The sequence below is a fragment of the Molossus molossus genome, unplaced genomic scaffold, assembly GCF_014108415.1.
Source record: "Molossus molossus isolate mMolMol1 unplaced genomic scaffold, mMolMol1.p scaffold_m16_p_6, whole genome shotgun sequence".
NCBI lineage: Eukaryota > Metazoa > Chordata > Mammalia > Chiroptera > Molossidae > Molossus > Molossus molossus.
The window spans coordinates 56,682,793-56,737,701 of NW_023425399.1; the positions used below are offsets into that span (position 1 = coordinate 56,682,793).

A 54,909-nucleotide genomic window follows, 5' to 3' on the forward strand; every position below is an offset into this window, starting at 1 on the left:
AAATACCCCTGCCCTACAGAGTGAAGGGTTTAGGATTTAGACTAGAATTTATCCTGGTCCTACACTTCCTAGCTGAGTGACATTGCTAAAAGCACTTCATTTCTTCTGATCCTAGTTTCTTCCTCTACAAAATGAGACTACCAGTCCCCACTCTGGTGAGCCTGCCTTTTTTCACAATACTGTCTGGAGGCCTGGAAGGTAACCTGAGCCCTGGACACTCTGGCAGCACCTTGGGAATGGACAGCAGGATGATGAGCACCTATTGACTGGACTCCCAGAAGCTTCTCCCCTTATTTTGCTAACCTACCTCCAGGAACAAAACTACTTACATTTGGTCCATGTGGTTCTGATAGGCTGCCCTTCCTCCATACCTACTGGAATGGGCATGTGACCACCAGGCCTGAGTATTCAGAGCATCCCATTCCTTTCTGTTACAGTGATTATCTCAGCAGTGAGCACTGTGTGACCCAATCCTGGTCAATGAGACACATCTTTGGGACTGTGGCTAGAACTGTTGGAAAGAGCCTTCTTTTTGGATATGGGAACCAAGAGTGAAACCACTATAGAGAATAATAAAATTTAGAGCTGGAGATAGTTTGAGACCCTAGATCCATCCATGCCTGAAGGCAGCCACATCTGGTTTAAATATGTCTGAGTTAGATTGTCTTCACTGAGACACTGTCCTCTGTGTGGTTCCCAATATCCGGTTCCTCTCTTGCCTGTGAGGAACCAGGGGCCAGGACTGGGGAAAGAGTCAGGGTGTGCAGAGTAGGGCACTGGGAGAGCTCTGAGCAAGGGCTTTGAGGGAGAGCCTATGGGCTGGGGCCTTGCAGGTGGCTGAGTGCAAGGCAGTGGACACAGGAGCTGGGAGCAAGATTTCTGCTCAGGCCTCTGGCTGCCCCTGAAACAGCCTCTGACCTCTGCACTGAGTAGCTGCTGCTGAATCCTCAAGGAACCCTGCTCAGCTCCAAAGCCAAGCCAATCCAAGTCCTCACCCACCTTCCTCAGCTCTGGCACCTTGGCTCCCAGTATTCATTGGGTATTTCTGTATTTATTCTGCATAGAACCAAAATACTGGTATTTCATTATGAACATTGGATGCCTATAGGGCCACAACACTGCATGACTGTGAGGGTGCTGTAACCATTATGGACCTTGTGCTCAGCCTATAGTTGTCTGTAGAGACTGTGCCAGGTGCTGTAGTGCCAGAGGAATTACACAGGAGTGGGGAACCTTTTTTCTGCCAAGGGCCATTTGGATATTTATAACATCATTTGTGGGCCATACAAAATTATCAACTTAAAAATTAGCCTCTAGATTTGGTCAGGCTAATTTGGTGAAGCGTGTGATGTTAGCTGGTATTGATTTCATGGGCCTTATACATTCCCCACCCCTGGACTGTTATGGGGATGGAGAAGGAGGGGGAAGTAGATTGGGAGAGGGGACAGGGTCCCTACCTGAGTTCCCTGGGTCCTTCTCCCTGGACACTCCACCAGGGAAGAAGGTCTCTGTTAACACACATCACCCTTGGACTTCAGACAGTAAGCACTGGGCTATAAGAAAAAGGATGTGATCTGGAGGAAGGGAAGGGCAGCAATCCAGCCTGGAAGGGAGGTTGGTATGCTCCCCTGGGAACAAATCTTCTCCTCTCCGCAAACCCCCCCCTGCACCCTCCCTTCTCCACCTTTGAGGTTCCCTGGAAGAGAACAGAGGCCCAGCCAGACTCAAGAGAAATAAATATTACTTCCAACATGGAAAGATGCTCAAGCCCTGAGAAGCTAGGAAGGAAATGGATGGTCAGAACAGGGTGGGGTGGGGGGCAGTGGGACGCAGCATTCCCCACAAGGCCCTGTGGATCAGCTAGTGGGGTATCAAATGTAGCAGAATGGTGGCACTCTTTGGGTGTGCCTCAGGGGCTGATGATGCAGACTGAAGATACGGGGTTATAATATGAAAAATATAAGCTCTGTGAGGGATATTACAAAGTTTGTTTCCAGCCCTAAAGAGAGGCAGGAATGACCAGCAAATACATAATCAACAGTGTTTCACAGAAGCACAGTTGCAAAGAGTAGGAGGGCACAAGGGGTGACAGTGGAGCTGCCACTGGGATCCTGGAGGTGAGGGTGGGATGCAGCAGTATCCAGGACAGCTGTCTCACCTTCCCCCAACGTATGGGTAAGGATCCTGGGTATGAGGTCAACACTGATGGTAGAGTCCTGGGGGCTGGTGTTGGCTGCTCCAGATCTCCCCACTAGTAGAAGGGCAGCAGGAGCCCCAGCCCTGAGCTGGCAGCCTTTCAGGAGTCCCATGCCCAGCTTGTGACATCACATACTTTGGAGAAAGGTGGACAGTGCCAGACCTGCCTGCCTAGAATTAGAAGCTGAAATTTCTCCTTCACCCCCTTCCAACTTGGGCCACAGGTACAGGAACACACTCAGAGATGCTGAAGGCCCTACTGAGGCCATTTCCAAGGGTCCTGGACAGCAGGACCTATCTCCAGCATGATGGGCCGACAGGAGAAGGAAGGCCTTTCCAGCCACTCAGCTGTCTCCCCTCCCAGTCTGCCAGGGGCTTGCAGGTCCTCCATTAGCAGATCTTCACTGGCTTCTGAGCTTATGGCTTTAGCTCTTGGCTTGGAAGGGAGAAAAGCCAGCAGGGTAAGTTGGGTAGGTCAGTTTGATTAACCCTCACATGTTCAAAGTCACCCTCTAAGCTGTGAAGACTGGAAACAGGCCATGAGGAAAGGTCTGAGGATCTAGCACAGTGGTTCTCAACCTGCCGCGACCCTTTAATACAGTTCCTCATATTTTGGCGACCCCCAATCATAAAATTATTTTTGTTGCTACTTCATAACTGTAATTTTGCTACTGTTATCTCTTAGGCCACCCCTGTGAAAGGGTCGTTTGACCCCCAAAGGGGTCGCGACCCACAGGTTGAGAACCACTGATCTAGCAGGATCAGAGAGGGTTGCTGGGAGATAGAAGGGGCTGCGCTATGGCTGAGGTCAGAAAAGGTTTAGGGGCTGTGAAAATGGGGGGCCAAAAAGAGTCTTTCAGACCAGAAATGGTGAGGCCAGTTGCTGGGTGAGAGCATCATGGCCAAGGGTATTCATGCAGCAGGGCAGCCCAGGCAGCAGGCACATCCTTGGCAAAGGCAGAAAGGGGGGATGTGAGCCATCCTCTCTAACAATAGCTCTCCAAAGGAAGGACAGGAGGTCAGATGGAGTGATCAGTACCTTGGCGTTTTTCTTGTGTCAGAGGGAGCAGAAGAGATGTGTCCAGGTAAGGGAGACACATACTCCTCCAGAGACACAAAGACACACAGACACTCACCTCACAGGTGAAAGAGTCACCCAAACATGCACACTCCACAGACACTACCTGGGCACCTCAGATGCTCTAGCATTCTTTCTCCCACCCCACACCAGGGGCTGAGCCCCGGGGGCAGGAGCCACTGTGTCCTGCCCTGTCCCAGATCCTGGGTAGATATTTGTCTACAAATGACTGTGTGAACAGAAACTATCATGTGCACAGACAGCAGGACCACAGGGGACACTCTACTCAGCTAAGGCAAGAGAACACTGTCCATGAACCAAGACCATCACCCCCAGATGCCAGCCGACTCATGGAGAGGGTCATCGGAGGAATGGAAAGAATGACTACAGCTCCCACCCATGAGCTTGTGGAGGTATCCAGGTCTGGACAGCTGTGTCCAGCCATGAAGGGATGATGTAAATGGCAGAGTTACCTGGTGAGCACTGAGGAGGCCTCTCTAAACCTTGGCCTCCAGTCCAAAGGCAGTCAGGGAGGTTTAGGAGGAGGAGAAGCCCCTCACCTCAGGAGAGAGGGAGCACAGTATCATGCCTAATCATGGCAATGCCATGATAAAGAGGCTAGGTGCCAGGCACTTTCTGTGTGCTGTCTCATTCACCTCACCAGAAGCCCTGTAAGGAAGAACTTAAGTACTCCATTTTATAGTTGGGAGTACTGAGGCCCTGAGAGGGAAGGGAATAGATCACCCAGCAGATAAGGCTACAGAATGACCCTATCCTATACCAACCTAGACCTGAGCTCCGTCCCTCCATGGGTAAGTGCTCTCCCCAAAACAGTCACCTCAGCCTCATCTCTTAGGCCACCCCAATCCCACTGCCCAGTGATGCCTGTCTTCACTGGGGTGTGGTTACTTACTCCCTGGGACCCTGTCTAAGAGGCTCCAAAATGGGACTCCAAGGATTCTCACAAGCTAACATGAGGAGGGGAGGAGAGTGCAGGCCCAAAACACACAGAGAGAGAGAGAGAGAGAGAGAGAGAGAGAGAGAGAGAGAGAGAATGAGAATCAGGAAAAGCAAACAGAGCCAGAGGTCAGGAGAACAAGCCGATAGCTGGGCACCTCAAGCCCAGGGCAGACTATGCAGCCAGCAAGTTAGCCATCCACACCCACCCCTGCACTTCTCAGGCCTGTTCCTCCTTCACTAAATGGGTTGGTGAGAGGGTTTGAGGAGTTGGCATGAATTAAGTCTCAGAACCTGTCTGGCTCTGGCAGGGGTTTGGGGCGCAAAGGGGGTGGTGGGGAGCAAACGAAGCTGCCTTCCTAGGTGGGCCAAATGCACTGTGCCACCCACTACTGACCCAAGTTCCTAGGCACTGGCTGTGGAATCCCTATCGGTCCCCACTGGGCGTTGGGAGACCAATTCTCGAGGGGAGCAAGACCTTGCAGGGAGCTGGGGCACAGGCGGGCATATAGAGCCTTTCTGGTCCCACTCATCCCTAGCCCGGGAGCAGATTGCTGGTGACCCTGCCCCATCGAGGGGTCTGGTCACCGCCCCCCACCCGGCTGGCACTCACCGGGGAGTAGGGAGAGGGTCGCGGCAACCAGGAGCAGGAGCGCAGCGCCCAGACAGGCGGCCAACAGCACGCGCCACCGCCAGCAGCACCTCTTCATCCTGTGCTGGGCCCGGTGCTGCAGTCAGGGTGTCCGGTGGAGCGGTGGCGCTGGCCCAAGACCCGCCCCAGCCGGCCGGACGGCGGCCCATACCAAGGCGAGCAGCGCGGGGGTGCAAGGGCCTTTTCTCAGGGGTCGGGGGGTGGGGGTGGGGGCACCGGGAACCCTTGCAGGTCTCGGGACCAGAGAAGTGGATGAGGGCAGCTAGGCCAGCCTAGTCCAGTCTCAATGCCGCCCCCCCCACCCCCCCATACACACACTCCCGCCTCCACCCAACACACACAGGATCACCTTCCAGGGTGTGGAGAGTAGAGTCTAGGTGGGGAGAGTCCTGTCGCCCCTTCTCTTTTTGCTGTACAAGCTAGGGGCTGTACAGGACTCCCGGGGAGTCCCCATTCCCAGATCAGGCCTAAGAGTGTCCCTTCCTTTCCCCAAGGCCACCCTGTAGCCCTGTTTTCCACAGGTGTCTCCAGGTCCTACCTGAATTCTGGCTCATGCAGGTCCCAGCCAGACTTAGGGAGGAGAGGTGAAGTTCACATTCCCTGTCCCCTGTGGGCATCAGGACCCTTGTGCCTCATCTGGTTTATCCACAACTGCTTCAGACTCCAGGTAAGCACTCAAAACTTGCTGAGGACTCCTGTGTGTGAGGCGATGAGAGGCAGATCTGGCCTTGGAAGAATAAACCCACCCAGCTATTCCTGTGGAGTGAGGAGACCAGGACTAACCCCCAGTTTTGCTGCACAGAGGGCAGGCTAGCAGGAAACCGGAGGGTGCAGCTGATACTGTGTGCACAAATATGCACATGTTCACTTGAGCTAACACTTAGCAGTGTGAGTGTGGGAGAGGCTGCTGAAGTAAACTCCAGTTTTTTAACAGCTATTGAAAAATCTGGTGACTCCAAAACCTGCTGGTGCCACTTACTGGCTGTGTGAAACTAAAGGGGGTGGGAAAGAATAATAGAATAGAGAACTAATTATAGTGCTGTAATAGCCATAGTAATAAGAAATGTTAATCATCCCTTACAATATTAATCGTGGTTGCTTTGTTCGGATTAAAGAAAAACCTGACCACTCGGACCTGGCTGGGAAGTGTGCCCCTTGGGAGTTTACCTCAGGAATGCTGTCCATTCTCCTAATCTGAGGATAAGGGGGACTACCTGACATCATGGAAAGACTAGCAACTTTATTATTGGAACACTGGACGTGTGACTGTGACTCACTGGCGACCAGCCCCTGCAGTCTCCAGCCCCCTTGCCTGTGACCATTTTACCCAGTTTTTTTTCCTTTTGCTTATCTGCCATTTCTCATGTAGTCATTGTTTCTCTACCCTTTAAAAGCAACTGGCAAGTAAAGAAGGGCAGAGTAGATTTTATGGGATGACCCACTGCTCTTCCATCTGCTGGCAATATTGGAATAAACACTCATATACCATTCAAGCTTGTCTCTGCTTAATTGGCTCAAGTAGTGACAAGCGGGCCTGGACTTTCAAAAGGAAAGTCTCCTAACCTCTCTGTGCCCCACCTCTCTGTACAATGGGATAGTACTAGGACACATCTCATGGTCTTGTAAAGATTAAATGAGATACAGGACATGTTTGGAATAGCATCTGGCACTCAGGGACTGCCATCTAAGTACTATAACTTAGTGATTATTGACTTTTATAGTTACTGCCTATTTCTGGAAAGTTACAGCAGTGATATAAAAATTTCTTGGCCCTGGCCAGGTAGCTCAGTTGAATGCATAGATAAGTGGAACAACACATTGATGTTTCTCTCTCTCTCAACGGCCTCCTTCCTCTCCCTCTAAAATAAATTTTTAAAAATCCTTATTATGCTTATTTAAGTTTTAAAGGTCTATTTAAGGAAGCATATCAAGTAAATAATACTTATTCTGGCTTAAAGATATAGCTCCAAATGATGATGATAGGTCTGAAATAGCAGAGGGATGGGAAACCCAGCTCTTAGATAAATCCAGAAGCTTTTATTATGGCTTTCCAGGCAATTTGGACAGAGAGCTTTGAGGAGCGTCTAACTCACCCCTGGACTGGCCCTCAGTCAGGGCTGCTGCTACTCTGGACCCGGGACCCAGGAATTCAGGAATATCCACACCCCCAGCATGTCCCAAGTCTAATCTACACCTGCCTTCCTAATCCTTCCCCCACGCAGGCATTTTCTGTAGAGTCCCAGTCCCTGGGGTCCTTAGGACGTGTCTTGGCCTACTGGGCTGCCACCTGGTGGCCAAAGGTGATAACATCTCAGCCCATACCTGTCCAGAAAAAGGCACATGATGGAGCCCCAGTGTTGGTTGGGTCTTGGGGTGAAAAGGTGAATATGCCCTCCAGGAGCCCAGGGCCTCAGTAGCTTGCCTGAAAAAGCTCCCTCTGCAGTATGTGACCTCTCACAGGGGCTCATATACATTCATCCAAGAGGTAATGAATGCCCACTCTGTGCTAAGGCTCCAGTGGGAAGAACAGGGCAGATACACTCTCTGCCTTTGTGCAATTTTCAATATAGATGGGGGAGAGCATAGAAAATAGGAATAAATATATACAATTATGACAGGTGGTAAATGGTCTGTGAAGGAAATAAAGCAGAATAAAGGGATGGGAAGTGTATATGTTGCACACACAAAGGTGGTAGTGGCAGGCCTCAGGGAAGAGATGAAACTGAGCAGAGATATGAATCAGGTGAGGAGGACCATGCAGGTATGGGGTCAGGGAGGAGAAGCTTTCCAGGCAGAGTAATGGCCCTCATGGGGGCCTTGAGGCAGTGATCCAGTTGCTGTTGCTACATAACAAACTGCCCTAAAATTTAGCAGCTTGAAAGAACCATTTACATTTTGCTCCCAATTTTGTGGTTCAGGAGTCTGGGGAGGGAATCAGTTGGGTGCTTTCCACTAGAGGTTTCCTGCTTCATCTGAAGGGCCCCTGAGACTCGTCATCTGGAGGCTGGCTCAGGCTGGCTTTTCCTGAGGGCTTCCTTTACAGGGGCTCAGGGGGTGGTGGACCTGAGTAGCCAGGGATCCTGGGTACCTGGAGTTGGCTTGCAGTGCCTGCTTGGCTTTCTTTACTCCTTATTCGTTTTAAGATTTTACTTATTTGGTTTACCCAAGGACTCAACTTTAAAAACACCAGAGTTTTTTGTTGTTTTTTTTTAATTGAGGTGATACTCACATTAAAAAAATTATATATGTATATGTGTGTTTCTTTCCTTTACATTTTGTAATACATATATTACTCTCTTCCTTCCTTTTTTGATAGTGGCAACAATTAGAAAGAAAAATAATAGTATTGTATTCTTATCTAGTGCTTATTCTTTGCCAGGCACTCTTCTAAGACCTTCACCTGTATTTCATTTAATCCTCAGAGGCATCTCATGAGGTAGGTACTGTTATTGCTTTCCATTTACATATGAGGAAGCCAAGGCACAGAGAGGCTAAGTAACTTACCCAAGGACACACAAGCCAATGGGGTGATATAGCCAGGGTTTGAATTTACCAGTAGGACATAGTTAACATCTGTGAGATACTCATTCTTTTAAATAGCTTGTACAGTTTTTTAGAAGATTAAGCTCTTTATTTTGGAAAACTTAAGATTACCATGTGGTTGTTAAAAAAAATAATACAGAGAGAGGGGGAAATGGCAGCAGAGTGAATGGAAGCTACACAGACTGTCTCCCAGGACCAACTGGAATTACCAGGACCAAACGAGAATTATAACTAAAATAAAGTCGGGAAAAGCCAACTAAAGGCAGCTGGAGAGAACCCTTATAACCAGGAATGGAAAGAGGACAACAAATTGAGCCTGGTAGGAATTGTAAAGGTGCAAGAGGGTGGACTGGGAGCCCACAAACAGCAGCTGAGGGCTGTTTTAACTGTGAGAAGTTTCCTCTGATAAGTAATGGGTTGAAACCCCAAGCCAGCTCCACAGCACATAGTGTTGGCTCCACAGCATGGAGGGGCAGCCCCTTAGCGCAGAGTAGCAGGATGGGGAAAGGCACCCACATAAAACCTGGCTGAGATCACCAGAGCTGAGGCCTTGTCTAGCAAGGAGAGGTGCAGGGGAAAAAGGCACCACCCTGAAGGGTCAGAGGACTAAATCAGCTACAGCCACTAACCTTGGGATCTGGCAGAGGGAAGGTGGACTGGACTGGCAATGTGTGAAAAGAATCAGGGGTTCATGGCACAGGGGAGAGAGCTGGAAAGGAGGACACTGAGAGTTTTATGCTGAATCACTCCCTCATAGGACATTAGCCATATTACTAAAAGACCCCCTTCCCAGAGCCTTGGAGAGAAGCAACAGCCTCTCCCTCAAAAATTTAACACCTCCAGGCCAGGCAAGAGAAAATTTAAATTGAGGCTCCTTAACAGCCAGAGACTACCAGCAAGCAAGAAGGGGGAAAAATCCATTGCCCCATCTGCTGAAAATTCTCTTACCCTGTACACCTGAGGGATTTTCATTCTACAACCTGAGGCTTATCAAGTAACTGGAATAATAGCCTGCAGGCAAAAACTAGAGGATAACTGAACCTTTGCTTGGCCTTCAAATCCACTCAGGAAAGGAAGATTGGACAGTGGTGTTTAAAGTGGGTCCTCCCACAGACATCCAAATTCAGCAGAGGGAGCCCCAATCAGCAAACACTAACACCCACAGGGAAAATTTGGCAGGCTCCAAAATCTACTGAGACAGCCAAAATGGTGAAACAAAGAAACAAATCCCAAATGACACAAGAGAACTCTACAGAAGAAGAGATAAATGAAATGCAATTAAACAAGTTATCGGAGGTAGAGTTCAGAGTAGTGATTATGAAAAAGCTCAACAGCATAAGAAAAGATATAGAAATATTGAAAATCAACCAATTGGAAATGAAGAATGACATAGCAGAAACAAAGAACACAATGGAAGGAATAACCAGTAGAGTAGAGGAAGCTGAGGATTAGATGAGTGAATTAGCAGGCAGGGTAGGAAAAATCACCCAATAAGAGATCCAAAAAATAAATAAAATTAAAGAACAGGAAGACAGCTTATGAGAACTGTGGGACAACAAAAATGTAACAACATCCACATCATAGGAGTTCGAGAAGAAGAAGAAAAGAAGCAAGAGTTGGAGAATATATTTGAAGAAATAGTGACAGAAAAATTCCCTAACTTAGTGAAGAAAAAAGGGATACAAGTTCAAGAAGCACAGAAATCCTCAAGTAAGAAGAAACCAAACAGGCCCACACCAAAACATGTATTAATTAAAAGGCCAAAAATTAAAGACAAAGAGAGAATCCTAAAGGCAGCTAGAGATAAGCAACAAGTTACCTACAAAGGAACTCTCATAAGGCTACTAGCTGACTTCTGAACAGAAACACTACAAGCCAGAAGAGAATGGCATGAAGTAATCAAGGTTATGAAAAACAAGGATCTGAATCCAAGACTACTCTATCCAGCAAGGCTATTGTTCAAAATACAAGGTCAAATAAGGAGCCTCCCAGACAAACACACAAAAAAAAGGCTAAGGGAATATATTGTCACCAAACCAGCATTTCAAGAAATGTTTAAAAGACTGTTGTAATAAGCAGAAGAAATAGGAAAAGAAACAACCATTACAAACAAAAATGGCAGTAAATAAGTACATATCAATAATCACCTTAAATGTAAATGGATTAAATACTCCAATCAAAAGACACAGAGTGGCTGAATGGATACAAAAGTATGATTCATATATGTGTTGTGTACAAGAGACCCACATCACAACAAAAGACTCACATAGGTTGAAAGTGAAGGGATGGAAAAAAAATCTTTCAAGCAAATGGAAAGGGAAAAAAACCTGGGGTAGCAATACTCATATCTGATAAAATAGACTTCAAAATAAAGGCCATAGAAACAAAGAAGGCCACTACATAATTTTGAAAGAATCTATTTATTCAACAGGAGTCTATAACCTTGGTAAACATATAAGCACCCAATCAATATAGGAGCACCAAAATACATTTAAAAACATCTGAAGGACTTCAAAGGAGAAATCGACAGCAGTAAAATCATAGCAGGGGACTTCAACACCCTGCTGACATCACTGGATAGATCCTCTAGACAAAAAATGAACAAAGAAACAGAGACTCTAAATGATGCACTAGATAAAACAAATTTAATAGATATCTACGGAGAATTACACCCCAAAACGTCAGAATTCACATTCTTCTCAAGTGCACATGGGATATTTTCAAAGAAAGACCACATGTTAGGACATAAACTAAGTCTCTACAAGTTTAAGAAGTTTGAAATTATATCAAGCATCTTCTCAGATCAATGGCATGAAACTAGAAATCAATTACAATAAAAACATTCAAACACATGGGGGCTAAATAGCATGTTACTAAACAATGACTGGGTTACCAAGGAGATCAAGGAAGAAATTAAAACCTTACTGGAAATCAATGAAAATGAACACACTAGAACACACAATCTATTGGACACAGCGAAAGAAGTCCTGAGAGGGAAGTTCATAGCACTACAGGCCTATCTCAAGAAACAAGCAAATTTCTACTTCACTATCTAACCCTACAATTTAAAGAACTAGAAAGTAAACAAAAAGAAAAAACCCAGAACAAGTAGACGGAAAGAAATAGTAAAGGTCAGAGCAGCAATAAATGGCATAGAGAGTAAAAAACAATTCAAAGATTAATGAAACAAAGAGCTGGTTCTTTAACAAGATGACAAGATTGATGGATCCTTAGCCAGACTCACCAAGAAACAAAGAGAAAAGACTCATATAAATAAAATCAGAAATGAAAGAGAAGTAACAACTGACACCACAGAAATACAGAAGATCATTTAAAAATACTATGAACAATTATACACCAACAAATTGGACAATCTAGGCAAAATGGATAAATTTCTAGAATCACACTGTCTCCCAAAATAGAACCAGAAAGAGATAGAAAACTTGAATGGACCAATACCAACTAAGGAAATTGAAGATGTAATCAAGAAACTTCCAGCAAACAAAAGTCCAGGGCCTGGATGGCCTCACAAGGAGTTTTACCAAATATTCAGAGAAGAACTAACACCCATTGTCCTCAAACTATTCCAAAAGTTTCAAGAAGAAAGACTTCCAAACTCATTTTATGAGACCAGCATCACCCTAATTCCAAAACCAGATAAAGGCACTAGAAAGAAAGAAAACTACAGACCAATATCCCTGATGAACATAGATGCCAAAATTCTTAACAAAATATTAGCAAATCAGATCCAGCAATACATTAAAAAAATGTATTAACCATGACCAAGTGGGATTCATTCCAGGGATGCAAAGCTGGTACAATATTCACAAATCAATAAATGTGATGTACCACATAAACAAAATAAAAGATAAAACCATATGATCATATCAGTAGACGCTGAAAAAACATTAGACAAGATCCAGCACCCATTTCTGATAAGCATGCTCAGCAATGTGGGAATAGAGGGATTATATCTTGATATAATAAAGGCCATATATGAAAAAACCTACAGCTAATATCATATTCAATGGGCAAAAACTAAAAGCATTTTCCTTAAGAACAGGAACAAGACAGGGATGCCCACCTTTGCCACTCTAATTTAATTTAAAATAGTCCTGCAAGTCTTATCCACAGCAATTAGACATGAAGAAAAAACAAAAGGGATCCAAATTGGAAAGAAGGAAGTGCAACTGTTATTATTTGCAGATGACAAGACATTGTACATAGAAAACCCTAAAGACTCCATAAAAAATCTACTGGACTTAATATATGAATTTGTCAAGGTAGCAGGATACAAAATTAACATCAAGAAATTGATGCCAGGACTTCCGGTCAAGATGGTGGCGTAGGTAAACGCGGTATCGCGTCCTCCCACAACCACATCAAAGTTACAACTAAACTAAAGAACAACCATCATTCAAAACCACCTGAAATCAAGCTGAATGGAAGTCGTACAACTACGGAACTAAGGAAAAAAAAGCAGCTAAATCCAGACCGGTAGGACGGGCGGTGGCGCGAGGTGGGGCGGCAGCGCGAGGGGGGGCGGCGGCGCAGCGGCGGCGGAGCGCGCAGCGGCGGCAACACGGTCTGGTCCCACACCCAAGCCTGGTGGATAAAAATCAGGAGAATCCCGCGGCTGGGAAGGTCCTTCCTGAGGACTGAGGGGTCCCCGTCCCACACCAGGTGCCCTGTTCAGGGTTCCAGTGCCAGGAAGAGAAGTCCCCTTAACTTCTTGCTGGAAAAACCAGCAGAAACTGAGGCTCAGGGAAGCTGAAGCGGCTGGAACCCCAGGCAGCTCCCTAAAGGGCCGGTGCACGGACTTATCGGACTCTCTCCCTCTAAGCTCGGAGGGGAGGCAGCTCGAGGGGCACCAGAGACATACAGGGAAGAACTGAGCTGTTTGGCACTGGAGCGAGCGCTGGAGAGGGGGCATCCTCGGGGACAAACGTGCTGTCAGAGGCCTTTGTTCCTTTGGTGAGCCCTTCCCAGGGGCGGCAGACAGAAGCCATATCTGGGACTCCAGCAACCTGGCTCACACTGGTAGCCCCGCCCTGCTGACTCCCTGAGGCCCCGCCCCACACAACTTTCAATCTGTTGCCACTTGCTTAACCATAGGATTGGCCGGTCTTGGATCCCGCTTCAGGTTTTTCCTAAATTCGTTCAAACGAGCAGCACTGGGTCTTAGCGAGCCCCATACCTCTCGTTAAGTAATACACAGAAACAAACACAGGGAGGCAGCCAAAATGAGGATACAAAGAAACAGGTCCCAAATGAAAGAACAGAACAAAACCCCAATAAAAGAACTAAGCGAAAGGGAGATAAGCAACCTAACAGATACTGAGTTCAAAATACTGCTTATAAGGATGCTCAATGAACTTAGTGAGAACCTCAGTGAACTTAGGGAGGGCCTCAAGAGCATAAAAAAGGACCAGTTAGAAATCATGCATACACAGTTAGAATTAAAGGAGGCATTAACTGAAATAAAGAATAATTTACACAGCTTCAATAATAGAGTATGTAGATCCAAGGAGCAAACCATCGATTTGGAATATAAGGAAGCAAAAAATCCCCAATCAGAACAGCAAAAAGAACAAAGAATCCAAAAAAATGAGGATAGTGTAAGGAGCCTCTGGGATAACTTCAAGCGTGCCAACATTCGCATCTTGGGGGTGCCTGAAGGAGAAGAGAGAGAACAAGAAATCGAAAACCTTTTTGAAACAATAATGGCAGAAAACTTTCCTAACTTGGTGAAGGAAACAGACATACAAGTCCAGGAAGCACAGAGAGTCCCAAACAAGATGAACCCCAAGAGGCACACACCAAGACACATCATCATCAAAATGCAAAAGGTTCAAGACAAAGAGAGAATATTAAAAGCAGCAAGAGAAAGGCAGCTAGTTACCTACAAGGGAGTACCCATTTGGCTGTCAGCTGATTTCTCAAAAGAAACTTTGCAGGCCAGAAGGGAGTGGCAAGAAATATTCAGAGTGATGAAAACCAAGAACCTACAACCAAAATTACTCTATCCTGCAAAGCTGTCATTTAGAATCGATGGACATACAAAAACTTTCCCAGACAAGAAAAAGTTAAAGGAGTTCATCACCACCAAACCGTTATTATATGAAATGATGAAGGGTCTTTTTGAAGAAAAAGATAAAATGTATGAACAAACAAAATGGCAATGAATACATATCTATCAACAATGGAATCTACAAACAAAATGAACAGGTAGAACAGAAACATTCTCATAGATACAGAGAACATTTTGTTGGTTGCCAGTTGGGAAGGGGGTTGGGGGAATGGGTGAAAAAGGTGAAGGGATTAAGAAGCACAAATTCATTGCTAGACTGACAAACCTCAAAGGGAAAGGGGTTGGGGGGGTGGGAAGAAATAAACCAAAGAACTTATATGCATAACCAATGGACACAGACAATAGTGTGGGAAAAGGTGGGAGTGGGGCGGGAGTGGGGAGGAGGGGGTCAATGGGGGAAAAATGTGGAACATCTGTAATACATTTTACATCCAACAGTAAAGATTTGGAAAAAAAAAAAAAGAAATTGATGCCATTCTTTTACACCAATAATGAACTCACAGAAAGAGAAAATAAAAAATAAAAAAAATCCCATTTACCAATGCAGAATAAAAGCTTAAGATACAGATACCTAGGGATAAACTAAACCAAAGAAGTAAAGGACCTGTTCACAGAAAACTACAGCACATTAAAAAAAGAAACAGAGGAACATATAAAAAAAGTGACAGCATATACCTTGTCCATAGGTCGAAATAATTAACATCATTAAAATGTCCATACTACCCAAAGCAATCTATAAATTCAATGCAATCCCCATAAAAATTCCAATGACATATTTCACAGAACTGGAATAAACACTCCAAAAGTTTATAAGGAACCAAAAAAGACCCCAAATAGTCACAGAAATCTTGAAAAAGAAGAACAAAGCAGGAGGGATCAAAATACCAGATATCGGGTTATACTACAAAGCCACTATAATCAAAACAGCCTGGTACTGTCACAAGAACAGGCATATAGATCAATGAAACACAACAGAGAATCCAGAAATTTACCCAAGATATTATGCTTGGTTAATATTTGACAAAGGTGGCAAGAGCATACAATGCAGTAAAGACAACCTCTTTAATAAATGGTGTTGGGAAAATTGAACAGCTACATGCAAAAAGAAAAAGAAAGAAAGAAAGAAACTAGACCACCAACCTACACCATACACAAGAATAAACTCAAAATGGATGCAAGACTTAAATGTGACTTGTGAATCCATAAAAATCCTAGAAGAAAATGTCGGCAACAAAATTTCAGAGGTCACATGCTGCAGAATTTTCACTGATATACTTAAGGCAAGAGAAACAGGAAAAAATGAATAAATGGGACTACATCAAACTTAAAAGCTTCTGCACAGCAAAAGAAACATTATCAAAATGGAAAATAACCCACTATATGAAAGAGCATAATTGCCAATGATACATCAAATAAGGGGTTAATCTTCAAAATATATAGAGTACTCATATAACTCAACAAAAGGAAGACAAAGAATCCAATTTAAAAATGGGCAGAGGATCTAAAGAGACACCTCTCCAAACAGAACATACAAACAGCCAAGAGACATATGAAAAAATGCTCAAGGTCACTAATCATCAGAGAGATCCAAATTAAAATGACTATGACCTCACACCTGCGAGAATGGCTGCCATCAACAAATCATCAAACAACAAGTGCTGGCAAGGGTGTGGAGAAAAGGGGACTCTAGTACACCACTGCTGGGAATGCAGACTGGTGCAGCCACTATGGAACACAATATGGTGTTTCCTCAAACAATTAAAAATTGAACTGCCATTTGACCCAGTGATCCCACTTCTAGGAATATATCTTAAGAAGCCCGAAACACCAATCAGAAAGAATATATGTACCCCTGTGTTCACAGCAGCACTATTGCTAAGATCTGGAACCAGCCCAAGTGTCCATCAATAGATGAGTGGATAAAAAAGCTGTGGTACATATGCACAATGGAATACTATGCAGCTGTAAGAACGAAAGATCTCTTCTCCTTTGAGATGACATGGAGAGACCTGGGGAGTATTAAGCTAAGTGAAATAAGCCAGTCAGAGAAAGACAAGTATCACATGATCTCACTTATTTTGTGAAATATAATGAACAAAATAGGCTGTTGAACAAAATAGATCCAGAGACATAAAAGTCAGGTTCAGATAGACAAACCTTAGAGGAGAGGGGTAGGGGTCAGGGAATAGATAAACCAAAGTACTTATATGCATATATCCATGTCCAATGAACAACAATGCTGTAGCAGGGGGTGGGGGTGGGGTTGGGATAGGGAGGTGGGTGTCAGTGGGGTGAAAAGGGGAAACATCTGTAACAAAAATAAATTAATTAAAAATAATAATAGTACAGAGAGAGATCTCATATGCCTTTTTCCTCCAATTATAATCTCCTGCAGGCTATATAGTGAGGTATCACAACCAGAACATTTGTATTGATACAACCCACTCATCTTATTCAATGTTTAAAAATTGTTTAATTGGTTGCAAATACTTCAAAATCAAGAGATTTCACAAAAAGTATTAGATTTTGGCTTCTCTTAAGCCATCAGATGAAGAAGCTTCCTCCAGAAGCAAGTCCTGAGCTGGTTTGTTGAAGGCTGTCTAGTCAGGGAGTGGAGTGTAGGGTGGTGAAGAGAAAGCCACCAGCCAAGGGTGTGATACTGGGGGTAGGGAGGGGAGCAACTCAGCCCAGTCCTGCTAGGAGACTAGAGACAGTGCAGAACACTGCCCAAATGTATTACCCACCCACCTATATACCCTGGGGAGAGCCAAGATAGCAGGGGTGTTTATCCAGTAATTTTCCTCTCCCCTGTTGACACTTGAGTGCTGCTCCCAGGGCAGCTGGGGAAGGACTGTCGCTTCTGTAACTCTTCCAGCTCACCTCTGAGCTGGATAGGCATGCCCTAAGTCACCAGAAACAGCCCTCCAGCAGAGATGCAGGCGCTGACAGCTGGCGGTCTAGCTGTGTGCCATGCATGCCATGAGGGGTAGGGTGAGGGTCAGTGTCTGCAACAAGAATTGCTGCTTCCGGGAACAGCAACAGTGCCCGGCACAGAAAGGTGCTCAGTTAATTCTGTTCAAAAGATAGAGTGAATGAATTCATACTGGAAAGTGAACAAGAGTGTATTTCTTTTCTTTTCTTTTCTTTTTTACATATTTTATTTAATTTTTATTTATATTTATTAATTTATTTTTGTTACAGATGTTTCTTCTTTTTTCTCTGTTGACACCCTCCTCCCTATCCCCCCCAACCTGTCCCCAGCTTTGTTGTCCATGTCCATTGGTTATGCATACATGCATATAAGTTCTGTGGTTTATCTCTTCTCTCCCCCCACCCCCTGTTCTGAGGATTGTCATTCTGGACCCTACTTCCACGTCTCTGGGTCTACCATGGTCCTCAGACTGTTATGTTCATTATATTCCACAAATAAGTGAGATCATGTGATATTTGTCTTTCTCTGACTGGCTTGTTTCGCTTAGGATAATACTGTCCACATCCCTCCATGTTGTCTCAAAGGATAAGAGATCTTTCTTTCTTACAGCTGCATAGTACTCCATTGTGTATATAAGAGTGTATTTCTAATTGCTGGCCCTGTGAATCAGCCTCTCTGCTGGTAAGAACCCCGACAACAGCATGCTCACTGTGCCAGTCAGAGTGGGAGTAGCTGAGAGAAGGGCTACAGCCAGACCTCTGAGTTCTGAGGGTTTAAATCCTAGCTCAACCCATGACTAAGTCTGTGGCCTTGGGTAAGTACTAGCACCTCTCTAGACCTCAGTTTCCACATCTATAAAATAGAACGGTGAAACCCACAGGCCATGAGAGTACTGGTTCACTTGATTTGCTCAGAAGAGCTGGGTTTTTTGTTTTGTTTTTTTTTCACCTTTTCAGTGCAGGCTTTGTGCTGGGTCCTTACATAACCATCGGTGACTCCTGCAACCTGAGTGTTTAATTACCACCCACTTGCGTAGATTGGGACAAGTTTCAAGGCCACAGGGCTGGTCGGGAGTTAAACTGGATTCACATCCAGGTGTACTGTTTCTCAGGACCACCAGGGCTCTACTGCAGTCACTTCCTGGCTGTGTGAGCGAGACCGGGCCTGTTTCCCATCCACAGCACAGGGATAAGGAGGAGCACTTTTTCACAGAGTCATTAATGAGATTGGAGATGAGGGCCATTTCCAGGCAGGTCTTTCACACAGAGCTTTGAGAAGGGGTAAAGCAGCATGTACCAAAATGGAAGCTGAGGAAGGAACACTTGCTGTTGGGTAGGCTCCTGCCAAGTTTGTTACTCCCCTCCCCCTGCCCACACACACACACACTCAGGTGACAGGGAGAAGGGTATAAGGGCCACTGCTTGCTTTCTACACAGATCACTTACTCTGTGCCAGGTTTAATATATTATGGCTATCCATCATCAAGATACAAACCCCAACATCACCTCCTTGGTGTGACTCCCAATGGAACCTCACCAGCACCCAAAGTCAAATCCTAAAATCACAACCCACTCAAGCCCCACTAACAAGACAAATGAACCCCCACCTAGCCATGTCCTATGTATGAAGCCTGTCTCTTCCTAGAACAGTGCTGCTCCCCCCTCAAGTCAGCCTAGCGGCCAGTGACTCTATGACCTACCTACACATGGCTTTTTTGCAGGCCCTCAGCCCAATAAGGGGCTGGAGGAGGTGGCTCTGGGGCTGGAGGTTCCCTCCCAGCCAGACCTTCACTGCCCAGTCTCTCCCTGACCTCTCCACAGAGCTGGCCTCTACCTTAGTCTCAGCAAGACATGTCTAGCCTCCAGGAGTTGTGCTCTGGCCTGCCCCTGCGGCCTCTCCCAGAAAACCAGGGACGTTGGACTGGGGTACCCCACGCACCAGTCAGGACCCCTGGCCTCAGCCCTACAGAGCAACAGGTAAGAAGTTGAGCCCCTTTTTTTTCTGGGGCCCTTTACCCTCTGAGTGGTTTGGGGTGGGTATCCCCTACTCCCTACTTTCTCTTCTCTGTAGAAGCTGAGGCCAAGGGTCTCCAGGAGCTCCCAGTGGGGGTGGCAGTGGGGTGGAGGAACCCATGTGTGTCAGACTCCTTAGCACCCCAAATCCCTTATTCTCTCCCCAATGGCCACCCTTGGGTGTGGAATTGTGCTCCCCATTTACAAGGACCCTGAGGCTCAAGGTCACCCAGGCAGTAAGTGGTGGTGCTATGACTGCCTACAGTCCAAGGAGGACTGGGGCCAGTGTGAAATACCCTAGATGTACAGCGGCTTGACTATGTACCTTCCTGACCCAGACATGCTTACAACTTTGAAATTCTACTCTGTAGTAGGTCAGCTCTTGTTTTCGTTTATGGGAGGACACCCTGCCCCCAGATCTTCAGATGAGTTTTCAGCTTCTTGACTAGAACCCAAGTGAGGTCATGTGGGAGTAGGGTGGCTGAGGGAGTACTGATAAGAGCTAGCTGGGAGCCAGGCAGCCCTCCTTGATCTCCCACAGTCCCTCCAACCAGCACCTTAGGCAAGTCACTGTTCGGTTTCAAAGCTTGTCTCCTCTGTACGCTGGGGATGAAAATAATTACACCACAGGGTAGTAAAGGAGACCAGATGAAATAAAGCATACAGTTATATAAAGAGTTTTCTTCTATGTTTTCTTTACTCAAAATCACTCAAGAATTTTAGGAACAAGGGGGGAAAGTAGCAAAATATTAAGCACAAATATTAAGAGAGGAATCCTACCACCCCACCCCTGATAAAGACTGTTGTCCTTAGGGGGTCTGCCCCTACACTTTCTGCCAAGTGTCTCCCACAAAGGGAGAAACAGGACACTGGGGGGTTTCGGGGAATGGTGGGGGCAGGGGCTGGTGGGCACTGGGGACTGGTCTCTAAGGGCTGGGCTAGGAGGAGCAGGCATTGGGGAAGGGTGGGGGCAGGGAGATCCTCACCTCCCCCTACTCTACCTCCTCTAGTCATTGTCATCACTTGGCTTATCTGGAACAGCTGAGCTTCGTCAAAGCAAAAGTTCATGTTTTCTCCCACTCAGTCACCTCTCTGCTGGCCGCTAGTGCCTTCACCTTTGACCAGGAGAGCCTGAAGGGCTCCACCACCTGCATATCTCAGGCGACACCCTATGGTTATATGCTGGTAATCAGCTTCCATGGTCTCTTGTGCTGAAAGGAGGGCATCTGGGAGCTGAGGAGCTGAGGCCAGTTCAGCTTTGTCACTGTTTGTTGCCATTTACTTGAAGGTCAAAAAACCCTTAGAGTTGGAGCAAAATGCTGGTCTGGGGAGGTTGAGCTGTTGAAGGGGCTAAATCTTCTGTCTGGTTGCCAGGGTTAGCCAGCCTTCAGCTGGTGCCTGTGAAATAATAAGGAATATAAGTGTATTTTTTATCTCTGCCTCCCCCCCTCCCCACCCCTGCTAATATTTAGTTTTAGATCCTAGTTCCTGTGGTTTTAGATCCCAGTTCCTGACACAGAATTCCTAAATCAGTTGAAAGTGTCTTTTATTCTAAGGAGGCCACTCTAGGGGGCTCCTGGATGAAGGCAGTCACCAGAAAGACCAAACCATGATTAGAAAAACGGAACTTTCAGCCCTACCCCACATACTCCAGAGAGAGGAAAGGGGCTGGAGAATGAGTTAATAATTAATCATACCTACGTGCTGAAGCCTCTATAAAAATCCCTTACATGGGGAGGAAGTGGGGTTTGAAGAGGGCACAGAAGCTCTGAAACCCTTCCCCAGACTTTACCCTATCTTTTCATCTGGTTTTCTTATCTGTATCCTTCATCACATCCTTTGTTATATAATAAACCAATAAACATAGTATTTCCTTGAGTTCTGTGAGCCACTCTAGCAAATTATCAAACCCTTGGAGGAGGTTGTGGAAACCCTGATTTGTAACTGGTTGGTCAGAAGTGAGGTGACAACATGGACTTGCAATTGGCATCTGAAGTGTGTGTGGGAGGGAGCAGTCATGTGGGTTTCAGCCCTTAACATGTGCTGCCAGTGCTGAATCCAGGTGGACAATGTCAGAATTGTGCTGGATCATAAGACATCCAGCTGGTGTCAGAGACTTGGGCAGTGTGGGAAAAACCTACACATCTGGTCATGGAAGACTTCTGTGTGAGAACAGTTTCTCTGTAGAGGAGAAACACAAGTGTTTTTCGAGACACTTTTCAAACCCAGTAACATCTTCATCAGCGACTCACTTTATACTTTGGCATGTTTTCTATATTTTTATTTAAATGTGTTTTTTTGACTTTTGACATAAATTATGAAAGGTAATATTATGAGACAAGCAAGTTAAATATAATAAAAGTATAAGTTCCTCACTTCACTTCCCCAAGTCACCATTTTTTTTTTTTTTTGGTGTGGGCCCTTAAAAATATAAATGGAATACATGTTAGGTTTTTTTTGCTTGTTTGTTTTTGTTGTTGTTTTGTTTTTGAGATTGTTTGTATTTAAAGTCCCCATTTTTTTTTAACTGTTTCATAATATTTTATTTGGATGAACTAAAATGCTAAATGCCCATGAGGGTTTCTGCATGGAAAAATGACCTGTTGCTTAGTAATACTCTTCCAGAGAGAGTAGAGCTTTCTACAGATTTACTAGAGGGAGCAGGTGGACTTGAGGAAACAATTGGCAGCACGGAGGGCCATGAGTGTGGGAGATGATCATTTTGATAGCTGGGACCCACAAGGTACATATGTGTGCCAGACACTGTACTAGGCATGTCAACTCACTTAGTCCTTAGTGAGGACTTATAAGGTGTATGCTATCATTGAACTTATTTCTCAGAGAAGGACTGGAAGCTCCAAAAGGGGGCGTGTGTGTGCTTTGTAGCAGACGCTCTGGTGCAGACTAAGCTTGGAGAGGAGTAGCAGCAGCCTCTGGAGAGGCTCCCTGCCCCCTGCAAGAAGAGCCTGAGCCACAGTTTGGACCCAGGAAGTCTGGCTCCAGTTTGGGCCAGAGTTAGTTAAGTGCCCTAATGCGGCTGGGTTAGAGAGGTGCAAGGATGGGGGTGATTCATAAAGTCTGAACCAATTGGATCATGGCCATCATTTTGGCAGAAATAATGAGTCAGAAACTTTCAGGTGGGTGAGGTTTGCCCAACAGGATCACTGCCAGGTCACACACACACACACACACACACACACACACACACACCCCTCCTGTTCTGGGAGCTAAACAAAGTCACAGGCTAGTATCCTTATAGGTGATCAGTCGCCACACAGGTAAGGTTTGGTCTTGGCAGAAGTAACATTACTTCCAAAACAGGATTCTGTCTCTGTCTTAGTTTCCTAGGGCTGCTATAACCAACCACCACAAGCATAGTAGTTTAAGATACACATATACTCAAATGTATTATCTTACAAGTCTGGGTTTTGAAAATCTGAAATGGATGTCACTGGGCTAAAAGCGAAAAATATTAGTGCAAATGTGCTGATATTGAAACCATATTTGTTCTTTTGCTCTCTTATTGAGTATCATATCTCTCATTTTGGGGGCACAAATATGATTATCATATTGTCCTGGTTTATGCTTACATGTTTAAGAATTACATAATATAGGTTTAGTAGCATTACACATATTATAAAGTATCAAGTTAAAAAATAATTGCATCAGGGCCACATTTCTTCTAGAGGCTCTTGGGGAGAATCAATTTCCTTGACTTTTCTAGTTTCTAGCAGCGGTTCTCAACCTGTGGGTAGTGAACCCTTTGTGGGTCGAACGACCCTTTTACAGGGGTCACCTAATACCATAGGAAAACAAAATTACAGTTATGAAGTAGCAACAAAAATAATTTTATGGTTGAGAGTCACCACAACATGAGGAACTATATTAAAGGGTTGCGGCATTAGGAAGGTTGAGAATTGTTGAAGCATCTGGACCATCTGGACTTCTGTGTTCCTTGGTTCATGGCCTCTTCCTCCATCTTCACAGTCTGTAGCACACCAAATTCAAATCTGTAATTTTGACTGACCCTCTGCTTCCTTCTTATAAGGGTTATTGTGATTACATTGGGCCCACCTTGATAATGCAGGACATTTTTCCATCTCAAAGCCTTAATTTAATCTTATTTGTAAAGTCTCATTTGCCATGTAATTTAACATATTCACAGGTTCTGGGTGTTGAGATGTAGATATATTTGGGGGTCCATTAATCTGCCTACCACACCATCAGGTGCCCAGAATCCTACAAATTAATGGCCCAATATAGGACCTTTTATGTATTAATCCTCTGGCCCCTAAGAGTATATGCCACTGAGCTTGTTAGGTAAGATGAGGGATGGAGGTGTGTCTAGAATTTTCTGCCCAATTTATGAGTCTTGAATACATCTGGTTTCACTAATAAGAACCCTCTTGTCCCATGCATTATATGTTAACAAGCCTCAATCTCACCAGTGGAAATCCATCTCTGACATTCTACATGCTGCACAGCTCACCCTCTGGTGTGGACTGAGATGTAGAGAACTGAAGCACTTGTGGTAGCATTGTGTGATTAGTATGCCAGCTGGCCACCTAGAGTGTGAGTTCCCAAGCACAGCTTCCACTGACTCTCCACTGTGGCCTTTGATATTAGACTGAAGATCTGCAAACAAGGAAGTTGCATAGCTGGGGATGTGTAGGAAGCAAGAAATACTCCCCAGGTTCTGGCTTTGGGTCTTTAAAGAACAGGTGGGTAGAGGCCTGACACTGTATGCAGGGCTGTACACATTATCTCATCTAACACTTTCAACTACACAGGCAAGTAGGCCATGTTGAAAGATGAGGAAACTGAGACAGCGGTGACCTGCCTAAGCTCACACAGCTAGTAGGTAGCAGGGCCAGGGCCAGACTCAGCTGTGCTTACTGTTCCATGCTCATAAGGAATTGGCCAACCCCATTACTCCATCCAGCCTGTCCTTGCTGAGCCTCCTCAACTGCTGAGGTTTCCCTAGGCCTGCCCAGGCCTGTTGCAGGACCTTGGACAACTCATAGAACCTTTCTGAACACCATTTTTTTTTTTCATCTTAATGCTGAGAACTGACCCCCATAAGAAACTTGGAGTATTATTGAATCTAGGCCAGCAAACAGAGCTGCTTCTTTTTTTAAATTTTTACTCAAGAAATAATTATCCAATGTTTATTACGTAACTCTAGACATAGGAAATAAAGTTATTGAATAAAATGGAATAGAAGACAACTTTTCGAAACTAAATACAAACATGAAATTACAGATAAAAAGACATAGGTTAGACCTGGCTGGTTTGGCTCAGGGGTTAGAGCGTCAGCATGCAGACCAAAGAGTTGCAGGTTTGGTTCTGGTCAAGGGCATATACCTCAGTCACAGTTCAATCCCCTGCCCTGGTCAGGGTCATGTCCCTCCCTCCCTCCCACTCTATCTGAAAATCAATGGGAAAATATCCTCAGGTGAGGATTAAAAGAAAAAAAGACAGGTTATCCTTGAAAGAAAAAAAAATTGATGTACAATAATTGACATTAAGATGTGTAGGCTACATTACAGAATAATGAAAAATTCAATGGTGATAAAATGGAAATTTTCTACCTGGGAAAAATAGGCAGATAACTTTTGTGCTGCATTTAGGATTCTGGAAATTGCCAGAATCTCCTTTATGTTTACAACGCACATGCATGAACACTTCATTTTAGGACAGATTGAGTTTCATACAGTCTTGAACTACATTTTATAGAATGGCTGAGTCATTTCTATCAACTAACAATTAAAAAACTGTTAATTTTGATGGAACCTTTGTTTGTTTTGAGTTATGTGATTATTTGCACAATGTTGCAAGAGCATCAACTCAGCTGAAATGGGTATTCTTTATCTAGCACCTTGAAAAACATCAAGTTCAGCCCCAGTAATAAAGCATGCATTTCTGTGAGAACAGTAAATACAATGGTTTTAGACCACAGCTTCCATCTCTTCGCAGTTTGTAAAATCAGTTAAGAGAGTTGCATTAGAAAATTAAATGAAAAAGGTTAGACTAGGATAGAATATATTAGGATCCTTGTAGTAATGTTAAGTCTTAAGTGGAGTATGTGTGCGTGGTGTGTGTGTGGTGTGTGTATGTGTGTATATGTGAGTGTGGTGTGTGTGTGTGTGTGTGTGTGTGTTTGTGTGTAATACATATTGCTTTTGAAATTTTTTTCTTAATGTTCATTTTCTCTGGCAAGCTTGGATTAGAAGCTATACACCAGTAAAAACAAACAAATAAAAAAACAACCTTTGCACCAAGGTGGAAAATGCACAGAAAGTAGCCCAAACCCCATGTGCACAGGTAAAGGAACAGGCCCTGACCTTGAAGAGTAACTACTGTCCTGACTTCTCACGGTATACCTTAGCCACACCTGCTTTTGAACTTTGTGTCCAAAGAATTATGCAGTACTATATATTCTTTTTTTTTTTAAAGTTTTTCTTCTTTATTGATTTTAGAGAGAGAGAAAGGGAGAGGTAGACAGGGTTGGAAACATAACTGAGAGAACATCAATTGGCTGCCTCCTGCATGCCCCCCACTGGGGATCGGGCCCACAGCCTGGGCAGGTACCCTGACTGGGAATCAAACTGGCGACCTCATGGTGCATGGGTCGACGCTCAACCACTGAGCCACAGTTGTCAGGCTATATATTCCTTTTGTGTCTGCTTCTTTCTCTCAGCATGGTGGGAGATTCATCCAGCTGCTGCATGTACTTGTGGATTGTTTATCCTCCTTGTTGTCCTGTGGTGGTTTCTGAAGTGGGGTCCCCAGACCAGCAGCAATAGCCCTCTGAGTGAGGCTGATGCTGGCCTTGAGAGAATCCTGTGGGGGCATATTTTTAGCCACTGTTCTTATGAGAGAAACTCATATTTCTGATCAGTTTTTTTTTCCCCCAAGAAAGAAGGGATTAGGTGCTTTTATTCCATGTGAAAACTAAATGAGGGAATGGCTCTGCAAACCCTTTTGAGGTTCCAAAACCCCCTAAACTGGCATCTTCTCCCTTACTTTCTCTTGCCTTCTGCTCCCCTCTGAATGATCCCTCTCCTTCTCTCTCTTCCACCTCACCTGCCCCTTAAGGCCCCAGTGACAACCCTGTGATTCATTCCTCAGGGCACACTGAACATGCTGTCCTTCCTTTCCTAGGCCTCTGCCCTTGGCCTCCAGAGCATCTGTGCTCCTGCTGCATTCCCAGCTTCTGGTTTTCCTAGCTGATACTTCTGCCTCTGCCCAAATGCTGGTGTCTTCAGGGCCCAGTTCTAGGTCATTGTTTCTTCTTCTGTTACCTCTGTCTTCCAGTGTCAAAGCCGCCTGTCTTATCTCAACAGACATATGCTGAATGAATGAATAAAAAAATTTACCGTATCTACCTCCTCATCTTCCCTCACCCCCAAAGTGGTTTGTTCTCCATGGTCATTGGATGAATAAATGATCTCAGTGTTCATCCAGATACCAGGTTGTCACCCTAGTGATCTCCCCCACTTCAACTGCCTCCATTCTCAGGCTCCAATCTGGGTGTTACAAGGAAGAGAGCTATGAAATGGGTCTTCCAGAACTCTGGCCCTCCTTGAGCTTAGCAAGAAAGGTTGTAAGCAAGGAAGGAAACAAACAAATCAGAGTGTCTGATGAGGAAAAGCTCCAGAAGGAAACAGGATGGGAAGGGAGACTGGGAGTCAAGCAGGTAATGTCAGGCAGGCCTCTGAGGAAGGGCATCTGAACTGAAACCAGATGAAGGGAGGGGCCCTCCAAGAAAAGGCAGAGTGGCAAAGGGGATCTAGGTAGAAGGAGGGTAAGTGCAAAGGCCCTGAGGCAGGACCAGAAACATCGGGGATATCTGGAGAAGAGTGATAGGGTTGGTGGAAGCATGGGAATTTGGGCTGCTTTCCCTTGTTGGATAAGGAGCCCTTAGAAGGTTTCTCCTGTCTCTGACTTTAGGCTCTGTCCCAGGACTCCCAGGATTTGGCAGGTTCTCAATCCCAAAGCTGCAGGTTTAGCCCGAGGCTACTTGCCAAGCTGGGCACTGGTGGAGAGTGCTTCTTTGTACTTGTACAAGGGGTGTATGGGCTCCTGGCAGGTCTCTTCTCAGTCCCTGTGGTTCTGCATTTCTCACTGCAGCCACAAGCCTCAGAATAGGACCCTGTCTGGTTCTTGGATGGAATTAAGCAGCCTGGTCCTCAGTGAGTGAGACTCTTCTTGGGAAGGCTTCATGTAGGAGGTGACACTGTAGACTAGGGTGACAACTAGGCAGTCTCTGGGTTCCACTCATATGTTTCTGAGTGGAACAGGGGAAAATCCAAGTGGGGAAGGATGGCCCATCATGGTAGCCTCAGGATGCTTGGCCTGGACCCCCTGCTCCTACTGCCCCTCACCTCTCCTCCCCCAGCTGGCACTGAGGAATGCCCTACGCTACTTCCCCCTGGATGTCCAGAAGCTGCTGGCCCCTGAGTTTGCCCAGGAGCTGCGACTATATGGGCACATCTATATGTACCGGTTCTGCCCCCGCATTGAAATGAGGTGAGTGCTGGCAGGCAAAAAAGAAGGACCTAGGAGGGATTATGCTGGAGGTCAGAAACCCCAGAGAGTCAGAAGGGAAGAGGATATTGGGGATGTCCACACTAGGAGGCCTATGGACGTGGTGTGCTGAGCCAATGCCCCTTACAGAGGCATTGTTGTAAGAGGGGCGGCAGTGTTGTCATCTGTGGGAGTCTGCAGCCTAGAGCTGGCTAAAATCCCCAAGACTGTCCAGAAGATGGGTCCTTCTGGTTCACTCTCCTGGGCAGTCAGTCCTTTGCAGTTCTGGAGCCAAACTGTATACAAAATCCCTTCCTAAACCCCATGTTTTGTGTCTTGCCAGAGGACAAGAGGCTTAGAGGGTGGCTCTGCCAGTGTCTTCAAATAGTTCAGGCTTTCCATTAGTTCTCTGAAGCTGAGTTGTCCTTGGCACTGGAGGTCTTGTGAAACCATGGGTGGCTGGGTCTCACCCCACATTGCACAGTCAGCTGTTCAGGGTGGGAGGATCTACGTATCACAGTTCCCAGATGCTGCTGCCCTACTCAGGTATCACACTGAGCATCCTTGTTCTTGGATAGGCCAAAAGCCAAGACTTGTCTGGGATCACCCCAGGAAATGGCATGAACCCCGTAAATCCAGAACCATATTACTTCATTCCTGTTGTGCCCTGCTGCCTGGCACCTGCTCTGGAATTGGTGCCCAGAAGCACAGGTGGTGTGAAGGAAAGAAGGAAAGGATAAACTGCACCCAGAGTAGAGGCTTCTGAAAAGTAGACATCAGCTTTGCTTCAAAGTCAGCGTTCTCCCAGTTGGAGCCTGAGGAGAAGGGAGGAAGGGTGGCCCAGAGTGGGGTGGGGGTCAAACTCCCCATACCTGGAAAGGTCGGGGGTGCAAAGCACGAGGTGAGCACCAGAGTCGGTTGGCCTTGGTTCCTGCTGGGAGCTGCCAGGTGACTTCTGCAGCAGGATATTGGGTCTCACTGTCCACACCTTTGTGCCCTCTCCTCGGCACACCTAGCAGTGGACTCACCTTGCAGGGCCTACCCAATGAAGCAGTACCCGAGCCGGACGAAAGCTGCAGCAGCCATCATGCATATGATCATGAACAACTTGGACCCAGCTGTGGCCCAGGTAACGTGCCAGGGACACTGAGGCAGAGTGCCAGCACAGTCCACCAGAATGTGAGACACACAGGAAATGCAGTTAAGCTTTTTATTTAGAAGTAATGATAGATATCCAGGAAGTAAAAATAGTGCAGAGAGGACCACACCCCCTCACCCCCAGTGGCTCCTTCTTCTGTAACTATAGCACAACACCAACACTGGGACATCAATATAGGTGTAGTAGAATGTATAATTTTAAGTTTTCTAATAGCCACATGAAAAAATAAACAGAAACATTTAATACTGTACTTTGTTTATCCTGATATACCTACCTAAACTATTATCATGTTAACATGTACTCAGTAAAAAAAATTATTGAGATATTTTACAATTTTTTTCTACTAAGTCTTTGAAATCAGGGGTATGTTTTACACTTATAACATGTCAGACAAGCCACAATTCAAGTGCTCGATAGCCATATGTGGATGACACAGGTCTGGCCACACGTGCCCGTCATGGGCCTCCTTGATAGCCAGTCTATACATCAGATCTCATATTTGAGAAAGGATAGCTTTTGTGGGATGAACCTCTAAGTATTATGCTTGAGGGTGATATGGTCCTGGAATTTGACCACCCTGCCTAGTGGTGAGAGCTTCCTCAGCACTGGCCCTGGCCCCAAAACCTGATCACCTGACATTGACCCCAGACCCAGCTTTGTTCCTCACCCCAAGCTGTTACCTCAGTCACAAGTGGACCGATGTTCCTGCAAAGGCTTCTATCCCCGGGCATCACCTCTGGCTTTTCCCCTTGCCCCATCACTCCTTAAAGGGACATTGGCCACCTTGCCCTGTAGAGCCCAGTGTAGGGTAGGGACCCTCCCTTCCAAGACCACCATCTCAGATGACACTGTGTCTTCTCCAGTTTCCCCAGGAGCTTGTGACCTATGGAGGAAATGGACAGGTGTTCAGCAACTGGGCTCAGGTATGCTGGACTATGAGGCCTGGCCCCCATGCCCAGGCCTTTCCCCGGACCACGTCCTCTGGCTTGGAGGGAGGTTATAAACCCAGGGCTCAGGACTCAGGTCTCTGCCTGCCTGATGCCTGAGATCACAGCATTGGAGACACTTTGGGGATGTTGAAGGTTCTAAGGACAGGAGTGGCATTATTGAAGGCACCAGGAGCCACTAGAGTGTAACAGAGAACTAGGCAGGGCCACTGAGGCCTGGGGAGCTCTCAGAGCTTGGACAGTGGCCTGGGGCCCACAATGGGACCCTCAGTTACAGAGGCCTCCATGCTTTTCTCTTCCCTCCAGTTCTGGCTGACGATGTCCTACTTGTCACAGATGACAGAGGAGCAGACCCTGGTCATGTACAGTGGACACCCACTGGGCCTCTTTCCAAGCAGCCCTGGAGCCCCAAGGCTGGTCATCACCAATGGGATGGTGGGTCCTGGGATAGCCAAGCACAGTGCTGGCCTGGGGGCAGCAGGGAAAGCTGCCCTGATACCCACTTATGTGCTGTTTCCAAGGGTATTGTGCTGCCCTTAGTCCTTGGTTCTTGTCCCTCTTTTCCAGGTCATTCCCAACTACTCTTCTAGAGAAGAGTATGAGAAACTCTTTGCCATGGGGGTTACAATGTAAGTCTCTGTTTCAGTTTATATTATATCATTCCAGTAAATATCATATATTTCTACTTTTATTATAAAACAGTAGCAATGTTAAATACAATTTTGAAAAATACAATCACAACACTACAGCAATTTTATATTTACATATTCCCTAGTAGTTTATATGAATATGCCTACAATTTTTATATACTTATATGCAAGTGAACATACAATTTCAATCCTGCTTTTCCCCAACATTTTATTATGAACAATTTCAAACATACAAAAAATTGGAAGAATTAACTGTAAACACCAAAAATCTGCGATTAATGTACTACTAAACTCACTTTATCTAGTGTCTATCTTTCTGTCCCTCTATCCATCCATCTGTCCAATTGGTTAATGCATTTCAAAGTAAGTTCTAAATATTGCAGACTGGAATTCAATATTTGGTTTTATTTTTTTCTTTCAAAGTGAAATTTACACATAATGAGTTGTATACATGGCACATGTACTATTTGATGTGTTCTAACAAATACACGCATCTGAACAATTCAAACCCCATCAAGATGTAAAATACTACCATTTCATGTATTATCAAATTAATGCATTTTCTGGTCTCACTCTCCTGCTTGCCTTCTTCTCTGTGGCTAGGTATGGCCAGATGACAGCGGGCAGTTATTGCTACATCGGTCCCCAGGGAATCGTCCATGGCACAGTGGTGAGAGACAGGGGTCATGCCTGGTATCAGGGGATGATAGGCGGACATGCTGGGAGTGGGCACTGAGCTCCTGACTCCTCTCCCTGCAGCTCACTGTACTGAATGCTGGGCGTCGGTACCTGGGCATCGAGGACCTGGCTGGGAAAGTCTTTGTCACCTCTGGATTGGGCGGAATGAGTGGTGCTCAGGCCAAAGCCTCAGTCATTGTGGGGTGCATCGGTGTGATAGCAGAGGTGAGCACACCATAAGAGCTGAGTCCTCATTCCTGCCCACCTGCCTCCAGAGCTACTCACATCCACACCCCTCTCTTCTCTTGCCCTCTGTCTCGCTCCCTCTACAAAGCCTCTGAGGGTGGGTTCCTAGCACAGTATACACCTCCTGCCTTCAAAGTGACCATCGTTTTCCATGGTCAATGCCTGGTTGGTGCTGTCTCATGAAACTGACCTTATGTGGGCACCGCTTCCCTTACCCCACAGAATGCCTGGAGTATAGCAGGGAGTATATGTGTGTTAATAAATGAATATAGACTCCCCCAACTCAGGCCATTCACTATCAGGTGGGGGAAGCAGATGAGTCGCCCATCAGTAGAGAGGAGTGCAGCCTCTTTTTCTCAGTAGCTGTCACAGCTTTCTTTGGTGGTGCCAAGGACAGAAAGAGAAGTAGGAAGAGGAGGTGAGTGATTCTAAGAAAAGCCTTGGTGATACACACCAGTGGAATTTGCACTTAGTGGTACAAAACCTGTGATATACATAGCTGTACTTGTTAGAAGCCCATTTTGCTGCAGATAACAGAAAACCAAGCTATGGCAGTTCACATAAATAGGGCTTTATTTTTCTCATGTAACCAATAGTATTTGAATTGGTTCAAGAGCTCAGTCACTTTAGAGACAATGTCTCTAGATTCTCTTGGGCTTCCCTTGTGGTTAGCAAATGGCTGCCACAGCCTCAGCCATGCCATCTAAATTCAAGGCAGGTAGAATGGAGAAGGGGAAGTACCAGCTATGGCTGACTCTATTTTAGCAAAAATAAATAATGTCTTGAAACTCTGGTTAGTATTGGATCAAATGGATATTCTTATCTACAAGGCAGATGGTGACAGTGGAAAGGATATTTGTGATTAACTTGGACATGGTTTTTGTCCTGGAGCTAAGCACAGTGTCACCCTAAACACAATCTGGGTTCTGTTGATAAAGAAGGCAGGAGGGAGAATGAACATTGGAAAGCAGCTCATAGTGTTTTCCCTGACAATGTGTTATAAAAGTGGGTGATCTACATGGGAGGATGATATCTACCCAGTGGAGGGTGAAACACCCTAGGATGATTTGTCACTGAGTAGCTTCGTGCTTCATGGTCACAGGTGGATAAAGCAGCCCTCATGAAACGCCACCAGCAAGGTTGGCTGATGGAAGTGACCGACAGCTTGGACCAGTGCATTGAAAGACTCAGGTACAACTCCTGATGAGTTAGCATCAAAAGTGGGGAGACCATGGGAAGGGGCCCAGAGGCTGGGTCACTCTATATAGGCCTGTTCCATGCCAGACACCTGGCCACAGGTGGCCACCAAACCAAGTGACCACTCAGAAGCAGTATAGTAGGGTCTTCTAATGTCTGTTTCTCACTGGTCAATATTGCTGGTGTGTAGGAAATCCCTGGGTTTGTGTACTTTGGTGATCAGACTCTTGGTTCCAACAGATTTTCAATCATTCTCTTGTTTTCCTCCTATACTCAGCCAGTTTTACAAAGCATGTGTCTGTGTTTCTCACTGTTGTGACCTCAGTGCTCAGCCCAGAACTGGCATATAGTAGATACTCATTGAATTTATTGGGGAAACACGAACCTTTAAAAAATGGAGCTTTTCCCTCAGTGTGACTCCATCATGTTCAATATTCGATCTTCCTTCTTATTTGCACTGTGATTGCCTGCGCAGTGTGTGTGTGGGGGGGTAGCATTTCCCCTCCTGCTTGATGTCTTCTGAGGTATTTTAGTGGGAATTGGGGATGGGAGACTGCCCTGGGGCTGCTGATCAAATGCCATTTCAGATGCTGACTTGCTTTGCAGAGCTGAGCCTTTGTGGGAAGATGCATTGGTGCTATGGCTCTCCATCCTGGCTAGACTATTCTGATCAAAGGGGGCTTGCATGAAAATGTTCACATACTCACATAATTTGAGAAATATTTCCATTTCCAAGATGCGATACTATTTGACATATTTCTTTCTAAAATACTAATTTGACCACATTGTGTCCCCTTGTAAAACTCTCAGATAACTAACTCTCCACTAATTATAGGATAATTTTTAAACTCCTACTGTACCACTAAAGGCTCTTGCCTGATTTGGCTCCTATCCCTGTTAATGCTGGTTAGCATCCTGAATACACACACACACTCGTACACTCTCATATACACACATACCCACTTGCATGTGCACACACACACACACATACACACACTTCCAACCATTCTGATGTTCTTGTCATTTCTAAATATACCTCTTCAATCTGCCATCTCCCTCTTGACATTCACACAAAGTTTGGACTTAATTCCTACCGCCACACACACACAATCATTTTACATCAGTTTAACAAACTGCCTTAAGCAGCCTGTCTCATCACATTTCTGCTTCCTAAGCTGCAGAAGACACAGTTGGGAATGGAGCGATGGGGCTCATAGTACTCATTCTGGCCCTTGGGTTGAGAGGCAGCCTTCCTTCTCCAGCGTCCCTCAATGCTCTGGGACCATGTGCCCTTCTCCCACTTTGTTATCCTTGTGCATCTGGGAAATAGGAGCGTCTCTGGCTTCCCTGGCATCTCTCTGCCAAGCAAGGCCTTCAGTTGATCTGCATCTTTGAATGGGTACCACACTGCCCTACTGTCCCACTTATTGTTACTTTTTGATACCTCTCATATCCGTGAGAAATTTTATGTATTCAAATCTTCTATTCCCCAAAATATACTTTTTTTTTTTTTGGTACTTTTATTTTTCCAAGTAATTTTTGGAATCAACTTTAGTGACTTTTATTATTTGAGGATGACCTTGAGTGAATTCTAGAAACCTCCTTATTAGAGTTCTAACAACAACATCCCTAATTCTAAGTATTGTCTCAAGAAGAATTTTCACCATTGTCAGTTCTCCTGTCTGGGGTATTCAAGTCTGCTGTTTCCCTTATGGTCTGGGTTCTCCAAGTACATGCCTCATAGGTCCCTGAATTTCAGGCCCTATACTTGTGCACAATATTTTTGGTGGCCTCTTGAGTCTTTGGCATTGTAGCCATTTGAGTAGCCCTTATGTGTTGGTCGAGATGGACAGCTGTGGGCAGTTGTGATGGGGCCATCTGTTTTACTCTTGTGCCCTATAGGGAAGCAAGAAAAAAAAAGGAGGTGCTCAGCCTTGGTTACCATGGCAATGTGGTAGCTCTTTGGTAAGTGCAGGAATGGGAGTCAGCAGCCTTGGAGACCCCAGGTAAACCTCTCCCTCCAGCCAAGGTCCCAATGGTGGCCAGGTACCCCAGGAACACAAAGCTTCAAGTATTGTATGAGGCTCTGCTCTCAGCTTTCACAGCCTGGATCCCGGCCTGAGCTCATAGCAGCCTTCCTGCTTGAGTTCTTTGTGGGGGAGAGCGGTTTGGGGTGGGGGTGTAGGATTAGCTTCAGTCCCTGACTATTGGACATATGGGCTGGAAAACATGCTACAGTCCCTTCCTGGCTAGGCCCTAAACTCAGATCCCAGATGCTGCCTGCTCCTACACTGGGCAGGGACCATTCTACACTATCTCACATCTTCTCCAGGGAGCGCCTGGTCCAAGAATTGGACATGACTGGGGAGCTCTTGGTGGACCTGGGGTCGGACCAGACATCCTGCCACAACCCATTCAGTGGTGGCTATTATCCTGTGCAGCTTGGCTTCGCAGAGGCCCAGAGCCTCATGGCCTCTGATCCTGCCACATTCAAGGACCTGGTCCAGGAAAGGTGATATAGGTCCCAGGGCTACACGGGGTGGGTGGTGGGGTCTACACACTGGAAGGAGTTTTTGGAGTGAGTAGCTGTGGCCTCTGCCTGGTTCTCCAGTGGCCAGCTGTGTGGCCTTGGGTAACACCCTTAAGCTCTCTGAGCCTCTTTCTCTTCTGTCAGATTGGTTGGAAGTCAGCAGAGCTGGCTGAGCTCCATGGGGTGAGACTGGGGAGGTGACAGTGAGGGGCAGAGAGGGCCCATTTTCAGAGTCTCACTGGTAGGCAGAATTGATAGCTGACTGCTGATCTGTTGCAGCCTGAGGAGACAAGTCTCAGCCATCAACAGGTTGGCCAAGGAGAACTTCTTCTTTTGGGACTATGGCAATGCCTTCCTCTTGGAGGCCCAGAGAGCAGGTAAGAGAAGGGAGGCTTGGTGAGAGGGCCCTATCATCCCTGGGTTGGCAGTGGGCACACTCCCTTCCCTTTAGCCAGGGGTGGGTTGGTGGGTGCCTGGGGGAGGCAGGGGCCATGGCATGAGGTTTCACTATGCCCCCGCTGAGCCTTCTGGAAGTTGGTCCTGCCAGCTTGACCTCTCTGGCTTTAGTTTCTCCATGCCCTTAAAAATATAAAGCACCATAAAGAGAGTGGGTACAGTACTCTGGTATGAGTTCTACTGCAAAAAAACAAAAAACAAAAACAAAAAAACTTCAGCTTTATTTTTTTTGTAAAGAAAATTTCTTTCTGTAAAACAGGTGATCCATTAATGAATTGTAAAGTTCAGAAGGTACAAAAGATATTCAGTGGGAAGTCCCCCTCCCAGCCCATCTTTGGCACCAGCTCTCCCCCCACACCCCAGAGTCTGTATGCTCTGTCCAGAGTCTGTATGCATGCCCAGAGTCTGGACATGCATGAGGCAGACATGGGCATGTGTACTTGCTGCCCTGCCCCATACCAAGAACCTGTCGGCTCCAGCCAGTGCTACACTCTCTCTCTCTTTCTCTCTTTCTCTCTCTCTCTCTCTACCTGAAAAGAGATCTGGTGATGCTTTGTTGTCAGGACAGAGAGCCTCAGCAGTCTTTCCCTGGGCTCTGTTTGAATTGTCTTCTGGATGGCGGTGTATGTCCTCACCTTGGAGTGGGCCCTGCCAGCCCTCTGCTCCTCCAGGTGACTGTGCAGATGCTCTGTCCACAGGAGCTGACGTGGCGAAGAAAGGTGCTGAAAGAACCCAGTTCCGTTACCCCTCCTACGTCCAGCACATTATGGGGTAAGTGATGAGGCCCCTTCTAGTCTCTGGGTCCTGGATGTTCAGGTCAGGGGCTTTTCTGACCACTGCTGAGGCCCCAGAATGGCCACCATACCAGGTCATGGGATTCCACCACAAAATGCAGATGAAGAGAAACTGAAACCATGAGAAACCTCAGTGAGAGTACAAGGAGGCTGCAGGGGACTGGAGCCAAGGTCACTTCCTGGTGAAGTCCCAGAGCTTCAGTACCCATGATCCTAAATGCTGTTTATCCCATGGCCATGGCTGTGGGCCCAAGAGGGCAGCTGATGGCTTGATCCGTGGATGCCAAGGCCTGCTGTCCCATGAAACCCCTTTGCCTACCTGGCTTGCAGGGCACTTCTGGGGGGGCCAGTGGCCCAGGATAAGTAGGGAGGAGTGGAAGGTACCCAGAGGGAGATGGGCTGAGGGTGAAGGCTTGGAGGCCAAGGCCAGGGGCAATACAGGGGCAGGAGAAAGAAGGCTTCGGGATGCTTTTGGAAGATTCCTGACCCTCAGTGTAGCAAAATGGGACCAGAGAGGGAGGGAGGCAAGAAGGCAAACATCTTCATCTGGGGTTCACTGTGCATAGGGGGCAGAGCCAGAGTGGTCTGGGCACTGACCATAGTGCTGGGGGCACCTGGGGCCTCTCTGAGGAAGGAAGCTGGCTGAGTGTGGGAATCCAGAAGGGCCCAGGCTGCTGCCTCCCTTTGCATGGAGTTCACACAGGAAGGTCAGATCACCTAAGGCAAATTTGGCCAAGTCCCCACATTTACTATTTACTATTTACTTGTCGTTGACTGATTGTCAGGTTGTCTATAACAGCAATTTAAGGCATTTCTGCTTGTCTGTGTCCCAGCTCCCTACTCCTGCAGATAGAGGTGGTGTAGTTCTGAGAGGGGATACAGAGAGCTAGAGGGAGGAAGAGCACTGGGGTAGGGAGGGGGCAGAGGATAGAGAAGTAGGAGGAAGGAAAAGAAGAGGGGACTCTGGGAGGGGGACTGAGAGGGAATTCAGGTAGAGGAGGAGAGAAGGGGCTGAGGGGAAGGGCTGAAAAGGAAGAAGGTGAAGAAGAATAGAAAATGAGGGGGAGGGAGAAGGACTGAGGGAAAGGGGGCTAAAGGGAAAGAAGTAGAGGAAGAGGGGGACTGGAGGGAAAGGGGACTGAAGGGATGGAGGGGTCTGGAGGAGGCAGGGCCTATGAAACTTTCTGTCTAATTAGTGACTTAGGGGCTTAAAAAACAATTAGCAACAATTCTGAACATTGAAGCCCCTCCGCCACTTTACTACACATGCCCACACATAATGCACAGTGCCCCCCACACATACCTCAACTAACACACAGCCTTCACCCTCTCTCAGTTCTGGAACATATGCCAGCCTCCCTTCCTCGGATCATAGTGATCCTGGCCAAGCCAATAGGTGCAGCCAGTTTGGGAAGGTGACTAGGCATTTTGTCCTTGCAGGGATATATTCTCCCTGGGATTTGGGCCTTTCCGCTGGGTATGTACCTCTGGGGACCCCCAGGACCTGGCAGTCACTGATCAGCTGGCGACATCTGTGCTGGAGGAGGCCATTGCTGGTGGAGGTAAGGCTGTCAGGTTGAAGATGCAGGATGGTGGGTGGCCCCCGAAATCCCCCATAGCAAGTCTACCAGCCTGGCAGTGCAGGGAAGCCCTCCCCCAATCCCTATCCTCATTCCTTGCTTGGCCCTTATGGCAGAAGGGTACAAGAATTCCAGTTTGTGCCCATAAGCAGTGCTTCTGATACTTTGTAGCTGCCTCCTGTGCCCCTCTGAGCCTTTGGCCTTCACATCTGCTGATGGCAGCTCTGCTTATTTTATGTCAGAGCCTCTCCAGTGTATCTTTAGTTTTTCTGATGCAGAGTCTTGCTTCTGCCTTTTCATGTGGATGGGGGAGGTTGTTTAACCCCAGTCTTTTCTTGTGTAGTGGGTTTGACCTGTCATTTATCACCTGGAGAAGGGAAGGCAGTTATTTTATGAAACATACTCAGCTGTCAGAGCTCCTGCCCTTATTTCTCTGCAACGTTTCTATAGGTCCAGGGGTAGCCTTCTCTAGGTGGTTTCCTGCGTTCGGCCTTTATTACTTGTTTTATATTCCCAGGGACCATTTCACCCTGCTGTCCACATCGGAGTTCAAAGCAGTGGAGGGAATCTGGGTTACAAGGATATAGGGCTGGAGAACCAGGCTGAGGGTGGGTGGGACCACCTGTATAGAAGGAGCTAGGCAGGGGAAATCCTCATAGGGAAGAAGGGAAAGCAGGGGCCTTCTCTTGGGAATCTTGTCAGAAGCCTCCTGAGGCCTCCTGATGTTAGAACAACTGCACAGCCCTCTGTAGGTGGCTGATGGGTGTTCAACAACCAGCCCTTCAGGAGTAAGCTCAGCTGTTGTGTTTGTTGATGGCCAAGGTTTAAACACTCAGGTGTCTTATTTCAAGTGGGGCTTCTCTTGGAAGAGTAGCAGTATTTCCACAGGCAGGTACCCTTGAGAACATAGATGCTCCTAAAAGGTAGTAAGTTAAAAAGTGATGAGCATTATCTTAATTTTTAATAAATTTTTTTAAAGTGTAAGTTTATTTAGTTGAAAGTTAATGATGTCTGTGTTAACCATTGGCTCACTCAATTCCTGAAGATTTAACAATCGGCTCTCATGAGCTGGTAGGAGCACCTCCTGAGCTCTATGGCTATCACCCTCCTCTGCACACCCTCCATACTTTAACCAACTTGTCTGTCTTACTTGGATGAGCAAGCTTTTTCTCATCCCAGGGCCTTTGCTCTTGCTATTCCCTCTACCTAGAATGTTGTTTCCTCAGCTCTTTATGTAGCCGGTTCCTCCTTAGCATTTAGAATATAGCTTGACTGTCACTCCTCAGAGAGGACTTTGGCCCTCCTGACCCACCAACCTAGTGACTATCTCACCACACTCTTATTTTCTTCAATTTAAAATTCCTCCCTGAGGCTATTTGTCTATTTATTATTAGACAGAGTGGGAGGGAGGGGGAGAGAAAGAGAGAGAGACAGAGAGAAACATCGATGTGACAGAGACACATTGACTGGCTGCCTCCCTCATGACTCGACCAGGGCCCAGACAAACTGTAACTGAGGCACGTGCCCTTGACCAGAATCGAACCTGGGACTCATTGGTTGACAGGCCGATGCTCCAACCGCTGAGCTAAACTGGCCAGGGATCTTACTTTCTTCAAAGTGTACAGCAGTCTTTGTTCCCAGTGCCTGACATGGCACTCAATAGATGTTTGTTGAAGGAATGAATGTATCAGACAGTGAGCTGCATAATTCTATGCATTAATTCACATGACTACTGACATTGCTGGTCTGAAAATCAGATGGCCTAGAGTGCTGCTAAGAAGGGAGTCTCCCTGACTCCACATCTTGGCTCCAGTGATGGGTGAAGAACAAGTGCCTGTGCTGAGCAGCCTGTGAGAGAGAGGTTCAGGGGCCCCTGGTGCCTGTGACACCCCTCCCCTTCTCTCCTTGCAGTGAACCCAGCTGTGAAGCTGCAATATGTGGACAACATTCGCTGGATTCGGGAGGCTGCCAAGCATCGGCTGGTGAGGGCTTGGCCTCGTGTGGGGCAGGGGTGGGCATGGGACTGCCCACCTGGCCAGTAGATGAGTTATCCAACATACCTCATGAGACTGCTTAGGTGGCAGACCCACCAGAGTCAGCAGCTACCTCACCCAGGGTGCTGCTGGACAGAGAAGCTAGGTGCCTTTCAAAAGGTGGCATGGGACAGTGACCAGGCCAGTCAAGTTGCTCTTTACCCAGTTACTCAAATAGTTCTTTTGAGAGGTAGCCCTGTAAGGGCAAGCCTCCTAGCTTTCAGCTGTGTGATCTGGGCAAGTGGCTCAGCCTCTCTGAGCCTCCTGTCTCATCTGAACAGTGGAGTACACCTGGCTGTGGTGGTGGGCTTGGGGTGGGCTGTCTATGACAGTCAGTTCATGAGGCACTGATAGGTGATAGGGTTGCCTTGGCCTCATTTATGTGACTGTGACTATGCTCAGGTGATTGTCAAAATGAATGGAATGTGGTGTGGGGACTGCTCTATAGTGATAGATCAGAAAGGTATCTCTGAGGATCTGACTTGTGAGTTCAGGTCTAAATGCTGAGAATTGGGGGTTGAGGGAGTAGCCACGTGACAATAGGGAGAGGGAGAGGGACCAGCCAATGCACAGACCCCGGGGTGGCAGCAGGCTTGGTGTACCAAGGACAAAATAAAAAGTGGACATTAGGTTCACATGCCTTTGGCCACAGACCCCAATGGCCAGACACTTCCACCACATCTGGACTAGTGGGTCCTTGGCCTGGGGGTGAGGGGTGGGGTCACATGACCAAGAGGAGACTGCTCCTGACTGCCTTGAGCACAGTCCCATTTCCTGTGCTTCTGTGGTGCAGTGATATCATCCAAACTGCCACCTGCTTGCCCAGAAGTTTGCATGCATGTTTTGGGCACAAAACCCCTTGTGCCAACAGAGGTCTCTGTGACCAGCCAGAGTCTGAGATGCCCAAGGCTATTGGCTGTTTATGTTTTATATAGCATAGCTTTTCCCAAAGAGATTTAAGACAACTGGTGTGAGTGAAGTTAGGCTGTTGGATAGAAAGATACAAGGAAGGAAGAAGCACTAGGCTGACCATCTACAAAGTGGCCGAAACTGAGCTCTGCAGTTTGGACTCATGGCCAGGTACAAGGCTAGCCCATCACAGGCTCTTCCTACAATTCCTGGAGAAGTTGGCCAAACAGCTGAAAAAAACACCTGCATTTTCTTGGAGAATCCAGGGTTTCTCAGCCTCAGCACTATTGACATCTGGTTCCAGATATTTTTTTTTTAGTTTTGGCAAAATATGCATTAATATAAAATTTACCATTTTACTTTTAAAGTACAACTCAGTGGCATTATGTACATTCACATTGTTGTGCAATCATCCCACCATCCACTTCCAGAACATTTTTTATTATTCCAAACTAAAACTCTGTGCTTGTTGAAGAATAGTTCCCCATTCCCTTCTCCCTAGAGGTGGTGTATCCTGGCTGTTGAGTGTGTAGATACTAGGTGGTATTAATATTATCACTGGAAGGACTTGAGCAAGGTAATGCTCATAATAGACAACATCCCTGGAGATGTGTGAGTCAGGATCGCAGGCACATGGACATGTGAGGGTTTGGAGTAGCCAACTAGTGGGCTAGATGTGAGCTTGCTTCAGGCCCTCAAATTTTAGGGCTACTATGTCCCTTGGGGTCTTCTAGAACATTCCTTGGGTGACCATCTGGCTGCTGGTGGGACATATCACCCAAGACTCTCCCATGTATCACCAGGTCACTGAGGTGCCTCCTTTCACCTTTCTCTCCTCAGGTGGTGGGCTCCCAGGCAAGGATCCTGTACTCAGACCAAAAAGGCCGTGTGGCCATTGCTGTGGCCTTTAACCAAGCCATCGCCCATGGGAAGATCAAGGTGACATTTCCAGTGCCACTGGTGGGAGCCTCCCTTTGGCTCTTTCCTGTCAGTGCCAGCACTGCCCCAGGGCCTCATGCTCTATGTATGTGTTAGTTGAGGGCCAGATAGCTGGAGGCAGGGAGTGATGATCTGTTGTGAAGCCCAAGTTCTGACACTGGTCCCTGTGTGACTTTGGGCAAGTCTAGTGCCCTCTCTGAGCTTCAATTTTCATCCTGTTAAAGGAGAATAATATTAACATCAAAGCATGGGAGTAAGGATTAAGTGAATTGGCTTCCACACAAGTATTTCATATATCTTTGTTGAGTTATTTTTTTTCTAACTATGACAAACTTCCTATTTTTCTGAGTTGGCCTGACTCTCCTTGGAGGACATAGAGGCCTGGGCACACTGTCTAGAGGGCCCTCTCCCCGCTCTGTTTTGTAGACTCATGTGTAGTTCTTGTAACAGCCCTCTGTTTAAAAGCACTAAGAATATTAATGATCAGACATGAAAAGGAAATCCAAATAGATAAAAGTGAAGGTTGTCTCTGTGGATGGCTCTGGGTGGCACTGGCAACAGGTGAGCAGCCTTGCCCTTTCTCAGGGAGCACCACCTGAGTGCGCCACTGTTGGGCACTTCCTGATAGCCCACAGTGCTCATGAAGAAGGCTGGCAGAGCTTGGGCCAAACGTCCCTCAAGGCACACTCACACCCAAGCTGGGGTCAGTGGTCAGCACTGAGAGCTGGGTGTTCTGGTCCTTCCTCCCTTCCTCCTTCCCTCCCTCCCTTCACTCCTTCCTTTATCTGTCAGTCAGTTGATTGATAGCTTCCTTTGTGTCAGGCTTGTTCTAAGCACTGGGAGCATGTGGCAGAGAACAAGATAAACAGGGTCCCTGTCTGGACCTATTTACTAGTGAAGAGAAATTAACAATATACAACTAAATGTATAAATTCAGGGAGAATTTTAGATGGTGAGGAGAACTGTGAAGAAAATGAATTGAGGTAACAAGGTGGGGGTAATGGGGTGGGGTGAGCAGTGACTTTAGATTGGATGGTCAAGACAGGTCTTTCTGAGTTGCTAGGGTAGAAATGAGGTCTGAATATCCAGAAGGTGCCAGAATACCTGGGGGCAAGTGGTTCCAAGATAAAGGTGGAGAGGTGGAAGCAAACTTGGCCTGTTCAAGTAAAGGAGAGGAGGTCCTCTTGATTCAGAGTAGGGGGGAGTTACCCTTTTGGCAGGCTACCTCCTCCTACATGGGGAGCCAATGAACTTCCATGGTCACTAGGGAGGGCTGGGAAAACTGGGTGTCACAGACTCAGACGCCAGGCTGCCTGAAGGGAGAACCCGGACTCTAGTATGCTGTCTGTGGGTTTAAATCCTAGCCTGCCTAATTACCAGCTCTGCGACGTTGAGTTTTCCGGGCCTCAGTTTTCCTTTCTATAAAATGGGCACGATAACAGTCATGCCTACCTGGATAAGGTTGTAGAGAAGACTCAATGATATAGTATGCAGGGGCTTCTGGGCATATAGAAACTGTCAAAATAAGTAGAATCTATAATAAGTAGGTATCCTAAGACATCTGTGCTTCCTCTTGCTAAAGGTCTATCTTCCAGAGGGCAGTATCTGAGGGACTTCTGGTATGGCCTGATTCAACTCTGCCTTCCACTGGGCAGCTGTGATGGACACTGTTGGCTGACGTTTCATATCCTTGTACACTGCAGGCCCCAGTTGTCCTGAGCCGAGACCACCATGATGTGAGTGGCACAGACAGTCCCTTTAGGGAGACCTCCAACATTTATGATGGCTCTGCCTTCTGTGCAGGTGAGGAAGACAAACATTTTAAAAAAGAAATTTTTAATGTTGGATTGGAAATAACAATAGTATCTACCTCAAAGTGTTGTTGTAAAGAGTAAACTGATTGAATACACATCTGGCATTACATCAGGGACCCATAGCCAGGGTTCAGTGAAGGTTAGCTGCTGCTGCTGCTGCTACAACTGCCATAATTATCAACATCACCACAGAGGCTGTTCTATTCCTTGGGTGGCTTTCTTATTCCCAGAACCTGAGGAATCCTTCCATTATAGACAGAATCCCAATGGAAGGATGTAGATCTCAGGAACACCTTTTTTCAAGAAATTAGCCTGTTTCATCACAGTTATCAAATTTATGGATATGGAGTTGTATTTCTTTGTTAGCTTTTAATGTCTGTGGGATCAGTTGTGATAGCCTCTCTGTCATTACTGATATTGGTCATTTGTGTCTTCTTTCTTTTTTATTGGTCAGAAGTTCATACATTTTATTGATCTTCTCAAAGAAGATTTTAGTTTATTTGATTTTCTTTCAACTACTTCTCTGCTTCCAAATTCATTTATTTCTGCTCTAATCTTTAGTATGTCCATTCTCCTTGCTTTGGATTTAGTTTTCTCTTCTTTCTGTAAGGTAGAAGCTGAGGTGATTGATTTGAGATCGTTTTCTTTTCTAATATAAGTATTTAATGCTATAAACTTATCTCTAAACTGCAACTGAGGTACGTGCTTTTAGCAGTAACCAAACCGGGGTCTCTCTGGACCGCAGGCTGATGCTCTAACCACTCAGCAACCAGCCAGGGCTTAAATATATTTTATAGACTTTTTTTTTTAGAGAGAGAGAGGAAGGGAGAAAGAGAGATAGAAACATCAATGTGAGAGAGATACATCTATCGACTGCCTCCCACATGTCCCATAATGGGGGTCCAGCCCACAACCTGGGCATGTGCCCTGACCGGGAATTAAACCAGGTCCTCTCAGTCCATGGGACAACACTCAGTCCACTAAGCCACACCAGCCAGGCTGAAGTCAATTTTAGTAGGCCAAAATCAAGGTGTTGGCCAAGCCATGGCGTTTTAGGAGGCTCTAGGGGAGAATCTGTTTCCTGGCCTTTTCCAGCTTCTAGAGATGCATTTCTTGGATTTTTTGGTTCATAGCACTTCTCAATCTTCATAGCCCAGCACCAAGAAAAAGCATACTCAGGATTCTCTCTGATCTCCTCTGTGAGTACCCAGTGAAGTTTTTGGAGTAAGAGCCTGCCAGAGGGTGCAAACCCCCTTATATTCATGTCCCATGGGCCTCACAGTCCCAGGACTCATGCTTGTCCTTTATCAATTTGTTAGACACTTGTAAGATGATCAGGTTGGGTTCGGTTTCTCTGTGCAAATGCCTATCTCTCTCCAGGTTTAAAATTAGTCATTTGCCCTCAGTTCTCTGATGGGGTCAAGAGAAGTCATTAATTTGCTATTTGCTCCCCCTCAATTATTTTGTTTGTTTGTTAGTTTTAAGGGTGGGAGTAATGCTCTTTGGCTTTCTACATCTCTAAACTCAAACCACTACAACCTCCCATTTAATTCTATTTTCTTTCTGTTTCTGGGGCACTTCATCTGGCATTCAGTGCTAGAGAGCATAATTATAAGGAAGGATGGTAGTGTGTAAGTGGGAATTTGTCAATTCTCCTGCTTTTGCTTACCATTGCAAATATAAATTTTTGTTGTTTCCAGAGTCATTCATTCCCTATATGTCCTTCAGGCCTGAATGGTACTGCCTCAGCCAGTGGGGCTTGTGTATGCCCACTTGTATACTGACCAAAGCCTGGTCTGAACCTGGCCCACCTCATTCAGGGAATAACGAATGGTGGCCTTTGTTTCCACAGACATGGCCGTGCAGAACTTCGTGGGCGATGCCTTTCGAGGAGCCACCTGGGTCGCTCTTCACAATGGTGGGGGCGTGGGCTGGTAAGAAAGTTTTGTAGAACAGGGTGGTGGGGTTCAGGCTCCTATGGAAGGCACAGGGATTTCCTTGAGGGTCCTGGGTCTTGCCTCTCCCAAGTTCCCTCTGCTGAGGGCTTTACTGTGCCATTTTCCTTCTGAGCTGGAAGTTGAAGAGACAGAACATTGGGGTTGAAGTATGGGAGAGTGTCTTGCACAAACGACTACTCCTTTAGGGGTCTCAACTGTCACACAGGATAATAACATTGTAAGAACCACAACTGTCCCTTCTGTGTCAATTTTCACTTTGTGTTCATAGATATTTCATCAGGAATTCTCATAGTGCTATCTTTTCCACCTGAGATTCTCGGCTCAGAGTGGCAGGGAGGCAGGAGACCTGGGTTCTCTGCTCCTCTGAGTCCCTGGCTCAGGGCTCTACCATGGCCAGTCCTGTTTTTAGTCTTTACAATTAGGAAACTGGGGTTTTGGGAGCATCTCATTCTGGCTGATGGTCACAGTTCCATCATGAAGGTGTCCACTGAAGTTCTACTACCAACATGTACAGGTTTTGCACACCACCCACTACTTTTCTTCAATACCTAAAATTTAACTCAATTCTGACACTTTCTACCTGGAGAAAGCTTCAAATCCCACAGGCTACAGGCTCAGTCCCACAAGACTGTTCTCACCTCACATCAAATTGAAAGTCCAGGTTGTTGCCCGCTCTGACTGAACTGACACCCATTGCAGATTCCCACAACCTTCTCCTTGAGTTCTATTAATTTGCTCACAAAACTCAGGCTCGCAGAACTCAGGCTTACAGAACTCAAGAAACCGATTTACTAACTAGATTACCAATTTGTTACAAAGGAGATTTAAGGATATAAAGCAACAGTCAGATGAAAAGATAAGTAGGACAAGGTCCCAACAAAAGAAATTTCTGTTTTTATGGAGTTTGGGGCCCCACAGAGTGGCATATGGAAGCATTCTGGTTTCCTAACCGGAAGCTGTCTGGGCTTGAGATGGAAAGTTCCAACCCTCTAGTCAAGGTTGGTTCCCTTGGCAACCAACCTCTATCCTTGGAGGGGAAGAGGGGCACAAGTCAGCTCATTACCATAACAAAATACACATTTATTGTTCTCAACACAGAAATTCCAAGAGTTTCAGAGTTCTGTGCCAGAAATGGGATGAAGACCAAATATATATTTCTTATTATAAGTCACAATATCACACCTGCTGCTAAGAATAATGAATAACTAATACGTATTGCACTTGGATCCCATGGCAAGCAGTTTCTTTCTTTCTTTTTTTTATTTTTACTTTTTATTTATTTATTTATGTTTTTTATCCTCACCCGAGGACACTTTTCCATTTTTTGTTCAGATAGAGCGGGAGGGAGAGAGAGGAAGAGAGAGAGAGAGAGAGACATCGATGTGAAGGGACACATCGAGTGGCTGCCACCCGCACGACCAACCAGGGCCGGGGACAAACTGCAACCGAGGTACATGCCCTTAGCGGGAACCGAACCCGGGTCTCTCTGTACCACAGGCCAACGCTCTAACCGCTGAGCCAAACCGGCCAGGGCTCTTTCTTTCTTTTTTTTTTTTATTTTTTTTTATTTTGTTTTATTGATTTTAAAGAGAGAGGAGGGGAGATGGAGAGAGACAGAGACATCAATGAGAGAGAACACTGACTGGCCGCCTCCTGCATGCCCCCGACTGAGAATTGGGCCCACAACCTGGGCATGTGCCCTGAGTGGGAATAGAACCAGTGACCTCTTGATGTATGGGTTGATGCTCAACCACTGAGCCACACCAGTTGGGCAATTTTCTAGATTCTTTGAATCCACTCTTTCACCTAATCTTAGAAGGAAAATACATTTTACAGATGAGGAAACTGAGGCCCCAGACAGTAAGATGCTGTAGGAGCTGTACCTACACAGGGTCTGTCTCTGTGGGGTCACCTGGGGAAACTCCCAAGACAAGCTGATTTCCTGTATACCCAGAGCAGCAGAAGATGCTACAGCTTTAGAGAGGAGGACAGCTTCCTGGGCCTGGCCATCTGAATTGACCTCTGAGCCCATTTTGATCAAGCATGGCCTGCCCTCCAGAGCCAAGTCTTTCAGCACTTGAGCTTCCCAGGGCATTCTGATGAGCCTGTTTGGCCGAAATTCTGAGCTGCAGCTCAGTTAGGTGACTGTAATTAATGGAAAATATAACTGGAATGCATGTCCTTTCTGATACAAAGGCTGGAAAAAAACAGGATAAGAAGAGGACCTGGTTATTGGGTACCTAGCCTCTGGGCTCAGGATTTACTGAGAGGGTACTGAAGGTAGAGTGACTCTGAAGGGGAAATAACTTGCCCAAAGCCACAGAGCTAGTGGTAAAGCCAGGATCTGGACCCAGGTCTGTTGCCTCCCAGGATCCACTTATCATTGCTAATGGGACAAGAGAAGGCAAGAAGGGACAGAGCATAGCAGCTGAGAGTCAACAACACGAGGACCTTGGGGCAAGGGACCTCAGCAAGGCCAGAATTCAGGCAGGACACTACTCGCTCTAACTCCCCTGTACTCAGGCTCCCAGGATAAGGAATGTAAATTCCCAAGTTGCTCCCACCTCTAAGGCTTCCCAGTCTCTGTGGACAGGGATGCAAGCTGGCAAGATGCTGGCATCAACACCTTGTATCCTTGTTGTTCCTGAGGGTTCTTTTGGGACCACTGCAAATTCATGTTGGAATTCATTAGTCTCACTCATACATAAGTGCATACTTTAATGTCAGATACTCCTGCAGAACTTACTGCAAAAATCAGCAAGAAAAAGTCTGTCCCACAACCATTTCTATTTTAAGAGGAAACCACTTCCAACTCCAGCTTTGATTTTTTCGTTGTATAGAAATCCATGTTTCTATGTTTAAGGTTACGCTGCTATTACTGGAGTTGCTTTTAGTTTTTTGAAATGTTTATTGCCCCCCCCCCCCATTTTTGCATTTTATGTTTCCTGATGATTGATGTTAGCTGTGTCATTTTCTGCTTTCTCTGTTGCCTCTGTCTTCTTCCAGCCCCTCTTTCTGATTGTTCACTTGTTGTCTGTCCTTGTGTTGCCTATCCAGCTACCCTCACTGTCTGTCTGTTTATTTAGGGAGGGTTGGTTGGTTCTCCTGCCTTTGTAGGGAGGATTTGGTCAGTTCTGGAAGCTGGGTGGGAGGGAAAGGGCTTCACTGTTGGGTGTTGAGACTTCTCCTCAATCTTTGTGTTTTACTCTCTCACCTTCTGATGTGCCTTCTATCCTTACACCCAGATCTAGCCCTGGAGTCCATGTTTTTGAGGAATAAATTGATGTATTCAATCAATCATCTTTATCCAGATACTGACATTTTTTCCTCTTAAAGGGAATCTCAAACTTGATCATGCACAGGATTCCCAAGAGAGCTTGTTAAAATGGAGATTCTGACTAGGCAGGTCTGGATGGGGTAAGATTCAACATATTTAATCAGCTCCAGTGATGCTGCTTCTGCTGGCCCAAGGACCAGTCTGAGTAGCCAGGGAATTGAGGGCTCCCGCCATCCAGTTTTGTTGCATAATTAACGGCATGGATTCTGAAGTCAATTTGTCTGCATAAATTAAGCTGTTGAGCTTTGTTTCTTATTGACAAAATGGTCATAATAATAGCAACTGCTTTGTAGGCTAGTGGTGAAGTTTAAATGAATTAATAATAGCTAAGGCTGACATAGTGAATAACATTTGCGTGGTCTTCTAAGAAATTTGTGTGCTAGCTCATCTAATTGCTACAACAGACTCATCTAAGACATAAGTACTGCCCAGCAGAGATAAATAACTTTGTCCAGGTGTCACAGTGAGCTGGGGTTGTAGGAGGCCTGGCCTGAATGCATGTGCCAATCCACCATAAATCTCTTGTAAGGGTGCCAGAACCTGCATGTGGCATACCTCCCGTAAATGTCAACCTCTGTCATGTGCATGCTATTTGTAATCTCAGGTTTGAGAAAGGTGGGCATTTTAAACTGTGATAGCTGTCACCAAATTTTCTGATATAAAATTTCCTGTTTGTATAATCTCATCAACACTAAATGTGACCACTCATTGGATGTTAATATGGGATTTACCAGCCCAGTAGGCAAGAAGTAACAATTCTTGTTTTGATTTGAATTGCTTGCTCCAAGGTTTTGGCTTTTAAATTGTATCCTTTTTCTTATCAATTTCCAGGCATTCTTTATCTATTCTAGATATAAGATGGGTGTATTGGGTTTGTGTCACTAATCCTCGAACAAGCATCTGTGCCGGCTGGGCTCTCCAGGAAGCAGATGCTGAGGTTGGGTTGGGAGTATACAAAAGGGTTACTGGGGAAGACCACCTGGGAAAGGAAGAGTTGGGGAAAGTAGATATGAGGCAGAGTGATTGGTCAAGGGCACCCTCAGTTTCCATGTAGACCTGACAGTCTTGCTGCTGGCAGGGAGCTCTAGAGCCAAGATAAGCCATTGTAGGAGCCACTTCAGGCAGAATCAGGCAGGACCCATGCCCTGTTATTGCTCAGTCTCTGCCCCAAGTAGGATCCTAAGGAGTTGTTGTTGGGGTTTGGGAATGAGCCACCTCCTCACAGCTGGGCTTGTTGGAATGGGTACCTGAGCAGATCCCCTCTCCTCACAGGGGAATTTCTATTCTGGCTCTCCTTTTAAAAAAATACCACTTTAGAAAAATCTCTCCCTTTTTTGACTTAAAAATCATTGTCCTAAACTTTCTTTTTTCATCTTTTAATTTTAAACATTTCCTTCTTTAGTACATATGGATTTTTTTCCTTGGTGTGTGATGCTGGGTTCTACTTTTATGTTTTTCTCAAAAAGCAAGTTGTCCCCAAACTGTTTGTGAGTAACCCCAAATGCTTTACTGGTAGCAATGCTGCTTTAGCACCCCATTTTCCTGGGCTCAGTGTGCTCAGGGCTCCTCTGTGGGAAAGGTTTGCAGAAGACACGTGGAGCTGAGGAGCTTTGGTCTCTGACCATCTGGGCTTCTGGATCCCAAAATGAAAGACGTAGTTCTAATCTCAAAAATACCTCTTTGGTTAAAGGACACGTGAAGGTTCCTCACCTGGTGACTTTTGCTGCCTCTGCTTTCTTCTCTGATAACCAGCATCAGCCTTTGACAGGTGGAAGCTTGTGGCCTTAAATCTAGTCAGAGCATCCCACCCTCGAGGTTGGTGGGAGAAGCGCTGGGAGCCTACTCACAGGCACAGGGCTGGCCAGGTACGGGCTAGCATCAACAACAGGCTGAGGGCCAGGCAGGGGAAACTTTTGCACCCAGAGTGGAAACACTGGTGGCTCTTGGGACAGAGGGTGCCTCACCTTCTTGGTGGGAACTGATTGAAATTATCAGTAGGGTCCATGCTGAGTAGAGAAGCAGGTAAGGCCTGTCAGTAATGAAGGATCTGAGATTAGAGAAACTAGATGCACCTTCTGGGTGTGAGAAGGAGAAAGGCCATATGTTGTGGTCCCAGGTGTCCATGTTTGGCAGTAGGGCCCTAGAAGATTCTGACAAGATTCAGAGCATTTCCTGTGTGTGTAATTGAAGAGGACATGTGAAGTATAGTGATTGGAGCTGAGCAGAAACTTTGGTTGGGTCCAGCAGCCATTGATAATGACATCGAGGGTGAGGAAGGAAGTCTGGCAGTGCCAGAGAAAACTGCAAGGCAAATGTGTGAACAGTGGAATAGTACTAACATAATCAAGTAGATTAAAACGACATCTATTAAGAAACAAATGAACACAGGAACATATCACACCTATGAGAGAAGGCGGTCAAAACAGAACTCAGAGAAATGTGTTAATTAGGAAACAAGACATGCTGAAAATAAAGGAACTCAGCTTTCAAATAAAGTAATGAGGACCCCAAAATACACCTAAAGCAAGTAGAAAGAAGATAAAAGGAAGACAAGGAGCATAAAAAGAAAGTCAGGAGGAATGACAATTGAATTGAATGATGTAAGACACTCTCAAGGAATCTACAGGAAGCATTCTAAGAACCACAAGAGAATGTGGTCATGTCACACTCTGGTGGTCAGGCTTCATGCAAGATGTGACACATGAGTGGGTCCTGAAGGTGGGTTCAGGGTCCATGGGGTAAAGCACAGAGGCATGAGTAGGCAGCACAGAACTGTGAGGCTCCTGCATCCTTAGGCTGTCAAGAAGGTACAGGCTTCAGCCCCAGGGACTGACCACAATATATCCTCAAACAACCCTTCCAGAATATTCCAAAACTCACATGCATTTCTGCCTGCTCTGTGAGGGTCAGGATCTAGAAGTGACCTGAAAACTCTTTTGACTCTTGCTAGGGGTGAGGTGATGAACGGTGGGTTTGGCCTCGTGCTAGATGGGACACAAGAAGCTGAACAGAAGGCCAAGATGATGCTCAGTTGGGATGTCTCCAATGGAGTAAGTTATCCCTAGTCTCTCCCCATCAATGGCTTTGCCCCTTCCAACTGCAGACCTGAGACAGAGTTCTGCCCCCCAGAAATGGTCAGGAGCTTATCCTGTCATTCCTGCTTATTTGTGTCTCTCCTTGTCAGCTGCCCACATCTCTCCTGGGCTGTTTCCTTTGCATTTCCCAGCCTCTAACCTTACCCTCTAGTCCAGCCTCTGTATTCTCAGGGGGCTCCTGGCATTTGATCCTGCCCTCCCAGTGAGAATACCCATTGCTGGTAGGAGAGGCCTCCTTTTATTTATTTATTTATTTATTTATTTATTTATTTATTTACTTACTTACTTATTTACTTATTTTTTCTTATTGATTTCAGAGAGAGAGGAAGGAAGGGAGAAGGAGAGAGATAGAAACATCAAAGAGAGAGAACATCGATTGGCCATGAGAGAACATCGATAGGTCACCTCCTGCATGCCCCCCACTGGGGATTTGGCCCACAACCTGGGCATGTGCCCTGACTGGGACTCGAACTGGCAACCTCTTGGTGCATGGGTCGATGCTCAACCACTGAGCCACACCGACCAGGCAGAAGAGGCCTCCTTTTAAAACCTTATCTTTCCACAACCTCTGAGATAGGTCAGAGAATGCTGGACAGCCTCTGGCTGTGCAACTACAATTAGCTTTGCTGCGATCCAGGGTGGGCCCTCAGTGTGTGTGCGTGCATGTGTGTTGGGGGCTCCATTCTCTCTTGGACCACCCAACAAGCATCTTGGAAGGGGGAACAAACAGGAAGTCACGTGGTAATGGGGAAGGGTGTGTATAGCACAAAAGCCCGGAGAGTTTGACGGTAGGTGGCCCAGAGAGTAAATGTGAGAGTGGAGCTGAAAGGATTCTTGGAGGGCCCAACTCCCTGTGAGCCCCCAGCAGAGGAGAGTCTTCATCCTGAAGGCAGTGAAGCAGTGAGAGGATGGACTGGGGGAGGCATGAGAGGACCAGTGGACGGGCTGGGGGTGGCAAGCATGGCAGCAAGAAGGTGGGGTAGGTGCCATGACAGTCATCTAGGAAGTCCTGTTGATGAAGATGGAGAGAAAGAAGTGGAAGGAGAGAGAATTTAAGGGTGATCGAAGGTGGGTTTCATTCTGTGAGGCCAGAGAGGAGCAGTGCTGAGGATGACTTTTTGGTGCCTGGCCTGTGCCCCTGTGTGGAGTAGGGAGGTTAGGCAGAAAGTAGCCAGTTTCATACCAGAGAGGCAGGTAAATAGTAATTGAACCAAGAGAGGAGCAGGTCTGAGCCTTAGAAGGCACTGGGACAGATTGACCCCACCAATAGCACATAGCGTCCCCCAGTGGATTTGAACCCAGTGTGTCCAGAATGCCTTGTGGGAAACCCAGTGACGTTGTCACCAGCTACAGCACAGCCCTTTCTGCACCCTGTTGACAGGTGGCCCGCCGCTGTTGGTCTGGGAACCAGAAGGCCTATGAGATCATCTGCGAGACAATGCGGGAGAACCAGGGCTTGGTGGTGACACTGCCACACGAGGTGGCAGATGAGCACATGCTTCAGAAGGCCTTGTGGTCATGAGCGGGAGACTGAGAGCCTGCCATGGTCCCCTCATTCCCCTTGGTCCCCTGTCCTCCCTCTCATAGCCACACCATGTCTTCTGCTGCATACCTCCTTCTCCTGGATCAGCAGCTTCACACCCATGCCCTCATTTGGCCTCACAGTACCCTAGAGGGTGGGCTTTTGCTGTCCCCATTCCACAGATGAGCCAGCTGAGGATCAGAGAGGTGGTGCCATTTCTCTATTACCATGTCGCTCCCCTGGGAACTTGGGAGGGCAGTGAAAGTCTTATTTGGGGCTACAGTGTAAGCTTGCCATGGAGTAGACTCTAGGAGCTTTGGAGGTAGGCGTGTCATGAACACTGCATAAGCTGGGCATCCACCAAGTCCCATCTAAGCCTCTTGTCATTCCTTCTCCTGCCAAGGGGTTTGGCTTTCCTATAGCCAGGTTTTTATCATTCACTCTGTCTCCTGTCCACCTTCCTGCCATCCACACAGCTCTCTTTCCTTCTGCTAGCTCATTTATTTGTCTTTGCAGGTACATCTGTACTTCCATGCCCCAGCTCTGGGCACAAAGGAACATTGACCAGGCCCTAGACTTAGAGGGGCTCAAGGAGGAAGACAGAAAATAAAGGATTGCCTAGAGAGCTGTGTAAGGTGGTGTGGATGGGGTGGGCGCAGGGTGATGGGATGGGGGCAGGCAGGGCTATGCTCTAAAGGATGGTGATAGTTTTTTTGGGGGAAAAAAAGGAGAGAGTAGGGGTACTACCCATGGCCAATCACTTATGACAAAAATCTACTCAGGAGCTCTGTTTGGAACCAGAGTCCTGTAGGAGCAGTGAGGGAACTGAGGCTGGATTCTTGCACACACACTACCCCAGCCAGATCCCAGAGCCCAGCCTTGATGAAGATGACCCAGGCAAATAGGATTATGTGACCACACTTTTCCAGGCCTTCATTATGAAGCAGTTGCTTATTTTTTTAATGGGTGATGGTGGTTCTTCTTTATTCTTCCCCCAGTTATAAAAAGGAGCCAAGTGGAGAGATGAGTGCTGCTCCTCTTCTTTCACCTTTCCCGACCCACCAACTGATAGTTG

The 54,909-nt window shown here is 46.4% G+C and overlaps 1 protein-coding gene across 1 annotated transcript; it reads left to right on the top strand.

Annotated features, from left to right (window-relative positions):
• Positions 1-19,277: 19,277 nt before the first annotated feature.
• Positions 19,278-54,123, top strand: UROC1 (urocanate hydratase 1). The gene is made up of 20 exons (XM_036244761.1): positions 19,278-19,425; positions 27,863-27,993; positions 29,026-29,119; positions 30,013-30,072; positions 30,403-30,531; positions 30,664-30,725; positions 31,350-31,416; positions 31,506-31,649; positions 32,773-32,861; positions 34,770-34,832; positions 35,200-35,379; positions 35,677-35,774; positions 36,552-36,624; positions 38,088-38,209; positions 40,139-40,209; positions 42,010-42,108; positions 43,812-43,911; positions 45,775-45,856; positions 52,168-52,267; positions 53,694-54,123. Exons 1-20 carry the CDS (start codon positions 19,300-19,302, stop codon positions 53,832-53,834), a joined length of 2,031 nt encoding a protein of 676 aa, XP_036100654.1. The 5' UTR covers positions 19,278-19,299; the 3' UTR covers positions 53,835-54,123.
• Positions 54,124-54,909: the final 786 nt, after the last annotated feature.

What these genes read in the sequence shown, in the direction of transcription:
- UROC1 (XM_036244761.1), top strand. Translation starts at nt 19,300, where the DNA reads ATGTCTAGCCTCCAGGAGTTGTGCTCTGGCCTGCCCCTGCGGCCTCTC. An exon ending in GCATCGGTGTGATAGCAGAG is followed by an intron (nt 31,650 to 32,772) that starts GTGAGCACACCA and finishes TCATGGTCACAG; the next exon opens with GTGGATAAAGCAGCCCTCAT. An exon ending in AAGGACCTGGTCCAGGAAAG is followed by an intron (nt 35,380 to 35,676) that starts GTGATATAGGTC and finishes GATCTGTTGCAG; the next exon opens with CCTGAGGAGACAAGTCTCAG.